General features: G+C 42.1%; 1 long non-coding RNA gene and 1 other non-coding gene across 2 annotated transcripts; both read right to left on the minus strand.

Annotated features, from left to right (window-relative positions):
* Positions 1-18,724: 18,724 nt before the first annotated feature.
* Positions 18,725-60,616, minus strand: LOC110576899. The gene is made up of 3 exons (XR_006539376.1): positions 60,533-60,616; positions 19,892-19,950; positions 18,725-18,793 (listed from the first exon to the last, which is right to left on the minus strand). It is a non-coding gene; the product is annotated as an uncharacterized LOC110576899 (long non-coding RNA).
* On the minus strand, positions 43,846-43,952 carry LOC123323452. Its single transcript, XR_006539397.1, has one exon. It is a non-coding gene; the product is annotated as a U6 spliceosomal RNA (small nuclear RNA).
* Positions 60,617-71,984: the final 11,368 nt, after the last annotated feature.

Raw genomic sequence — 71,984 nt, forward strand, 5'->3', positions numbered from 1 at the left:
GTTCCCGCACTTGGCTTAAACAGTGCATGAACGTATTTTTACCTTGATGCCCCGGAGTCCTGGGGTGGGGGGGCCCTGGTGGCCTTGGGCCCGCTAGGTGGCTTTGGGCTCTGAAGAAGAGGTGGGGGGCAGGGGGACTCCGGAAGAGATCCGGAGACGACCGAGGCCCTGGAGAGCTCGCACCTCCAGAAGCCGCCGTAGGGCGGGGACACGCGGGAGTATTCGGTGCGGTGTGAAATGCTTTCCTTCTGTAGCTGCGGGGGCTGAACGGGGTGCGGCAGAGGCGCTGCGGCCTGGCCCCGGGCTGCCGCCCCCCCGGAACCTAAGGAGGACAGCTCCAGCTCCGGGCCTCCTCGCCCTCCCCACCCCGCCTCCTCCCGGTCCTCCTCTTCTGCTACCTTCACTGAGATCCTGGGAGGGCGGAAAGGCAGAGCGGGCACGGCGCGGGGAAGGGCCGCGACCTGCGAGCAGCGGCGGCGTCCCGTACCTCGCCTCTCCCGGTGGAAGGCCGTCCGCTGACGTTATCTCAGGCCGGGCTCTGACCCCGCGGCTCTCCCGGTGTCGCCCGAGTCAGGCCGCTGAGAGCCAGTATCACCGCTGTGATGGGCGGGACTTGCCGGGGCGTGGCCACGAGGTGGGCGGAGCGTTTGCCGGCAGAGGGGTGCGCGCGCGCCGGGGGGGGGGCGGTGTTTCTAACTCGCCGCTTAGCCGACTCCGCCCGACTCCCGCGGGGCACCGCCTTGGGGAGGGGGCTTTGGTGGGTGGTGGCAGCCCGCCGGGGGCGGGGAAGGGGTGGGGAATGAAACTTCCCACCACTCCCCCGAGCCCTGGGAGACGAGTTGGGAGAACGTCTCACCGCCTGCCCTCGCTGCACGCGGGTCGGTGCGGGGCTGTCGCCCTAAGCCCCTCCAGGGCGAGAGCCGCAGAGATGGGGCTGGAGAAGGCGCGGGGCCCCTGGCAGCCCCGGCACCGGAGCGACGGTATCCCCCTCGCCGTGTGGGCTCTGAGCACGACTCTCCCCTCCGGCAAGTCGGTAACTAATGGATGGGACTCTGGTTGGGTTCCGTTCGCACCCAGAGTCCAGGATCACCAGGGCTAGTGATCCTGACGAAACGATTAGCTTGGGGGCTGCTTGCTCTGGGTTTTTGCCAGAACGCGCTGAAAGCGGAGCCCTCTGGGTGTTCAGATGCACCCTACAAGAAACCCCAGATGCCCCTTGAGAAAGTCCCAAGTACTCCACGTTTTTATGACTAAACCCGCGTCAGGGGGCAAGTGTAACCCGCTGCCCGCTACTTCGTGTATTCAAGAACGCTCACAGCGCAAGGGGCCCCTCCTTTGACTTGGGACGCAGCCGTGGGGCATGCAGCGTCTGCCGGGCTCCGCTCCCGCGGCTGCAGGCGCCCTGCCACAGCGCGGGTTTGCCCGTTACGCGGCCCGTGTTGTGGACCAGGGGGAGTTTCCATATTCCCCTCCACCCCAACTATCTTCCTGAATTCTTGTTCCCTACTGAAAAGTGTCAAATAAGAGCCAGGCCAGATTGCCGGCTTTATGGTTCTTGGAGAGTTGTTTACAGGTACCCTGGGATGTGTAAATATCCTGAATGCTGAGAATGGCTTCTAACCCTGGGCCCCGCGCCCGACAGCTGTACGCGACTGACTCTGTTTTTCCCCGCACAACCACCGCTACCATCGTCCCCTTTTTATTTTTTTTAAAGATTTTTTTCATTTATTCATTTGAGACACAGATATGCAGAGAGAAGAGAGCACGAGCAGGGGGAGAGGCAGAGGGAGAGGGAGAAGCAGAAGCAGGCCCCCCGCTGAGCCAGGAGCCGGTGGTGGGGCTCGATCCTAGGACTCTGGGATCATGACCCCAGCTGAAGGCTGACGCTTAACCATCTGAGCCACCCAGGCGCTCCTCATCGTCCCCTTTTTAAAGAAATTTAGCCAGGGTGGGATGGCTCAACCTTGTGGAGTTAATTTTAGAAAATATACTTTGAACCTCCGGGCCTGAGTCTAAGGCGTTTGCTGAAACGTCAGCATCAGCTTTGCCGCAACCCCTCGCAAGTGATGGTATTTGAGACAAAGCTCTCGCGACCCTTAGGAGGCTCTAGGGGGCAGGGATAATTATAGCCCATCTTTTTTCTATACCTACTTTCTGAACAACTGCACATAGCCTATGCATGAGTTAGCAGTTAATGTTTAAAAGTAATAGCTCTCCTTCATTCTAAGCCTTCCCTGCTTTAAAGCTCTTTGATGAATCTGGTAAGATTTTCAATAAAGACCGTGTTTAAGCCTGTGCAGTTCTCCTGGGGAGGCAGTTCCCGCACGTCCTCTCGGTACGGAGTCCGAGTGTTTTCCTTCCAGTGCGTGGGGACACCAGTTCGCTCACAGACAAGCCCTGCCCTGCCTTGATGAGTGCAGTGGTTCTGCTCACTGGACTTGCAGATGTGGCCCTTCTTCCACTAGCGAGTCGGAAGAGAAATAAGGGCAGGTAGAGAGGCTGAGCCTGCTGTGTCAGCAAGCCTGCCTTCGAGGGGACAAGGGAATTCGATTAATCAGCGACTTGGGTAGCTTTATCCTGGACGTAGCCATTCATCATTTTTGGTCATTAATTAATTCCATTTATAAATTCTTCTAAGTTTCTCTCTCTCTCTCTTTTTTTTTTTTTTTTAAGAGAGGGCGAGCAGGGGGAGAGGCAGAGGGAGAGAGAGAACCTCAGGCAACAGCGCTGAGATTCTCTGCTGAGTGTGGAGCCCGTGGCGGGGGGTGCACTTTCCAAAGGACAAAGAGTCCGAGGCGGCTTTATTTATCACGAAACAGCTGAGTTTTACTCAAGAACCTTCGATGAGGGGGCGCCTGGGTGGCTCAGTCGTTAAGCGGCTGCCTTCGGCTCAGGTCATGATCCCAGGGTCCTGGGATCGAGCCCAGCATCGGGCTCCCCACTCCGCGGGAAACCTGCTTCTCCCTCTCCCTCTGCCTGTTTGTGCTCTCTCATGCTCTTTCTGTCAAATAAATGAAATCTTAAAAAAAAAAAAAGAACCTTCGATGAAAAGCTATGCTTTTCCGTTTTGACTGGCATTAAGCTCCGTAACCAGAACACGGTGAGTAGCTCAACTGCCCAGGATTCACTTAAATTTATGATTTATCCTCTGGAGAAACTGAGAAATAGGAAATATTAATTTAGCTACTGAAGTTTTATACCTAAAAACCTCCTTATGAAAAGAAACTCTGATTACTCTCTTTTACAGAGTAATAGAAAATGAAGGGGGTTATGTTAACGAACTAATCTTCTTGTGGCAGTAACAACAGCTAATACAGATTTCGGACTTGCTGTGTGTTGGGCACTAACTAACGATTTTACACGTATTATCTCACTGAATCCTCCCAGCACCTCCAGCGGAGCAGTAGTATGATTGATCCCACTTGAAAGATGAAGAAATTGGAGCCTAGAAGCATTGTGACGTGTGTAAAGGACACACAGTAAATTCCGGAGCCCGAGTTCGCACCCAGCCTAACCACGGCACTACATTCCTACAAAAATTCACACAGATCAATAAGTAGACACGACTTCAGCAAAAGATGTACAAACAGGGATCTTTAATGCAGCATCTTTTATAAGAGCTTAACATCTGAAAAAGCTTGTATGTCTATCCTAAGGGACTGATTAAATTGATGAAGGTACATCCACTCAATACAATAGATAAGCATCTGTTACGAGTTACACTGCAGTGCAGTATGCACAGTGGGACCCAATTTTAATAAATACAGCATTTCTGCCAGGATACATATACATTAAGAGGGGGTCTGGAAAATAATATAGCAAAAATACTAACAATGATCATTTTGAAGTGGTAGGACTCCAGGTAAATTAAAACATTAAGTTCTCCCAACTTCTCTTACAACAACCATCTAACAAAAAATAGAATAAAATCTTTAAAAATCACACTACTTTCCTTTCACAGAGAGATACCGCTTCCCACTTGAGCTCCAGACTAGAAATCAGCCCCAACCGCACTCAAGTGCTCCGTGACTTTGGACAAGTCACTTACCCTCTCTGGGCCTCCTGTTCCACATATATAATAATGAGAAGCTGGTTTCTTTTCGCAAGTTCCTCCCAGCTTTAACATTCTTTGACTTAGTCAGTTTCATTCCTAGTGAAGTTCTTAAAAACAAAAACAAAAAACTGGCACGTGGGGACTTAAATGTTGATAAAGTCACTTTACACCTTATTTGCTTTCTTTGGCATATGAAGTTGCTCCCATTCTTCCCTTCCCATCAGTCCTTTGAAAAGGGAATGTTAATGCATCTCACCAAAAATGTGTCAAATCGCTCTAGAAAAATAAGGGTCTTCTCCCAGAACGACTATTTTTAACCTATATATTAACAAGCAGACGGACAAAAAAACCACTACGTGCCGAAACAACACAGCCCACGATCCAAGCCACAGAGAGAAACCAAAGCCATGTATGCAAACACAATGCCCACTGCTGTCCTTACTCCACACCACGCCGGCTTCTCCCCCCAGATCGCCAGGTTCCCCCGATCTGATTCAGGAGAATAACCAGCCTGCCGCTCACAGACAGCCACAGGGCCGTTTAAACTAGTCTCACTGGGAAGCACAGGCTCTCACTGCCCAGCAGAGAGCATGACAAGCAGCCTAGTCCAGGCGGTGGGAGGATGCGAAGCCCGTGGGGGTGACGCGGGGTGAAATGGGAGGGGCTGTGATTGGAGGGGCGCTTGGTGTCCAAGTAACAGGCAGACCGGAGGGCGTGAAGGGCAGGCCGTCTGGGACGTGGGGGTTCTGGGAGCATGGAGCTTGGGGGGTGCCGTGTCACCAAGCCCTACTTTCCCCCCTGCGAGTGGTCCTGTGCCCCGCAGCCCTCGGCTCTGCTTCGGGGAAGGCTGGAAAGCCCTTGGGCGGCGGGTTCTCCATCCCCATGAAACCTGCTTCCATCCGGGCAACCAAAAAATCTGCCCTTTTAGAGGAAAAGCACCGTATTTCCTATTTTCCTTCCTAGCCAGGAAAGGGATAGTCTCAGCAGTCTGTTTTATGAAAACAGAAGATATTTTTTCAACAAAAGTAAAATACTGAATACGCAGCTTGCACACTCTCACCCCATACCCCCGACACCTGGGACCATCTCCCTGAGTCACTGGTCTGGAATCTTCTACCCCGCCCGCTCCATGCCCTCCCCTCCACCCCCCCCTCCTTTCTTAGCAAATACTTTCCCAGCTGGTAGAGTCACCTAGGAACTATCCTTCTGAGGTCTCCTTCATTTCTGTCCACTTGCTAGCTGTGTGGCAGCAGGTAAATGGCTAAAGTACTCTGAGCTAATAACATCAACCTCACAGAGTCCATTCATTTATTCACGCAGTCAACAGGCCAACTGAGCACCTACCCCAGCTGGACCCTGGGCTATGTGCTGGGAATACATCAGTGCTCAAGGCAGACGCCCTCCTTGCGCTCAGGAAATTGGCCACCCAACTGAGGGCCCAGACCGTAAATGAATAAATACACAGATGGTGGTAAGTGTGTCCATGTAAGGGACACAGTACAAGGAGAGAATACAATGGATTCAGATCTAGGCTGTGAGGTCAAAAAAGTCTACTCCAAGAGACCGACATGAAAGCTGAACCTGAAGGATAAACATGAACAAGCCAGATGAAAGGTTCTGGGCAAAGATCCTGAGTTAGGAGGGTTTCACATTTTCTAGAAGAGGCCATGTGGCTGGATGTCAGGAGTGAGGAGGAGAGAGACTCCACAGGAGTTTGGAGAAGTAACCAGGGGACTCTTGCTGTTGTATATTCTATGGATGTGAACAACCATATACTGCCTTGCGGCCACCATCATGGTGTCATACAGAGTAGTCGCACTGCCCTAAAAATCCTGTGCTCCCCCTACTCATCCTCCCCGGATGACCCCCAACCCTTGGCAACCACTGATCTTTTTACGTCTCCATAATTTTGTCTTTTCCAGAATATCCTATGGTTGGAATCCTACAGGATGGAGCCTTTTCAAGTTGGCTTCTTTCACTTAGTAATAATGCATTTAAGGTTCTTCCATGTCTTTTCATGGTTTGATAGCTCATTTCTTTTTAATGCTAAATAAGATTTCACTGTCTGCATGTACCACAGCTTATTCATCCATTCGCCTACTGAAGGACATCTTGGTTCCTTCGAAGTTTTGGCAATTCTGAGTAAAGCTTCATCATTGTGTTTGTTTTGAGAAAAGTTTACTTGTTGCTTTTGGGACCCTAATGGGTAGAAACAACAGACTAGATCATATGTGAAGGGCAATTAGGAAGCCGGAAAACAAATTATTTGATAGTCTCGAGTGTGCTTATCTTCTTAAGATATTATTCAGAGATATTACTACCAAAAGCTACCGTATTGCTTTTCGTCTAATACCAGAATATATGGCTTACAAGGGAAAGAATTTGTGTTCAATTGTTGGTCCCTAGTCCCTAGAAATATCAAATGGTGGCCGGTCCATTGGTATTTTTTGAATACATGGAGGGATTTACACTCTCCACAGCATTATTTTTTCTTTTGTAAAATAACATTGCTATTGAGAGACAATGCACATACCATGATGTTCACCCTGTTAAAATGTACAAGTCAGTGGTCTCTAATATATTTGCAAATTCTTGCCTCAATCCTCACTAATTCCAGAACATTTTCCTCACCCCTAAAAGAAACTTCATACCCATCAGCAGTCACTCACCGTTCCCCATTCCCCAGCCGCCGGTAACCACTAATATACTTTCTGTCAGTGGGCTTCAATATTCCGGACATTCCTAATAAATGAAATCATAAAATGTATGGCCTTCTCTGTGTGGCTTCTTTCACTTAGCATCATGTTTCCAAGGTTCCTCCATGTATCAGAACTTCAATTCTTACTTATATCGAGATATTTCACATATTTTAAAGTGTGTAATTCAGTGGTTTTGAGCATATTCACAAAATTTTTGTGTAAACATATGGTTTCCATGCTCTTGGGGTATATACCCAGGCGTTGAATCGCTGGGTCATATGGTAACTCTATGTTTAACTGTTTGAGTTACTGGAAAAACGGTTTCCAAAACATCTGCCCTACTTTATGCTCCCAACCTAGGAGTGTTTATTCAAGAAAAAACAGCTGAATCTCAACAAGAACAGCAGACTTTATGGTATTTTAAATTACCCTAGTCCCATCTACCACTCCACAGCTCTGTGGGAGCCTTGAAAAACAACAGCCCAAGTTTGCAGTACAGGAGGGAGCAGAGTGGTCCTCTTTTAAAGCCTCAGCCTCCCCAAACATTAATTATTTAACCTAATGGATCACTGGAAGACCCTCCTCCAAAGACTCGTCTTTATTTGAACTAAGAGTTCGTCTAGTGCTCTCTTCTTGACGGCATTGGCCAAAAACATTCATGGGAAAGTGGGGTTTTTTTTTTTGGGGGGGGGAATGCCTAAGGCAATAGATAACACTTGAGGGAAATAACAGACTAACCAAAAAACTGAAAAGAATCGGCTGAGCAACTACATGTCCACTGGAGCTTTGCAAAGTTCTGACATATTCCTGGGAATCTAGAAGGCCAAGTACATGCTTAGGGCACTGTACATGCTCAAGAAAAGTGTGAGAAGGCCCTGTAACTTCTCAACTCTGGCTGACCTTGAGGCTAGTGAAGGTTAATACAGAGTTGTAAACTGTTTGATTGCATGATGAAAGCAATGCACACACTGAGCCTCTCGGAAACGAGGGCGAGATTTATTTGTTCCAGGCACTCAATGAAATCTCTGTCCACCATTAGCCGACCACTGAGCTAACTGAGCTAAGATTTCAAGGGCTATATACAATAACGAAGAGAGTCTTTGCGGAATTCAGAGAAGTCCTAAATAAACATGAACTGCAACAGGCAGCCACAACGAAGGCCGGCAGGAAAGGAATCTCATTCCCAGCGTTGCCACATGACGATATTCAAAAATGTCCAGTTTTTAATAAAATTGTATGAGGCACATGAGAATCAAGAAAGGATGGCCCATGTATGGAGGGGAGGGCAATCAGTAGAACTGTCCCAAGGAAGCACAGGCATTGGAATGACTAGATAAAGCCTTTCATCAGCTATTTTAATATGTCCAAAGAGCTAACAGAAACAATGTCTAAAATCTAAAAGGAAAGATTCTACTCCAACACGGAAAGGGCTTGTTACAAGTCTTCACTCCCACCTTCACAACAAGAAAAGATATGAACAGATTAAAACTCAATGACTCTTTGTGGAGACATCAGAGTACTGAGGTCATGGGACCAGCTGCACCCCAAACCTAGAGGAACCAGCGATGACAGAGATGACAGGTTGCAGGGACTACAGCTCCTCGCCCCTGAGACAGGAAGCGCTGGTGAGTGCAACCAGGACTTGAACCAGGATTTGAACGGCAGCTTCAGTGAGCTGTGGACTAGCTTGACAGCTGAAACTCCTGGGGGGCCCCACCTAAGGTAGCCACCCCCTCCACAATCATGGTGTTTGCCCCTAGAATCCTCAACAGCTTTTCTTGATAACCGAGCGGAGCAAAATTGCTTCCTGTGGGGCCAGGGAGAGGCAAGGAAGAACTATTTTGAAAGAAGCCAAAAGTATTCTCCACAACAAAGGCCTACCCAGCAAGGGAGAAGCCTTACTGGACTCGGGGGAAGGGAAATGAGCAAACTCCAGGCCCCCTGAGCCTTCTCTCTTCGCATAAGGTGGGGGGGAAAACAGAGAAACACCTGAGAAGGTCCCAGCCCAGGGGGACAGGTACAATAAAAGACTGAGACCTAATCCCAGGATTACAGAATGCGTGCCCTCAGTCCAGACCGGACCAAACATCAACAGGGCTCCTGGCTAACAATAGTGGATTACAGATTACAGCCGAGAAGAACTGCAAGGCTCAAATTCTATGGAAGAAGTGTTTGCTGGGGAAACGAAAGATGCTGGGGGACAAAAACAAAGACACTAGTGGAAACTGAATCCTCTGATACTACAGAGACAGAAAACAGTAAATACAGCCTATCTCTTAGATAAAAATAAACGTCATACTAAAGGCCTATTTACTTCCTAATACCTGATAATTCACGACTGGCTTCCAACAACAACAACAAAAAACTACATGGCGTGATAAAAGGAAAGAAGAAACAATCTGAAGAGACAAAGCAGATGTCAGAACCAGATTCAGATATGGCAGAGATTTTGAAATCATCAGACAGGGAAATTAAAAATAAGTATGATTAATATGCTGAGGGCTTTCGTGGGAAAAGTGGACAACATGCAAGAACAGACAGGTAATGTAAACAGAGATAGAAACCCTAAGAAAGAATATAAAGGAAAGACTAGAAAAAGAAACCACTGTAACAGAAATCAAGTATACATCATCTGATGGACCCATCAGATGACTGGAAAGGGCTAGAGACAGAATCAGAGCACTTGAAGATCCGTCAACAGAAACTTCCCGGACGCCTGGGTGGCTCAGTTGGTTAAGCGACTGCTTTCAGCTCAGGTCATGATCCTGGAGTCCCGGGATCCAGTCCCGCATCGCATCGGCCTCCCTGCTCGGCAGGGAGCCTGCTTCTCTCTCTGACCCTCCCCCCTCTCATGTGCTCTCTCTCTCTCATTCTCTCTGTCTCAAATAAATAAATAAAATCTTTAAAAAAAAAAAAAAACCAAAAAAACCCAGAAACTTCCCAAACTGAACTGAAAGAGAAAAAAAATAATAAAAATTAGAACAGAATATCTAATAACTGTGGGGCAATTACAAAAGGTATAGCATATATATCATGAGACTATCAAAAGCAGAAGAAAGAAAGAAACAGGAACTATTTGACATAATGATGCCTGGGATTTTTCTAAAATTAATGACAGAAACCACACCACAAATCTAGGAATCTCAGAGAACACCGAGCAGGATAAATGCCAATATACATATCTATATCTATATCTATATCTATATCTATACACACACACACACACACACACACACACACCCCTAGGCATATTATATTCAAACTGCATAAAGCCAAAGACAAAGAAAAAATCTTTTAAAAAGTCAGAGAAGAAAGACACCTTATCTAGAGAGGAACAAAGGTAAGAATTACATCAGACTTGCTTTAAAAATCATGCAAGCAAGAAGAGAGTAGAATGAAATATTTAAAGTGTTAAAAGAAAAAACCCACCAACCGAATCTATATCCAGAAAAATCATCCTTCAGAAGTAAGGGAAAATAATGACTTTCTTGGTGTGGTAGTTTCCTAGGGCTGCCATAACAAAATACCACAAACGGGGTGACTTAAACAACAAAAAAATGATTTTCTTACACTTCGGGAGACTGAAAGTCAAAGATCACGGTGCTTTAGTGTTGCCTTTTGGGAGGCCTCTCTGCTCGGCTTGGAGAGAGCCATCTTCACGCATGGCCTTACCTCTCTGCGCGTGTACATCCTGGTGTCTCTTCCTCTTCCTACAAGGACACCAGTCAAATTGCAGGGAGGCCCCACCCTTATAGCCACAGGGGACATCAATGACCTTTCTAAAGGGAGTTAGGGCTTTGACAGATGAATTTTGCAGGGGGACACAATTCAATCCGTAACACTCAGACTTACAGAACTGAGAGAATTTTTGTCACCAGTCAATGTTAAAAGATGCTCTTCAGAGAGAAGGAACATGGTATTGGTCAGAAATCTGGATCTACATAAATAAAGGAGAGGTCAGAGAAGGAATAAATGAAGATTAAAATACAGTATTTTATTTTTCTTATTTAATCTAAAGGACGACTGTTCAAAGGAATAACAGCCACGATGTACGGGTGATCATAGTGCGTACGTAGGTCAGTGCAAGAAACGGTAGCAGTGTTATGAAGGGGTGGGAGTGGGGAGCTGGGGATTCTCTGTTACACCCACACTGCCCATACAGTGGTGCAGTGCTGTTTGAAGGTGGACCTAGATTAGTTGTAAATTTATGTTGTGCAGTCTAGGTCTAGGGAAACCACTAAAAAGTTAAAAAGAAATATAACTGATACGCTGAGAGAGAAGAGAAAATGGAATAATAAAAAATGCTCAATTAAAAGAGAAGGCAGAAACAGGAAGATTAAGAAAAAAACAAAGAACAAGTGCAACAAATACAAAATTTTGACAAACATGGTAGATACAAATCCAACTATATCAACAATCACTTTAAATGGGAGTGGTCTAAATACGCCAATTAAAAAAAGAGACTGTAAGGGTAGATGACAAACAAGACCAGACTATATGTTGTCTATAAGAAACCCAATTTGAATATAAAAACACACATATATTAAGAGTAAAAGAGCGGGGAGAGGGGTAGCCGCGGACACTAATCAAACGAAAGCTGGAGTAGTGATAATTAATTTCAGACAAAAAGCATTTGAACAAGGAAACTTCCCAGGAATAACGAGGGTATTACATAATAAGGGGGGGTCAATTCTCTGAGAAGACACAATAATCTTTGAAATATATGCACTTTACAACGAAGCGTCACAATGCAAGAGGCAAGAACTGATAAAAATGCAGAGAGAAACAGATAACCCACTGTTAACGTGAGGGATTCCACACTCCCTCTATTAGTAACTGACAGATCCAGTAGGCAGAAAATCAGTAAGGATATAGCTGAACTCAAAAGAACCATCCATCAATGGATCTACTTGATGGTTTATTTGTAATTTTTTCCCAGCTTTATTTCTAATTGACAAATGAAACTGTGTATACTTAAAGTGCACAATACAATTTGATATACGTACACATTGTGAAATGACCACAATTAAGGTAATTTTAACTCATCCCTCAACTCACAGTTACCTTTTCTGTGTGCAGAAAGAAGGCTGAAGATCTGTTCTCTTAGCGGAATCTCTTCCTTGCAGATCTGTTTCCTCCTTCTAGACTCTAGGCTTCTGCCGCCACCACGTTCTGCCAGATCTTCCGAGACGTTCCAAGAAGCAGCCAAGCTTGATGCCCCTCTTCCTATGTCGTGGAGCCAAAGGTACTGGAGCAGCGCTGTGTGTCTTGCGCCTGGTATTCGTTCAATCCACAACCCGGGAACAAACTGGGTCCCAAGAATCAATACAAGTTCTACTCAGTGAACGGAGATTGCAGCAAACTGAAGAAGGTCCAGACTTCTAAATGAAACGTTTCACTATAAAGCTGCTTAAAATGAAGGTCTTCCAGAAGCCACCTGCACAATTTTCCACTTATCCAGGAAATCGTTCCCCTCTAAATACACGAAATCATTAATAAATATCTGAAACTTGAAAAAAAGAGAAAAAGATAGACTCTCTTAGCAAATGTCAAGTACACAATACGGTATTATTAACTGTGGTCACCACACCAAACATTAGCTCCCCAGAAGTTATCTTTTGACCAACATCTGATTTCCTCCAGCCCCAGCCCCTGGCAATCACCATTCAACTCTCTGTTTCTATGAGTTTGACTTAAATTTTTTTTGATTCCACATATGAATGAGATCATACAGTATTTAGCTTTCTCTGTCTGGCTTATTGCACTTAGCAAAATGCCCTCTGGTTTTATCCATGTTGTCAAAAATGACAGCAGATATATATATACATATATATGTCTCACATTATATATATGTCTCACATTATATATATGTCTCACATTATATATATGTCTCACATTATATATATATCTCACATTATATATATCTCTCCCACAGTTTATATATATTTCTTTATCTGTTCATCCATCTATAGACCCTTAGGTTGTTCCCATGTTTTGGCTACTTGAATAATTTGAATAATGCTGCAATGAACATGGGAGTGCAAATATCTCTTCAAGATTCTGATTTCCTTTCCTTCAGATATATACCCAGAAGTGGGATTGTTAGATCACATAGTAATTCGATTTTTAATGTTGAGGAACTTCCACACTGTTTTTCCACAGTGGCTGCACCGATTTACATTCCCACCAACACTGCATGAGGCTTCCCTTTTCCCCACATCCTCGCCAGCACCTGTTATCTCCTGTCTTTTTGATAGTAGCCATCCCAACAGGTGTAAGGTTGTCAGAGAAGGGAAAATTTCCCCCTTCCCCTCTTAGTTCTTTTGGCGGGTTGGCTGAGTAATTAAAATGACACAAGACAGAATCATAGGAGAAAAACAAATTAAATTATATACCTGTGGGGAATCCCCATAAACATAAGACATTCCAAAGACAGGCAAAATGAAGTTATGTATGCCATCCTGAACTGAGAAGCGGGGAGGGGTCTGAGCCTTCAAAGGGCAGGAGAGCCATTCATAGGAAGATGAAAAATAAATGTTTGGTAAACAGATATTTGCTGGGCCATAAAGGAACAACAAGACGCAGAGAGGAATTTTAACACACACACTTTGCTAGGTTTCTCCCTGTCACCCGACCACACCTGCGGCCACACTGTACTGTCATTATCTAGGATGGTGGCCCGTTTCCGGGAAGAGGCCCTCTATCTAAGTTCTTTCAGGCAGTGGTAAAGGTAAAAAGAAAAACCTCCTGAGTCTTCTGTTTCTTAAAAATAATCAGCCTAAATTAATCCTCATGCCAAAGAGACACATTTTGGGGTGGCAAATGTTGCTCCCCCAGAAGGTGAGATCTCATTGTGCTTTTGATTTGCATTTTCCTGATGAGGAGTGGTGCTATGTGCATGACTTCTCTGGAAAACTGTCCACCCAGGTCCTTTGCCCATCTTTTTTTTTTTTAAAGATTTTATTTATTTATTTGAGAGAGAGAGAATGAGAGAGAGCACATGAGAGGGGGGAGGGCCAGAGGGAGAAGCAGACTCCCTGCCGAGCAGGGAGCCCGATGCGGGACTCGATCCCGGGACTCCAGGATCATGACCTGAGCCGAAGGCAGACGCTTAACAACTGAGCCACCCAGGCGCCCCTTTGCCCATCTTTTAACCAGTTACTTGTTTTCTCCCTGTTGAATTACAGGAGTTCCTTATATATTTTAGGTATTAACCTCTTAGCAGATACATGGCCTGCAAATATTTTCTCCTTTTCATTCTGTTGATGGTTTCCATTGTTGTGCAGGAGCTTTTTAGGTTGAGGCAGTCCCACTCATTTATTTCCGCTTCGTTGCACGTGCTTTTGGTGTCACATCCAAGAAATCACTGTCAGAACCAACATCGAGGAGCTTTTCCCCCATGTTTTCTTCTGACAGCAGTGGCAGCCCCTTGCGTGTGGCCCCGTCTAGGATGGTTTCCGACGCGGGGCCGAGGGCAGGCCACCCCAAAATGTGCCACTTTGGCATACTGATAGTTTTAAAGAAAAGTTACAGCCAATATAAGGACACTCAGACCGTCCTGTCCCCAAGAAACAGGAAACAAATCTCCCCTGAGAAAAATACCGTCCTTGTACTAAGAAGTTTTTTAACTTGGGAATTCCTTGTGACCAGAGATAGAGACTTCGAAGCCGACAAAACTGGAGAAACAAACCTTGTGGGGTTTTTTTTTCCCCCTAATCTACTACCTCAGCCTAAATTCCGCTTAGAATCCCCTACTAATTAAAGCTCCCAAACACCTGTTTTCTTTATCCTGTCAATTCCTCACAAGTTTATTGTCTCTTTGTCTAAAAAGTATAAAAACTGCTTGCTTTGGTCATTTATTTCTTTAGGTCTCAATTTCATTACTGGGCCTCTGTGCCCACATAATGACACTGTTTGTTTTTTTCCTATTACTCGGTCTCATGGAAATTTAATTTAGTCCAGCTAAAAGACCTTGAAGGGTAGAGAAAGAATTTTTCCTTCCCTACACTGAATTCCCAGCGGCCATTCTCTTGTGGATCCTAGAGGCGTATCTGCTTGCTCTGGGGTAAAGGACACTTGAGTCTTCCCGTGTGGCTGACGAGCACAGTCCACCTGTTTGTGATGTGTCCCCCCCCCCCCCGTTGGGGGTCTTTCTGGTGAGCATCCACATGAGTAACAAGAAACTTATTAGGAGCAGAACTGACTTCTACCCCAATGGCTAGTCCCCAGAGGGAGGCTTGCTCTACATGCCAATCTGAGTCTTGCCAGTGGCCCCCCAAAAATGTCGAGGCCATTAGCCACAGTACACCAGTCAGCAAAAATAGAGCAAACCCCTTTGTTGAGGTGGACGGGACAGCCAGCCAGCCACCCTGCACAAAGCTCTGCCCGTTATACTGAGCATTCCTTACCACACCCGGGAAGGGAAAGGTCTCTCTCAGCGTGGATGGCAGCTGAACCCCGTCCCTGCTTGTTAGTAGTTACCCAGGAGAAGCCGACAGGGAACAGGCCCATTTGTGGTCCAGGAAGCCTCTCTATCTGGGACCTCACTGGGCTGCCTCCTTGGGAAATATGCCAGGGAGCCAGAGAGACACTCCTGAGATCTTTCCTTGGAGTTATGAGACCTCATCTGGGCTGCGTTTTGTTCATTCCTGTATGTACCATTTATATCTTAGTATGGAAGACTCTTGAACCACCTCCACCAGGTGATTTGAGACATCTGCTTGGATCTGTGACATGACTGGGATTTCTGGTCTTTTTTTTTTTTTTAAGATTTTATTTATTTATTTAACGGAGAGAGACACAGCGAGAGAGGGAACACAAGCAGGGGGAGTGGGAGAGGGAGAAGCAGGCTCCCCGCAGAGCAGGGAGCCCGATGCGGGACTCGATCCCAGGACCCTGGGATCATGACCTGAGCTGAAGGCAGTCGCTTAACCAACTGAGCCACCCAGGCGCCCATGGGATTTCTGGTCTTAAGATTACCTCACAGCCATCGATCATGTGCGCAGTATCCACCAAAGCCAATAGCAGGCCACTCATTCTGTCCTGAGCTGACGAAGACACTAAGACATTCAGACTCTTGGATTCATCTCCCGATTCACCAGGAGAGGCAGAGGGCCATCACCATGCAGACCCTAGTAGGACCATCTATCAAGTCCCCCATGACCTGGTACTGGCCCAGAGTTCCTTAGTGGGGAGCACATCAATCTCCTTCTTTGAGGACCCATTACTGAGTGACTGGGCCCAGAGCTGTCTTTGGAAAAAGCTCTTGCCCAGAAAGTCCACAAGAGGGCTCCTGATCGCCATTTTGACATTTTTACTTTGGTCAGTCAAATTTGCTCTATTTGCAGGAGCCACTTTTTCAGTGCCCAGAAATTTCTCAGTGAAGATCCAGATTGTGCGGCTGACCAGTTGACCTAACCTCATTCTGAAGCTTAATTGGGTGGTTTAATTGGGTTCGATAACGAGCAGGAGCAGCATGAACAAACCTAAAAATCTTCGCCTGGTGAACAACCTCATCAAACACCGTTCCCACTCCCTCACTGTAGACCCCAAAGACTACCAGGCTGGGTGCGGGGTCTCTGTAGCTTCTGTAAGGGCGCTCCAGACAAGTTTTTTCATTGCCTCATCATGTGTGGGCCAAATCTGTCAGAGCCCAAAGCTGAGGAAGAGGGTCTCTGATAATCCTACCCTCTCATCTCTCCCTTCTTCCTCCTCCTCAGGTAAAGTGGCTACTGTCAAGGCACTCTGGAGGAGGGGGTCTACGGTGATGCACCTCACTCGGAGCCACTTTCCCTTGTGAAGCTGAACAAGATTCCCTCTTTCATCACAGAGGCAAACTTGTCAAGTTACTAAGGTCTCCTGAGAGCACTGGACATAGCAATCTCAAAGAGCTCTACATTTTTTTTTAATTAGAAGCATGAGTCTCAATAACACAATGCCCAGCAGACTGTCCACTGGCACCAGGGATCGGCTTAGATCTAAGAATAGTCATTGGGTGCAACTCAGTTTCCCTGGTCTCTGACAACTTCTGGTCCCGTCATCAGAGAACAGGAAACAGTAGTGAGTGAATTGCTTCCCTGGCTTTCTTACAGTCCCTCGCTGTTGGATTTCTAATTTGACCCACCCAACGATTTCAGCCAGGGTGTTGGGAGCTAAAGAGAAGGACCAGTGGTCCACCTTGGAACCCAAAAGCTTATATAAACAATTTGCGGGATGCCTGGGTGGCTGACTCTTGATTTCGGCTCAGGTCATGATCTCAGGGTTTGAGATGGAGCCCCGCGTTGGGCTCCATGCTCAGCACAGAGTCTGCTGGAGATTCTCTCTCCCTGTCCCTCTGCCCCTCCCACTCGTGCGCTCTAATAAATAACTAAATCTTAAAAAAAAAAAAAAAAAAAAGGAAAAAACAATTCGCTGCCATCCTCCAAGAATGCCCCGTGGCTTCTGCTGCCCCATGAGATCCTCTGCCTCTTGCAGCTGACTTGCCAGCACGCTTTGCTGGTACCCCATTGGTCAAGCGCCCCCTGAGATTTTCTTCCACATCAACTATCCTGCTTACTGCACCTCTTTCTCAAGAGCTGAGCTGAGCTACAGAAAGCTGAGTCGCCAGGTTTCAGAGTAGTCGATTAAAACAAGAAGTCAAAATAAAACTAACAGTCAAGCCTCTAATCACTTCCTTTGATAGTATAACCAGGGGGTGAACCAGAGAAGGTGCGGACCACCCCCCACTGTTCCATGGACCAGCTCCAGCAAGGGTCAGATGGATTGGCGCAGCCTCGAGGGATGGTCTCACTGGGGAGGAAGCCCTGAACAGAAGGCTCCTGCCATTTTATGGACCCACACGCGGTGGGGGGGCGGTGAGGAGGAAGGGCTGGGAGTGGAAAAGTCCTGAGTACCGAGTGGAGAAAATGTGTCTTTAAGCGCCCCGCTGCCTGCGACGAGGAGGCGTGAGCAGGGGTGCCTGAGGAAGGCCTCTGCCACGGGCACGGGGCTGGGAAGGCAGCTCCGGGTAAGAGCGTGGTTGACCGGGGGTCCTCTCCTCCGAGAATGCAGTGCACGGGCTGGGCACCCAGTGAGATGCGGAGAAACCAGCCTCTTTCCATGACGCCTGCCCAGCGGCTCCTTTGTATTTGCCTGAAAGATCACGCCAGGAGCCAGACTACTTCCTCTCTCCAGGGGTCCCCGCTGTCCTTGCCCCAAAAGCATGACACAAAGGAGCTCAGAGCTCTGCCCCTTAGGAAAGCCCTTGCTGTGGGGCTGGGTGTTTCAGGCTCCCATTCCAGAGGTGCGGCGTGCCCCCTCCACCGCACACGTACACAGGGTACACGGCGGGGGGCGGGCAGGGCTGCGGTCTGGCCCCTGCTGGAACGCTACGACGTTCATAGCAACTGGTCGGATGCGCTTTATGGGATTTGGACAAGTGAGCAGAACTGAGGCTGGTCGCCGTCCCCGGCAGCGGTCTCTCTGCTCCGGAGCCTACGTGCTCAGCACCCAGTGTCCTCACAAGTCTCGCTCGCCCTCGGCGGCTGGGCACTCACTCTACCAGCCACAGCTCAAGCCACACCTGTGCCTGGAGTACTGAGAAAATCTCCCCAGCTGCAGGGAAGATGTGGGCTCTTTCCAGTGCCCCTACTTTTTTATTCTGTCTATTGTGGTTAGTCTCTTAATCATCATGTTTGGGGTAGCAAATGTTTACTGAAGACCTACAGCAAGCCTGGCCTTGTTCGGGGTACTCTATATGAGTTCCTTCATTTCCTCTTATTTTCAGCCTTGTCAACCCCTATTATGATCCCATTGCTCAGATGAGGCTCAGGCAGCTGAAACAACCCGCCTGAAGTCACAAAGCCAGTCTGTGACAGATCCGTGGTTTGCAAGCCTGTGAGTCCATAGTTGGTCTTCTTCCCACGAACCCACCCCGCCTTCCACACTCCTTCCTTCCCACTCCCACGTGCTTACCTCTCTATGCCAGCTCAGCAGCCCAACCTGTGTGTGGCAGGCCTGGATGTGTGCGGTGGCTTCCAGGCAGGGAGCTCAATAGTTCCTCCTGAAGAGAGAGAACACTTAGCGAAGTACTTTCCTTAGCTTGTTGGGATGGAGACCAGTTGTTTCAACACGAGAAATCAACCACTCCACATACAAAGCACATGGGTTAAGGGCAGGGCTCCCAGCCTTGGAGATTTCATGGACTAAATAACAAAACAGGATTCTGATACAGATCATGGTCTTTTCATTTCACCAATTAAGACCATTTAAAAGAGTACCATTTATACTCCTCCTACTACTAATACTAACGGCAGGAATATGTAAACCTTAAAGAGAAAGGCTACAATGTGCCAGGTGTTCTTAATCTGTCAATGAACTATTTGATTTCATCCTCATAAAGATCCTATTCAATAGGCATCACTGTTATCCCCGCTTTATAGGCAAGGAAATTTGAAAAAAAAAACCCTGCCTCACTTGTCTAAATCCCATAGGCTATGTAAATTGCCCCGATTCTGCGCTGATAACCATTATAGTATACTCTCTGTCATCTGTGCTTCATAAAAGATATCCTTATTTTTCTTAAGTTTTTTTTTTTAATAGACTTTTTTTTTCCAGTGGGCTCCTCGCCCGACGCGGGGCTTGAACTCATCATCCTGAGACCAAGAGTTGCCTGCTCTATCAACTGAGCCAGTCAGGTGCCCCCATAAAAGATATCTTTAAAGGAAACCATCAAGCATACAACAGAGGCCCTTATCTCAGAATCTGGGAATAGCTAAGCAAAAAGCACAGAAGCTCTGGGTTTGAGTCTTGGGCAAATTAATGCTCTTCGTCTCTGTTTTCTGAAATCTAATATGAAAATATTAACATCTGGGGGCGCCTGGGTGGCTCAGTCGTTAAGCGTCTGCCTTCAGCTCAGGTCATGATCTCAGGGTCCTGGGATCGAGCCCCGCATCGGGCTCCCTGCTCCGCGGGAAGCCTGCTTCTCCCTCTCCCACTCCCCTGCTTGTGTTCCCTCTCTCGCTGTGTCTCTCTCTGTCAAATAAATAAATAAAATCTTAAAAAAAAAGAAAATATGAATATCTGTTGTGAGAAGGAAATGGCCTAACAGATACCGAGCCCTGAACCCAGTGACTGGCAAATAAGGACCCCCAATACATACCAGGGGCGAGGCTTATCGTTCTTCTTCATCCCGGCACAGCCCTGCAAGCTCATCTCCTGCTGGAAAGAAACGGAGTATGAATACTACAGACTGCTCCTATTATTGAGGTCAGATAGTTGCTAGGACTGATCGTACTCTCCTTCCCTCAGCTGTCTCCCCTCCTTGACAGAACCCGAGCAGGCAGAAATGTCTCAGCTTTACTTCCCACTGGTTGAAAATGGTTGCCATAGCAGCACTCATACACTTTCCTTCTGGGAACTCTGGGGAACGCATGCGGAAAGACATCTGCAGCTTCTGCAGCAACTGCGTCTCCCAGCAAATATCAGGGATTGGGAGGAGCGGGGTGTGCTACACACAAAGGCCCTGCCCTGGCCGTCCCCATTACCACCCAGACCCCAACCCTTACTAGACCCCTGACACTTCCCACCCCTTCTGCCCATCTAGCCTGTTACATTAGGAAGGAAAAGGGAGAAAGGAACTAGAAAAGGCCAGGGAAAGGGAAAGTCAAGAGTGATTTGTTCCCACAATTGTGTGCGGATAAAATCCCAGAATTTTCCTTCTCATGATAAAGCACTTGTTTCCATGGGGAAGTTCTAAAGAGGATCTATCCGCGGATAAAAACCCTGCCTCATTTGCTTGGTATTAGAAGTCACGGATTTGGCTCCAAGTCAGTTCATCAAGAGCCATGTCACCAAAAGCCAAGTCACAGAATGACCAAGTGAACAAGTGGGCCATTCTTTGAAGGATCGAGTTACCATACGACTTAATTCACCAAAGCTTAACCAAAAACTCTGTTTTCTTTCTTTCAGCCTCATTAAGGTATACTTAGTCATAAAAATGCACATATTTAATGCATACATTTCCATGAGTTTGGACACATGCATAGACCTGTGATAACATCACCGCAGTGGGGTTTTTTTTGAAGATTTAATATTTATTTAATTGAAAGAGACAGAGCATGAGTGGGGGGAGTGGAACAGGGAGAGGGAGATGCAGGCTCCCCGATGAGCTCCATCCCAGGACCCTAAGATCATGACCTGAACCAAAGTCAGATGCTTAACCGACTGAGCCACCCAGGCGCCCCCTTTTTTACCTTTTCCGAACATCTCTTGAGCCCCAAGTGTTTTACAGATGCTGGTAGAAGGACAAAAATGGGTGAGCAGGAGTGGATGGAGTGATACAGACTTTACCAAATGGAAGCAACTGATTTCCAGAAAACTGTCTTCTATGTTCTGGATGTCAGAAAGAAAGGGACCAAGATCAGGCCTCCTACACCTTACTGGCCTCAGAGAAAGAAGGTTAAGGTCCGAGCAAAACTAGGTCAGTGTAAAGAGAAGCTTCTGCACAACATTCACTTAGCTACTGAGGGCTACAAAGAGAATTGGACCTTGTTGCTAAAGAGAGATTAGGGGCCACTGAGAGATTTAAGCAATGCTGACAGAATACGTTAAAATTTAGGTGTTATTTCCTTGAAACAAATAATACATTATATGTTAATTTAAAAAAATAAAATAAAAATTAAAAAAATTTTTTTAATTAAAAAAAGATTTAGGTGTTATTTGCAAAATGAGTCACTATAGATATGCTCTTGGATGGGAGGACAGCATATATGTACATATGACCATTTGCTCCAAATTTTCTGATTTTAGCACAATTTCAATTAAAATGAAAAAAATAAGCAAGAAAACAAAAGAATAGTCTAATAAGTATGTAAGAGATTCAACTGACCACATATTTATTTATTTATTATTTATTTATTCAACTGATCACAAACTACAGAACACTACTTGTTAAGACTAATGCTGGCTCAAAAGGGCAATTGCCACTGTTATCAGTGAACAGAGGGGATGTACTGGAGTAGCTCCTGGCATACATGACATTAACAAATGCCAAAATGTATCATAAGATAATGTGCGGGGGAAAATGGGTTTTTTTGCTTTCGATTTCAAAATTATTTATTTATATTTATTTTTAATTCCAGTATAATTAACAGTGTTATATTAGTTTCAGGTGTACAATACAGTGATTCAACAATTCTGTACATTACTCAGTGCTCATCATGGTAAGTGTACTCTTAATCCCCATCACCTGTTTCACCCATCCCCCCCCACCTCCTCTCTGGTGACCATCTGTATGTTCTCTATAGTTAAGAGTCTGTTTTTTGGTTTGTCTCTTCTTTTTCCCTTTGTTCCGTTTTGTTTCTTAAATTCCACATATGTGAATTTCACATAAGTGAAATCCTATAGTATTTGTCTTTCTCTGACTGACTTACTTTACTTAGCATAATACCCTCTGGTTCCATCCATGTTGTCACAGATGGCAAGATAAAAAACAAAAGATATGTGAAAATATGCATGTAGCCACTTTCTTCTCAGAGAGTCTAGTGAACCGAATGGAATATATGATGAATAAATTCCATTGTACCAGTTGTCAGCTCTGTGATCTGGGTGAATTATTACCCTCTCCCTGTCTTTATTTTCTCATCTGCAAAATAGCAATAATCCTAATTAATGCATATTGTTCAGCACAGTCCCTGGCACACAGTAAGCCTGCCAAAAGTTTCAGCTGTTATTATAATCATTGCTCATTTTTTTACTACATGCAAAGCACTACCCTAGCTTCAAGTGAGGAAACAAAAAAGTAGGTCACCCCGTCTGAAAATTCAAGTGCTCACTGTGCAGGTAGGGAACCTAAGAACGATACCCACAAAACAGTTTTTAGTGGGAGCCCATGTTCCAGCTGTTGTCTCTTAATGAGGGATTCACACTTCAGGCCTATAAGGTTCAAGGAGGGAAGACAAACTCTGGGCAGGTAAGGTTGCGAAAGGGAAGGAAGAGGAAGGAGGTGAGTGAAAGGAGGCAGAAAATGTGAGAGGAACATAGGCAAGACCCAAATGATTGCGCTAGACGCGGAAGGGTTTGGAATGGGAATAGCACAAGCAAGGATGGAGGGTCAGAAATGGGTACGGCAGGTTCTGAGGAATGGCTGTGAGGTTGTAGTGTCTAAGAGACATCATTCCAGAGATCAAACTGCATTGCCATGACTGTAGCTGGAAAACATGAAAGCTATGAGACTGAGTGAGTGCTCACCCCCTGCGATTTCCTCTAAACAGTATACAAAACAAAACACAATGCAAACAGCTTAAAAAAAAAGTCTTAGCAAAGTAAAAATGATTTTCTTGGATAGTTGTTTTTTCCTGCAATAAGTGTAAGATCCTGATGAACCGAAGTTCTCTTCTAGTGTGATTCTATTTTTTTAAAGAGAGAGATGGGGGGGGCGGAGGGGGGAGAAAAATCCCAAGAAGGCTCCACCCCCAGCGCAGAGCCAGTCACAGGGCTCAATCCCACGACGCTGAGATCATGACCTGAGCTGAAATCAAGAGTCAGACGCTTAACTGACTGAGCCACCCAGGCGCCCATGTGATTATATTTAATAATTGAGATACTGATGTACAATATTACAAGGCTACCAGTTATGAGAGAGAATATGCCAATTTGTGCATGGTGCCTGAAATATCAGGAGGATGTGAACAGAGTTATTCCAAACATCATTTTTATTTTGCCTATGGATTGAGTCTTTCCCATGTTTCGCAGGGTGAGGAAGAGCACAGTGAGGTGAATGGACCATGATTTATGGCCTTGGCTGTGGTTGCTACTCTTGGACAGCAACTCAATGACTATGAAGATGACCTCCTCATCCCTTCACATCCCACATGTTGGCCAGGATTCACGGCTGGTAGCTAACTTCCTTGCTTCCAGTTCAGAATGAATAAACACTGAACACTCACCTGTTTTGGGACTACAGAATCTATTCATCTAACAAATTTGGCCATGGTGAGATTCCAAAGTCTAAGTTTTTATATTAAATAAATACCAGAAGAACCAATTTAGCATCTTGTAATATTTCTGTCTGACTCCTTATTGGAGTTGAGATTTTGATGTGGGTCCATGGAATTCATGAGACATCTTTGGAAATTCCTTCTGATTAAGGTGAAGAAACAGAAGTATCGTTTGTGTTTCTTGGGGTGTTAGGGTTGGTGACGTAGGCCAGGGAAAATCACATTGTAAAACTTCCTCTCGATCCGGATTTTCCCTCATTCTTCGTGAATATTTTCATTCCAATGAAACCTCTTAGGATGACCAGTGGAGTTAAAGGAAGGTAACCCTATTGTTTAGCCTTGTGATGGGGACTGTGGAAGATGTTAGGGGCTAATTTACATACCAATCTGAATTTACATACGAATTGACGGATTTACAAATGCATCTGTTTCCCACTTGGGGTTTTTTTTTTTTTTTGTAAAGCCCAGCTGGTTAGAGCTACCTCCTTGTGCCCTACAGGCTTCCTTCCTGTCAGCCCTCACCACCTATGCCCCCACACCCCAACAGGTCTGGGCTCGGCCATTGCCGTGGATTTCCTTCTCCTCTAGGTCTCCACAACCTTCTTTTCCACTTCTAATTTCAAAACATCCTTTTTTTCTCTCTCTTATTTTTTTTTTTGGTCTCCCTAATTCAAGGGGTACCAGACAGAGACTACTCCTTATTCTCTGCCTTATCTCCATTATTTTTCCTAAACCAAGATACTTGGCCTTGAAATAGAAAATTACGATCCAACTCTGCAGTTCTCATAAGAGCCCTAGTTTTGTCTGGGGGCTGTGCTTTGGAGGGGGACAGGGGTACCAATTATGCCATCTCTGCCGGAATCTAAAATCTCTTGTGTCTCTTTATGTAACAAGACAGAACATGCTTTCAGAAGGAGTCTTTTGTTTTCCTGGGTTCTAAAATATCGGTAGAACAGTTTCCAAGCTATTGGCCTACTTTTCTAAGAAAGTTAGTTCAACCTAAGTGCAAAGCTGGTGGCCGCTCAAGTGCTGTAGTACCAGTTGGCAGACACGTATTTGTAACAAGATCGGGAGAAACGAGAGTTGTAGTGGAATCACACTTGGCCTTTTGTTAGGAGAGCACAAATTGCAAGGCTCTCTAACGGCCTGCAAAAACCAACTCCAAAGTGGCTACTGCATGCCTGCGGGGGAGGGTGTTTAGGTTTCTGAGAGGCCAACGGGTCCAGTGCCAGGGCTTGGAGAGGGGTCTTGAGTCTTTGGCCCTTTAAGTGAAAGAGTTCTGGGCAGGACAGTGTGGTAAATGCTTAGGATAGGAACCTGGCTATGAACTTGAGTGTGTTGCCCAAAACTGAATGACCTCACACACAGAAAGGAAGACCAGGCTGCCCAGAAGCTGGCCTTCTCTAGATTGAGCTCTAGGGGCTCTCTTGAGTAGGCCCCGCAGCGGCTCTGGGCCTGCATTCCTTATCTGGCGAGTGAAGGGAATGGACTGGATGACTGTGAAGGCCCCCTGCAGTGCCAGATCAAGTAGACTAGGTCACTGTAACAACTCCTTTCAGGGGAGTTCGACTGTACCACTGGCCAAATATCCACAATGGGTTGTGTTATAGGTCATTATTAGGTCCATATCCCCGTAAGACAGACCTATTATAGTTGCAAAAGCTTTGTGGGGGGTGGAAAGCATCTGTTAAAAGTTTCTTGGAGGGACGCCTGGGTGGCTCAGTTGCTTAAGTGTCTGCCTTCGGCTCAGGTCATGATCCCAGGATGCTGGGATCGAGTCCCGCATGGGGCTTCTTGCTCAGCAGGGAGCCTGCTTCTCCCTCTCCCTCTACCTGCCGTTCCCCCTGCTGGAGCACCCTGTCTCTCTCTCTGACAAATAAATAAATAAAATCATTAAAAAAAGGCTTCTTGGAGAAATTCATGCTGTAGAGTTTGGAAATGGAAGTTTTTGTTTTGTTTTTTTCACCTTTTTTCCCTTATGGCTCATTTCCCCTCCAGGACTCAGCTGAGGACTATGTAAATCCAAAGGAGAAAAACCAACTCACCAAACCTTAAGATGCCCTCTCACACTCCCAGCCCGAGGTGTACACACACCTTCTCCCACACCGGTATACGAAATTCTCTCAGGAGAGGTTGCTTATATTGCTAAAGGTGAAATGGCCCAGTGCTGAGGCTTAGAGCAGAGCCTTGAGTCTGCCGCCCTTTGAAGGAAAGAGCTCTGGGTAGGATGGAGGGGGTAGGCACTGAGCAGCTGTGTCCGGGACAGTGTGACCTGTCTGTATCTGGGACTAGAGCCCAAGGGAGGACATGGCCACTCAGAGGCTGGCCTCCAGGACGCCTCCTGCCCTCTTCTGCAGGCCATTTCTCTGCTACAGTCCTGTGTTCCCTCATCTGTAAAGTGAAAGGAATAGGTTTGATGCCCCCCAAAAATCCTCTCCAGTGCTTTGGGCAACACTTCCTCCAGGAAGGACTCCCTAGTCAACACAGATAGGATGGGGAACAAAGTGTGGGTTTACCCCCTTAGACGACCATCTCCCAGCAGACATATTTACCTTGAGGGTAGGAAACATGCCTGGTTCATCTCTGTGACCTGAAAGCCCAGCCAGAGGATGGGCACAGAGCAGGTGTCTCTAACAATCTGTGGAATATGTAAATGAGAAACAGTCCAGGTAAGTAATCTTGACAAGGCCTCTAGCAAACTTCTGCTGTTCTTTGCCAGCTCTCCATTCACCAAATCAAGCAGCGGCTAAGAACATGGAATTTGCTGTCACACGACCTTGAGCTCAGATCGTGGCCCTGCTGCTGTGTCACCATGGCGGGTCATCCATAGCAGGTGACATGTGTGTCCTACCGCGTCTCCTCAGCCATACGCACTTGGCCCAACATCCACCTGCCCCCTGCTTCCTCTGTGGACTGAAGCCCTTCTGCCTATGCAGGGAAGGCCGGAAATGCTGGGGAGTCAGTGCTCCCACGAACAGTCCCCAGCCAATGCCCGCGGGGAGCTGGTGTGTAAACGCGCCATCTGATGCAGGTGGGCATCATCCAAAGTGCTCAAAACACCACCAAACTGTCAATTCAGAATCCTACATCCAGCCAAGCTATCTTTCAGAAATTAAGGCTGAGATCTTCCCAGTTAAACAAAAACGGCGAGAATTTGTTGCTTTCGGCCTGAGTGTCCTTGGGGCATTAGAGCCTCTTTGGGTCTCAGTACAATGAGGAGAAATGTGTGAAGGACTGGCTCTGATGTCCCCAAGACCGGGGGGAGCACGAGGGTGAGGCGAGAGACTGTGGGAACTTTATGAATTCAGGCAGCTACTGCCTCTCTCTGCAACTCAGTTTACTATTTGTAAAAGGAGAGTCTTTGTCCTCTGTAAAGATGGCAAACCCGAAGCGCTCAGAGACCTTCCGGGAAGAAGAGGAGTCCCTGAGCCTTTCCTAAGACCACTGGCCGATATTAACTGAGCACTTAATAGGTGCCAGGCACCACTTAAGTACTGAGCGCTGTCCTCCAGGAGGGAGATGGAGATGAAACAAGAGAGCAAATAACCAAACACTGTGGGGCTGGGAGCTTTTAGGTCAGGAGCTCAGAGACGGCTTTTGAGGAGGTGGCATCCAAGCAGAGTCATGAATGCTGTGGAGCCATACAAAGACTTAGCCATACAAAGACTTAGAGGAAGAACATTCCAGGCAGAGAGAACAGCCAGTGCAAAGGACCCATGGTGGCAATGAGGCTGGTGTGTTTTGAAGGCCCAAGCGACCAGAACCCAGGGACTGAGTGGGGAGAGGAGGAAAAGAGGCTGGAAGTACGGGCAGAACTGGTCTATCTCAGAGACTTGTTTGATCGTTGACCCCTGATCCCTGAAATCTAAATGGTAATCAGCTCATTCACTTCTCTGTACTGGGGACTAGGGAATCCAGGAGGGCAGAGCCTGGCTGGTCTCAGCACTGCCACGCCCCCAGCGTCTAGCACAGTACCTGGCACACAACAGATATGTAAACAATGCCTGATGAATAAATAAATGGATGAATGAGTGAATGAATATATCTAGCCGTGTCTTTAACTCACTGTTGGACCTCGGCCAAGTGTATTTCCCTAACTGGGCTTCAATTTCACTACCTCTATGATGCCTTACAATGCCTGTTGAGTAGTAATTCTCTGAAATCAGAACCCTCCCTTTAATGGGATGGCTGGCATGGAGAAGGCCCTCTTTGAAACCGGCTTATTCCTCTTCCCCATGGACTGCCAGGAAAGCATCCAAATCACTTCCTCCGGGCATAATGGAAACACATGCGTGCTTAAAAGTGGGGCACCCAGTCAACAGCTACCTGGTATCCTACAAGCCTTGACCACTAAGCAGGAGCTGCTAGGAAGTGCTCCATATACTCACCTCTTCCCATTTCCCCCCCCTTTCTTTTCCTTCTACTTTCACTCCTGTGAAAACCTATTTGCTCAGATGAGCATCATGCTCCAACCACAGCCCCTGAGTCCGGCAGCTCAAGGTACAGGGTACCAGGAACCCTCTATCTGCCATGCTGGGCAGGTAGCAGCCCCTGGAAGAGGAGCACAAGATTCCCAGCCTACGCTCCTGACTCCTGCAGCGAATGGCCACCCTCAAACCCTGTCCTGCCCCATCGGATTCATCAGGCCCTAAAGGTCCCCGGCAGTCAGCTCCCAGCCCAACCCACTGGCTTCCATTTTCCCCCTATTCAGGGAATGACGTCCTCTGCCTGCAAGGTAGGGTGCTGGCTTGGAGGAGGAGAGCACTGAGTGGCGGCAGAGGGGGAGGAGGAAGAACAGTGAAGAGGTAGAGTCACCACGTGTTCAGTCTGCAGCCTGGCTTCACAGCCTCTATGGATGGAGAAGTAGAGGGATGCCCAGGTCCTTGGCTGCTGGGATACGAGACTGGGACCAACCAGGGGGCACTGTGTGGTATGGAAAGGAATGCAGACCCAGGGAGCACCCAGCCTGGCATCCAGTATGAGAAATGCAGTCACAGAGAACTCAGAAGTTCAGTTTCCTCCCCAGCAGCCATCCTTATGGAGGGCCAACCCAGCACCAGGCTGCAAGCACCCAGTAAGAGCTTTATAAGGCAGATCTATTTTCAGCCAGAGGGATCTCAGCAAACAGATCCTGGAAAGGCAAGCCACCTGAGTATGAGGCATATGGACTCTGGGCACAAAACTAACTTTACTACTTAATACTGTGCAGCCGGAAGCACCTTATTGAAACGTTTTTTAATTGAAGTATAGTTGACAAATAATATTCTATTAGTTTCATATGTACAACATAGTGATTTGACATTTATAAACATTACAAAATATTCACCATGATAAGTGTATTTATCATCTGTCACCATACAAAGTTATTAATATGACTAACTATATTCCCAATGCTGTACTTTTCATCCCTGTGACATTTATTATTTTTCAAAAGATTTTTATTTATTTATTTGTCAGAGAGAAAGAGAGGGAACACAAGCAGGGGGAGTGGCAGGCAGAGGGAGAAGCAGATGCCCCGCTCAGCAGGGAGCCCGATGTGGGGCTCGAACCCAGGACCTGAGAGATCATGACCTGAGCCGAAGGCAGACGCTTAACTGACTGAGCCACCCAGGTGTCCCAACGTTTATTTTATAACTGGAATTTTGTCCCTCTTAATCCCCTCTACCCATTCCGCCCATCCCTCCACAACCTCCTCTCTGGCAACCACCAGTTTGTTCCCAGTATTTATGAGTCTGTTTCTGTTTGGGTTTTTTTAAGATTTTATTTATTTATTTGAGAGAGAGAGTGAGAGAGAGAGTGCACGAGAAGGGTCAGAGGGAGAAGCAGACTCCCCACTGACTAGGGAGCCCAATGCGGGACTCGATCCTGGGACTCCAAGATCATGACCTAGGCCAAAGGCAGTCGCTTAACCGACTGAGCCACCCAGGCGCCCCTGTTTCTGTTTTTTAAAAAATCTGTTTGATATCATTTCTGTCTTCTTAAATTTAATGAAACTTGTTTTGTGGCCTAAAATGTGATCTATCCTGGGAAATGTTCCAGGTGTACTTGAAAAGAATGTGTATTCCACTGCTTTTGGATGGAATGTTCTGTATTTATCTATTAAGTCTGTCTGGTCTAATGCATCATTTGAAGCGACTGTTTCCTTACTGAATTTCTGTTTGGATGATCTATCCATTGATATAAGTGGGGCATGAAAGTCCCCTATTATTACTGTCAAGTCTCCCTTTATGTCTATTAATATTTGCTTTATATATTTAGGTACTCCTATGTTCGGTGCATAGATGTTTACAACTGTTACATCTTCTTGTTGAACTGATCCCTTTATCATTATGTAATACCCTTGTCTCTCAATACACTCCTTCTTTTAAAGCCTATTTTGTCCGATATAAGTATTGCCACCCCAGCTTTTTTGTTTCCATTTTCATGAAATACCTTTTTACATCCCTTCACTTTCATTCTGTAGGTGTCTTTAGGTCTGAAGTGAGTCACTTGTAGGCAGCATATAGATGGGTCTTGTTTTTTCTACCCATTCAGTTACCCTATGTCTTTTGATTAGAACATGTAGTCTGTTTACATTTAAAGTAATTACTGATAAGTATGTACTTATTTTGATTTTGTTAATTGTTTTCTGGTTATTTTGTAGTTCTTCTATGTTCCTTTCTTGCTCTCTTGTCTTGTGGTGTGATGACTTTCTTTAGTGTTATGCTTGGATTCCTTTCTCTTTATTTTTTGTGCATCTGTTAATAGGTTTCTGGTTACTACGAGGTTGGTATATAACATCCTATGTGTACAGCAGTCTGTATTAAGTTGATTGTTGCCAAGTGTGAAAGTGTGAACACATTCTAAAAGCACTACATTTTACCCCCCTCCACATTTTATGAAAATGATGTCATATTTTACATCATTTTATTTTGTGTATCCCTTAACTTTTTTTTTTAAAGATTTTTATTTATTTGACAGAGAGAGACACAGCGAGAGAAGGAACACAAGCAGGGGGAGTGGGAGAGGGAGAAGCAGGCTTCCTACTGAGCAGGGAGCCCAACGTGGGGCTCGATCCCAGGACCCTGAGATCATGACCTGAGCCGACTTTTTTTTGTACATTTATCTGTAGTCAATAAGGAGATCATGGGGAATAACTTCCAAAGCTGTGACTCCTATTTCTTGATTTATTTTCATAGATATAATTGATTTCACTACATTTGTTTTAACCTTCATACTAGCTTTATAAAGGATTGATCTACTACCTTTACAATCTTACTATACGTTTTTACCACTGCAATCTTTTCCTTTCATAATTTTCTTCATTCTGCCTATGGCCTTTTCTTTTCTACTTAAACAAGTTCTTTTAACATTTCTTGTAAGGCTAGTTTAGTAGTATAAATTCTTTCAACTTTTGTTTGTCTGGGATTGTCCTTCAATTCTGAATGATAACTTTGCTGGGTAGAGTATTCCTGGTTGTAGGTTTTTCCTTTCAGCACTTTGAATATATCATACCCCTCACTCCCTTCTGGCCTGCAAAGGTTCTGCTAAAAAACCAGCTAAGAGTCTTATGGGTGTTCTCTTGTATGTAACTGTTTTCCTTTGGCTGCTTTTAAGATTCTTTATCTTTAATTTTTGACATTTTAATTATGTGTCTTTGTGTGGACTGAGTATATTTTGAAGAATTAAAATCATACAAAGTATGTCTCAGATCACAACGGCATGGAAACGGAAATTAAAAATAAAGAAATTTGGTCAGTGTAAAAATATGTGAAAATTAAAGAACAGTATAAATAACCAATGGATCAAAGAAAAAAATCAGAATGGAAATTAGAAAACACTTTGAGATGAATGAAAATGACAACATATGAAAACATTAAATGCAGTACTTAGAAGGAAATTTATAGCTGCAAATGCCTACATTAAAAAAGAAACACATCAAATCAACACTCTCCTTAAGAAACTAGAATAACAAACAACTCAAAGTAGAAAAGGAAATAAGGGTTAGAGCAGAAATTAATGAAACAGAAAATTTAAGAGTAGAGAAAACCAATGAAACCCAAAGTTGGTTCTTTGAAAATGTCAACAAAATTGACATTTAGCTAGACTGACCAAAAAAGAAAAAAGAGAGAGAGAACAGAAGTTACTAAAATCAGAAGTAAACAATGGGAGATTACTAATAATCTGATAAAAAGAAGAATTATAAGGGAATAGTACGAACAACTGTATGCCATCAAATTAGATAACAGAGATGAAATGAATAAATTCCTAAAATGACAAACTAGTGAAACTGACTCAAGAAGAAATAGAGTATCTGAAAGACTTATAAGAAATAAGAGTGTGGGACACCTGGGTGGCTCAGTGGGTTAAGCATCTGCCTCAGGCTTAGGTCATGATCCCAGGGTCCTGGGATGGAGCCCCACATCGGGCTCCTTGCTCAGTGGGGAATCTGCTTCTCCCTCTGCCTGCCACTCTCCCTGCTTGTGCTCTCTCTCTTCTCTATCTGACAAATAAATAAAATCTTAAAAAAGAAAGAAAGAAAGAGAGTGATGGGGAGCCTGGCTGGTTCAGGTGGTTAAGCGTCTAACTCTTGATTTCAGCTCAGGTCATGATCTCAGGGTCTTGAGATCAAGCCCCGCATCAGGCTCTGCACTCAGCGTGCAATCTGCTTGGGATTCTGTCTCCCTCTCCCTCTGCTCCTCTTCTCCTCCTCTCTCTAAAAAAAAAAAAATAATAAAATTTTAAATATAAAAATAAATAAACTGCTTACAAATGTAAATTTATCTCCACGCTGCTTTCACTGCAGCTCATATTTTCCATATGGCGTGTTTACTTTTTCATTTGTATCAAGATATTTTCTAATTTCCTTTGTATTTTTTAAATTTGACCCATCGTTTATTTAAGTATGTGTTTTTTATTTTCCACATGTAGGGGCCCAGGGCAGGCCACCCCAATATGAGCCTCTTTGGCAGGAAGATTATTTTGAGCTGAAAATAATCAATGCCCAAAGGACTCAGGAAAAAAATTTGACCTTCCCCCTAACTGTCTCAAAGAATATAGATAGAGGACTTCTTCCAGAAAGAGAGTGATCAATACAGATATCTACATTATAATAGGACATGGTAGACAGGGAGGAACCAACAAGACCTGTTTGATCAAAGTCCTCTCTGTGACCCATTATTTCTAGATGGCTCAACAAACACTTATTTACCAAACATTTACTCTTTTTCATCTTCCTGTGAATTGCTTTCCTTCCCTGTCAAGTAGCAGACCCCATTCCCTTCTCTTTAGTTCTGGGACATATTTACCTCACTTTGCCCAACTATCTGGAATCTCATGCCTGTGTGGATTCCCTGTACATTTGTAATTAAATCTGATTTTGTCCCATTAATATGTTTCATGTCAACTTAATTGTTAGACCAGCTAGAAGACCCTTAAAGAGTAAATTTTTTCTTCCCCAACAGTTGCCATACTTGGCAGGATAAACTTCCACTGGATATTTGCTCCAAAAATTCTGCAGATCCTTGGGCATCTGACATACAGCCAGGAGAAGATAAGATTTCTTACCATGTCAGCCTCCTGGAATCTCTGTCTGTGGAGTCCAGTGAAGCAAGACTGATAAGTCTTTTATATATATATATTTAGATTAGCAGGAAAGAATATCTGTGGAACTAGTTCCTTGGGCTTAGAGACTCAAGTAAATTTGGTAGAGTAGCGATCCATTTCTTTCCAGAGATCGTCTTTGTTTTACTTTGTCTTTGTCTGTTGTATCATTTGTCATAAGGAGGAAAAACGATAGGGTAAGAATACAAGCATAGACCCTAATAAGCCTGCTGTTCAAGGCAAGCTCACAGACTGATGAGTGCACATTTCTCATCAGACCAGTGTCACTTTAGACAAACTCTTCTGATGTGGGTTAATGAAGCACATGAGGTAAGGCCTGTTGCTAATGGACACCTTGAAAGCCAAAGCCACAAAATTAGTGGGCGTGGGTAAAGCACTTAAAAGCTGTTAGAGCACTTCCTACCTAACTCCAAGACTCCTTTATTGGGAAGGGGGAGCTTGAGACTGGCACCTTAGAACATTCTCCATCCTGACACCGTGAAAGCCTGCTATACTGGGATAAATTAACCCTCTGTACAACAAAGGCCTTTGCTTTCTTAGACCAACTCTGGGAAGTGAACTTTCTGCACCTTGTTTGGGCTGCCCTTTTTTTTTTACACTGTCTTTGGGTATGCCTCTTGTGTCCATAGTTAAGCCTTAAAAAGGCTTATTGGTTTAAGTCACTATTAAGATTAATAGATCCGGGGCGCCTATGTGGCTCAGTCAGTTGGGCGTCTGCCTTTGGCTCAGGTCATGATCCTGGGGTCCTGGGATTGAGCCCCACGTTGGGCTCCTTGCTCAGCGGGGAGCCTGCTTATGCCCTGCCTGCTGCTCCCCCTGATTATGCTTGCTCTCTCCCTCTCTCTCTGACAAATAAATAAATACAATCTTTATTTAAAAAAAAAGATTAATAGATCCTACTTGTCAATGGCCAGACAATGGATCTTTTAATTTGGTTATATTTGAAAGAAAAAAAATTAAAGAGTGCTCTCAACTGTCTTAGTATAACAGCTGGCCTTAGGGACTCCTTTGACAAGATGAAAGAAAAGAAATTAGACTTAAAATAAAAATTAATGTCTATATCCAACGTAAATCCCCTTCTTGAAACCCAGCCCCATTTTCCTATTTTAATTTCCCCTCCCTTGCAAAATTTAGATGGCCTCCAGCCTAATGTTGAGACCCAAAGTATACAGGTTGCTCATGTAAATGCTAAAAACCAGAAATGAATTGAACAAAAGCCCCTGAGACTGGCAGTAAGGCTCATTTTGCTCCTATCTTCTAGGGCTCTGTAGTCAATCTCTGCCAGCTTCAGGCATTCCTATGCAACATCCTTTGCAGACACATCCTAGACCCCCACCAAAAATAAATTTCATGTCCTCCGGATAGCAGCAGATCCTTTAAATTATAAAGCCCTTTAAACCTCTCCTTTGAGAAGATTTTACCAAATTTAGAGATGAATTTAAATAAATTTTTTTTTCAAAAATTGAGACCAGTTAGATTAGTGGCCATTCACAACCACCCGCCCCACACCATCACAGAGGAACAAGTGATCAGCTAAAGGCCAATATTCAGGGGCTAACAGAAGCCGAGGTTGAACTGCACACTCAGAGAGAAGGTTTTTGTTAAGATGCTTTATACAGACGTTACAAAAACATAAATCTTCTAATTCCCACTTTAGTTAACAATCTCCCTGGTGGAAGCAACTTTAAAGAAGCAGGTCAATCTCCAGATAGTCAGGCAGTAATCCAGTTCTTTGGGGGAATTAGAAACAACTGTCTTTATCTTGCAAATCTATACAAAACCAGAAATGCAACTCCAGAAACAAATCAAAACACACCTATCTTTACCAACCCCCAAACCTCAACTATTCCTCTCAAAATACTTGTAGATATTATAAAGATATTATATTAGAATATTAGACCAAATTGTTTGGCACTTAAGAAAACAGAAAGAAAATATTAAATACCAATTACCTTGAAACTCTCAGAAAAAAATCTGCATTCTTTCTCTTTCCCTTGAAATTATAAATCTTATCATGATTTTGAAATGCAAACGCAGCCCAGAATCACCGGAGACTGAAGAATAGAGCGGAGGGAGAGGACTTCTAAAAATCAGAACTGCAAAGAAAGGCTCCTGTGCCCACATTCTAGCACCTCTGATAACAGGCAAATATGCCCCCAAAAAACACCACCTTAGAGAAAATGCAGGTACTTTCTCAGTGCCTTTGTGATGTATATTTTCTCCCCCTTCCCATCTTCTCTAGGACCTAAGAGCCATTCTTTCAAATGCAAATTTAAGGGAGAAGTTTTTCAGCAGAAATAGAGAAAGATACTTGGAAATTGGGCCTATAATGTCATCTCCAAAGATACTAGTACTGGGGTGACTAGGTGGCTCTGTTGGTTAAGCGTCTGCCTTCCGCTCAGGGCTCAGGTCATGATCCCAGGGATCAAGCCCTGCATTGGGCTCTCTGCTTGGCGGGGAGCCTGCTTCTCCCTCTCCCTCTGCCTGCTGCTCTGCCCACTTGTGCTTTCTCTCTCTCTGTCAAATAAATAAATAAAATCTTAAAAAAGAGACAAAGATACTAGTACAAACAAAAGCTATAATATCTTTGTGTATTGTATATAGTGTTTATGTTGTCTATACACACACACACAGTAAATGTGAGATATCTTTCTACCTCCCAATGGTATTGCTAAAATTAATTTGTAAAAGAACTTTAATTGGCTTCTAGAAAATTACATGCTTATATAAATTTAGTATTCATAAAAATTCCCAACAATAAAATAAAGACCATCCAAATGAATTTCAGGTTCATGTGATCTTGGAAAATATTCAGTATTTTTTTAAAGATTTATTATTTATTTGACAGAGAAAGAAAGAGCACAAGCAGGGGGAGCGGGAGAGGGAGAAGCAGGCTCCCCGCTGAGCAGGGAGCCGGATGTGGGGACCCTGGGACCATGACCTAAGCCGAAGGCAGACGCTTAACGACTGAGCCACCCAGGCGCCCTAGAAAATATTAAGTATTAAAGCTAATTTAATGCTGTTGGTTTAATTAAAATAGACATGTCTTTTTTTTTTTATTTGACAGAGAGACACTCAGCAAGAGAGGGAACACAAGCAGAGGGAGTGGGAGAGGGAGAAGCAGGCCTCCCACCCAGCAGGAAGCCCGATGTGGGGCTCCATCCCAGGACCCTGAGACCATGACCTGAACCGAAGGCAGACGCTTAACAACTGAGCCACCCAGGTGCCCCAAAAATAGACATGTCTTTATGATGTGGGAAGTAAAGGGAAAAGAAAAAAATTAAGTTTCCTTAATTCCTACAGCCCACTGACAAGTCCTTGAAGCAGGGAGACCTTCTTCTAGGAACTCAACTGCCTCAACGTTGATGGTTTCCTAAGGGCAAAAGGCAATCTTAGCCCGCCCCCCAGTATCCTGAGTCTACTTTAACATACAAAAATTCCTTTGGAAACTTCCTTTATCTCTAACCCCCAAGATGTATGTTTGTAATCATCCCCTAAGCAAATGGCCCACTGAGATACATCTGAAGGGTCTCACGATTAGGGTTTTACTAGACATAGTAAATGACCTTTTCCTAAAGATAGTTGGCCCCCTCAAGGTCCTGGAAACCTTGCTTCCAAAATTCTTTCAGAATTAAGCTATCCCTAACCCCCTACCAACTTGAAAGTATGTAGTCAGCCACTTCTCATGACCCCAGTGCACATCTTTCTGCCGACAGGTCCCATCCCAGTGATTTAATAAAACCAACTTTTTGCACCAAAAAAGTCTCAAGAATTCTTTCTTGGCCATCAGCTCCAAACCGCAACCACTTCTTATATCATTTAGAGTTATTAGCATTAAATATAAAACCTTTATTCTGCCTGGGTTTATTTAAAACCAAATTAATCCATGTTACCTCTGTTACAAAATTTCTCAGCAATAAATAACTAAAAAAATAATGGTTGACTTTGTCTGATGTCTAATGGAGTTTTTGCGGGCAATCTAAACATAAGTGTTAAGAACAAATAAATTGGAAAAGGTGTAAATTAAAAAAAAGGTTTGTAGGTAAACTTTTTCAATGTTTGCTCAGATCATTTTGGTAACCTGAAACCTTAAACTTTTGCTTTTAGGTTAAGTGAGGTGTTAAGTTAAATTCATTAAATATCTACATTATTTCCAAATAAGATAAAATAATAAAACATTAATTACTGAGCATAGATTTATCTACTTTTGTCTTTCCAATTAAAGAGAAAGTAAAGATAAATTTGGGACTATTAGTAAATATTTTTCATCCTTTATTGAAAGGTTGTACTATACAGAAGCATACGTTTCTAGAAATCATGAAATGTATTCATAAATTTGCCAGTCTAAAGAATGCTGCTATAACAGACAATTCACATTTGCTTACTACTTTGTTTTCACTAGGACTAAAGGTTTCTAAGAGTTAAGAATTCCAATTAACATGTGGTTAAAGCTACTAAAAAAAATAAGGGAAACAACTCCATATGAAAAAAAGTAAGATGTATGTTTTCAGTAAAAGAAGGTATGAGGAATGGAAATGCATTTTATTGAGTGAAAATAAAGTAATTTTTTTCCTAAAGAGAGGTGGGTAAGAGGGAAAACAGCACAAAATCTCAGTGTAAAAAATAAAGTTGTAGGGGCACCTGGGTGGCTCAGTCGGTTGAGCGTCTGACTGTTGATTTCCGCTGGGGTCATGATCTCAGGGTCCTGGGATCAAGCCCTGAGTCAGGCTCTGCACTCAGCACAGAGTCCTTGAGATTCTCTCTTTTTCCCCTTCCCCTCCCCTACTCACACACCCGCCCTCTCTCTCTCTCAAATAAATAGATAAAATCTTTAAAAAAAAAAAAAAAGAAAGTTGTAGAAGGTTTATGAAAAAGGAATCTTTGGGGGTCACCTGGCTGGCTCAGTTGGAAGAGCATGCAACTCTTGATTTCAGGGTCATGAGTTCAAGCCCCATGTTGGGTATAGAGTTTACTAAAGAAAATCAATAAATGTTTAAGAAAGGTGAAGGCACCTAGGTGGCTCAGTCAGTTGAACATTCAAACTTTTGGTCTCGGCTCGGGTCTTAATCTCAGGATGGTGGGTTCGAGTGCCGTGTTGAGCTCCACTCTGGGTGTGGAGCCTACTAAAAAAAAAAAGGAATCTTTGGAAAGTAATCTTATACACGATCAGGACTAGCTAAAATTGGAATAAATTTAACTAAATAAAATGAGTTTTAATATCAAAAGTACACTGGTACAAAATTATGATTTGGTTTTTCTCTGTTAAAACAATGTTTTAGTACAGTATTGGCCTACTTTTTAAAAATTATTTATTTATTTTTTAGAGAGAGACAGAGTGCACACATGCAAGTGGGGTAAAGTCCAGAGGGAGAGAATCTTCAAGCAGATTCCCTGCTGAGCATGGAGCTGGAGACAGGGTTCTATCTCACCACCCATGAGATCAGGACCTGAGCCAAAACCAAGAGTTGGACGCTTAACCGACTGAGCCACCCAGGCGCCCCTACACTTTCTTTTCAAGTGCACACAAAACATTCCCAGAAGAGATCACGTATTAGGCCACACAACAAGTGTCAACAAATTCAAAAAGATCAAAGTCATACCATGCATCTTTTCTGACCATAGCACTATGAAATTAGAAATGAATGACAAGAAAAAATCTGGAAAGAGCACAAATACATAGAGGTTAAATAAGATGCTACTAAACAATGAATGGCTCAACCAACAAATCAAATTTGAAATTAAAAAAATTATATGGAAATAAATGAAAATGAAAACAGAATAGCCAAAGATCTTTGGAATGCAGCAAAAGCAGTTCTAAGAGGGAACTTTATACCAATGCAGGCCTACCTCAAGAAGCAAGAAAAATCTCTAATAAACAACATAATCTAAAGGAGCTAAGAAAGAACAAACAAAACCTAAAACCAACAGAAGGAAGGAAATAATAAAGATCAGAGCAGAAATAAATGATATAGAAACTAGCAAGACAATAAAACAGATCAATGAAACCAAGAGCTACTTCTTTGAAAGATCAACAAAATTTATAAACGTCTAGCCAGATTCATTAAAAAAAAAAAAAGGACCCAAGTTAAAAAAAAAAATCAGAAATAGGGGTGCCTGGGTGGCTCAGTTGGTTGAGCGTCTGCCTTCGGCTCAGGTCATAATCCCAGGGTCCTGGGATCGAGGCCCACATCAGGCTCCGTGCTCAGTGGGGAGCCTGATTCTCTCTCTGCCTCTGCTGCTCTCCCTGCTTGTGCTCTCTCACTCTCTCTCTGTCAAATAAATAAATAAAATCTTTAAAAAAAATAAATAAATAAAAATTTTTTAAAAATCAGAAATAAAAAAGGAGAAATAACTGACACCACAGAAACACACAGGATTAAGAGAATATTATGAAAAATTATATGCCAAATAAATTGGACAACCTAGAAGAAATGAATAAATCCCTAGAAACACATAAACTACCAAAACTGAAGCAGGAAGAATTAGAAAATTTGAACAGAGTGATTGCCAGCAATGAAATTTAATCAGTAATAAAAAAACTCCCAACAAATAATAGTTCAGGACCACACAGCTTCATAGGCAAATTCTATCAGACATCTAAAGAAGAGTTACTACCTGGGGCACCTGGGTGGTACAGTCAGTCAAGTGTCCAACTCTTGGTTTTGGCTCAGGTAGTAATCGCAGGGTTGTAGGATTGAGCTCCATATCAGGCTCCACGCTCAGCATGGAGTCCACTTAAGATTCTCTCTCCCTCTCCCTCTGCCCTTCCCGCTCCCCTCTAAAATAAATAATTAAAAAAAGAGAGAGAAGAGTTAATACCTATTCTCAAACTACTCCAAAAAATAGGAGGACAACTTCCAAATTCATTCTATAAGGCCAGTATCACCCTGATACCAAAACTAGAAAATACACCACAAAAAAGAGAACTACAGGCCAATATCTCTGATAAACATAGATGTAAAAATATTAAATGAAAAACTAGCAAACTGAAACCAACAATACATTTAAAAAAATCATCCACCACGATCAAGTGGGATTTATTGCCAGGATGCAAGGGTGGTTCAATGATTGCAAATACATCAATGTGATACATCACATCAAGAAGAGAAAGCATAGGGGCACCTGGGTGGCTCAGTCGGTTAAGCGTCTGCCTTCGGCTCAGGTCATGATCCCAGGGTGCTGGGATCGAGCCCCACATGGAGCTCCCTGCTCTGCAGGGAACCTGCTTCTCCTTCTCCCTCTGCCTCCCACTCCCCCTGCTTGTGCTCTCTTGCTCTCTCTGTCAAATAAATAAATAAAATCTTAAAAAAAAAACAGAATATGCCCAGTAAAATCTTTTAAAAAAAGAAGAGAAAGGATAAATACCATATGACCATCTCAATAGACACAGAAAAAAGGATCGGACAAAGTACAACATCCTTCAGGAAAATGTAAATCAAAACCACAATGAGATATCACCTCACACCTGTCAGAATGGCTAAAATCAAAAACACAAGAAACAAGAGGTACTGGCAAGCACTTGGGAGAAAAAGGAACCCTCTTGCACTGTTGGTGGGAATGCAAATTGGTGCAGCCAGTGTGTAAAACAGTATGGAGATTCCTCAAAAAGTTAAAAATAGAACTACCCTATGATCCAGCAGTTGCACTACTGGGTATTTACCTGAAAAATACAAAAACACTAATTCAAAGGGATACATGCACCCCTATGTTTATAGTAGCATTTTTTACAATTGCCAAATTATGAAAGTAGCTCAAGTGTCCACTGATAGATGAATGGATAAAAAATGTGGTATATATATACAATGGAGTATTTCTCATTCATAAAAAAGAATGAAATCTTGCCATTTGCAACAATATGGATGGAGCTAAAGTATAATACTAAGTAAAATAAGTCAGTCAGAAGAATACAAATATATAATTTCAGTCATATGTGGAATTTAAGAAACAAAACAAATAAGGAAAGGAAAAAAATAGAAAGGCAAACCAAGAAACAGACTGTTAACTACAGAGAACAAACTGATGGTTACTGGAGGGGAAGTGGGGGAGGGGTGATGGGTGAAATAGATGATGGGGATTATGGAGTACACTTGTCCTGATAAGCACTGGGTGATGTATGGGATTGTTGAATCACTATATTGTACACCGAAAACTAATATGACACTCTATGTTAACTATACTGGAATTGAAATTAAACACTTAATTTAAAAAATTACTACAGGAACGCCTGGGTGGCTCAGTCAGTTAAGTGTCTGCCTTCAGCTCAGGTCATGATCCTGAGGTCCTGGGACTGAGCCCCAAATCGGGCTCCCTGCTCAGCCAGGAGACTGCTTCTCCCTCTGCTTGCAGCTCCTCCTGTTTGTGTGCTCTCTCTCTCTCTGACAAATAAATAAATAAAATAAATAAATTACTACATGTTGAAGGGCTCCATGCTATTGTTGCATCAGTTAGAGATGGCGTACCTATTATTAAAGTAGCCATGACAATGGTCCAAAGCTTTCTTTGATACCCAGTCTCTTATCTACTTTGCCCTTGCAACAGACCAAGAGAGCAAACTTGAACTTTCAAAAAATGAAAGTATCATCTGTTAACGGGGCACTGGGTGGCTTACTCAGTTAAGCAACTGACTTGATTTCGACTCAGGTCATGATCTAAGGGTCCTGCCATCAAGCCCCCAGGCTCTGTGCTGAGTGTGGAGCCTGCTTGAGATTCTTTCTCTCCCTCTGCCCCTACCCCTGTCACACACACTCTCTCAAAAAAAATTAAAAATTAAAAAAAATTTTTTAGGGGCACCTGGGTGGCTCAGTCGTTAAGCGTCTGCCTTCAGCTCAGGTCGTGATCCCAGGGTCCCGGGACTGAGCCCCGCATCATCAAGCTCCCTGTTCGGTGGGGAGCCTGCTTCTCCCTCTCCCACTCCCCCTGCTTGTGTTCCCTCTCTCGCTGTGTCTCTCTCTGTCAAATAAATAAATGAAATCTTAAAAAAAAAAATTTTTTTTTAAAGTATCATCTGTTATCATAACAGCTACCAGCTGGTTCAACTGAATCGTTTACCTCTGGTGATGAGTCTCATGGGCAGCAGCAATGTGAATACCAGATTATCAGCCTAGAAAAGGAACTTGCTCAATTATTTGAAGAACTGAGACATGCTGTGGAAGTTTCTTAATCTGGCAGTCGTTTTGATGTATACCTTATTTTCTTTATAGCAGACACAATATCAATTTAGCAATCTTTAAACCACAACAATACTTGCATCCATGTACTCCAGAAAGGGCCCCTTTTCCCACCTTACACTAAAGAAAGAGCCTGGGTTTCTGGGTGGCTCAGTCGGTTAAGTGACTGACTCTTGATTTCAGCTCTAGTCGTGATTTCAGGGTCCTGGAATCAAACCCCACATAGGGCTCCATGCTCAGCACAGAGGCTGCTTGAGGATTCTCTACCTCTCCCTCTGCCCCTCCCCCCGTCACGCACTCTAAATAAATAAATAAGTAAATAGAAGGAGCCTGTGGATATAATTTATGGACAGACTGATTGTCATCTTTTCTTGAGTAGGGTCTTTTTTACTTAATGTGAGATCTGGGGATACCAAAGAAATGATTCAATACATTACAGCTACCATGGAGCTAGTTCTATCACCAAATACGGATGAAATTCTATTCAGTAAGTAAGAATCAAAATGGTACTTTGATCCACTTGAGCCATTAAGTGGTCCATATTATACAATATGCCCAGGCCTGTAGAATGAAGCAGACCTTTTTTATTGTGAATAATAATGACATATTTTTCTTTATATTGTTTTATTTCTTTGCATTGACTGTGAGAGAGATAAAATGGCTTAGAAAAAGTAATAAAATCAGTATGATCACTAACTTTTCTATGTATTATTTTGCAATATAGATGAATATTACTAACTGATTTGATTCTCCTCAGAGTGCTTCTCTTTAATGAAAATGATAGCTAATGTTTTTTCCCTCCACTCTACTCTTTTTTTCTATATTTATTTATTTATTTTATTTTTTATTTTTTATTTTTTTAACGATTTTATTTATTTATTTGACAGAGAGAGACACACAGAGAGAGGGAACACAAGCAGGGGGAGTGGGAGAGGGAGAAGCAGGCCTCCCGTGGAGCAGGGAACCTGATGCAGGGCTCGATCCCAGGACCCTGGGACCATGACCCGAGCCGAAGGCAGATGCTTAACGGCTGAGCCACCCTGGCGCCCCTCTATATTTATTTTTTATAATTTTTTTATTATGTTATGTCACCATACAGTACATCATTAGTTTTTGATGTAGTGTTCCATGATTCACTGTTTGCATATAACACCCAATGCTCCATGCAATACATGCCCTCCTTAATACCCATCACTGGGCTCACCCATCCCCCCCACCCCCCCTTCCCTCTAAAACCCTCAGTTTGATTCCCAGAGTCCATAGTCTCTCATGGTTCATCTCCCCCTCTGATTCCACCCCCCTTCATTTTTCCCTTCCTTCTCCTAATGTCCTCCATGCTATTCCTAAAAAATATGGAACACTTCAAGAATTTCCATGTCATCCTTCCACAGGAGCCATGCTAATCTTCTCTGTATCCTTCCAATTTTAGTATATGTGCTGCCGAAGCGAGCACTACTCTCTTTTTTTAAAGATTTTATTTATTTGTTTGTCAGAGAGAGAGAGCACAAGCAGAGGGAGCAGCATGCAGAGGGAGAAGCGGGCTCCCCACTAAGCAAGGAACCTGATGAGGGACTCAATCCCAGGACCCTGGGATCATGACCTGAGCCGAAGGCAGACGCTTAACCAACTAAGCCACCCAGGCGTCCCTCTCCACTCTACTTTCTATAATCAATCAGTGTTTTAATGTTTGTATGTTTGGTTTTTTTTTAAGATTTATTTATTTATTTGACAGAGAGAGACACAGCGAGAGAGGGAACACAAGCAGGGGGAGTGGGAGAGGGAGAAGCAGGCTCCCCGCAGAGCAGGGAGCCCGATGCAGGGCTTGATCCCAGGACCCTGGGATCATGACCTGAGCTGAAGGCAGACGCTTAATGACTGAGCCACCCAGGCGCCCCAATGTTTGTATGTTCTTTAAAAGATTTAGAAGTGATTCATTATTGAATTCTGTTTCCAGTATCGGTAGGTATGTAAACATGGTAGTAGGGCCATTATTTTCATACAAAAATATAAACAGTATTTTTTAAAGTAAAATAAAAGAGCACATAAGGGGGTCTGGAGGTTGGGCAAAATGTTTGAGGAAAATTAAGAGGTATAAGTTTTTACTTGTAAAATGGATAAGTCACAGGGATTAAAGGTACAGCATGGAGAATATAGTCAATAATATTATAATAACTTTGTATGGTGATAGATGGTAACTACACTACTATGGTGAGCACTTAGTAATGTATAGAATTGTCAAATCACTAGGTTATAGGCCTATATATATATTGTATATAAATATTTTATATACCTAATATATTATGTATATAAAAAAAGACTATGAAGAAGCCAAAACATCAACAAAACCCAGCATGTTACTGGACATTTTAAGTTATAACCTGTCAATCTGTCTTTTAATAAGGATGAATAACATACATTTATTATGATTTATAAAATAATCGCTTTCTTTTTTTTTTTAATAATCGCTTTCTTTTAAGAAAAAGCACATAAGGAAGAAATTCCATCACTCTTATTAGGAATATTTAGTAACACAGATACTGACGACTATGAGGAAAAGTACTAGTATGTAAAGTAATCTCCAGAGTAGGAAGAAACCTAGACCTTTTTGCTCCTAATAACACCAATCCACACCCCAACAATGATAATCACTTTAACCCTTTTGACCCTGGTAAATTTTAACTTACTAGAAACCAGACCTATGAAAATAGACAAAACTACAACAAATGAAAATATAGAACCAATCAGAATCACTGACGAGAGAGCTTATACTAGAGAAGAAATGACAAAAATTAGAATAGAATTCCAACAAACTGATTTTAACACAGAAACCCAGTGGCTACTACATTTATAGTCCAAAAGAGGACACAACCTGATCCTCACAGGAGCAGAAACTGAAACTCAGACCCATTACCACTGATGCTAAATTTAATGAACACCTTAGAGCATTTGGGAAAAAGTATATTAATATACAAAGATCTCTGACTGGACAGCAGCAACCTGGAGATTAACATGGCCTATACCTAATACATTACCCCATAAAACATCTCAATGAAAAACAGCAGGGGAAGCTACTAATGTAATGAGATTAGGACCATTAACTACGATTTATGATAGGGGACAGACACCCTCACTACTACACACAGTAGCAAGAGAATCAATTTATTTTTTTTTAAGATTTTATTTATTTATTTGACAGAGAGAGAGACAGCGAGAGAGGGAACACAAGCAGGGGGAGTGGGAGAGGGGAAGCAGGCTTCCCGCCGAGCAAGGAGCCCGATGCGGGGCTGGATCCCAGGACCCTGGGATCATGACCCGAACCTAAGGCAGACACTCAACAACTTAGCCACCCAGGCGCCCCGCAAGAGAATCAATTTAAAAGGTCATTTTAACAGCTGCACCTCCACAGGATAGAACAGCACTATTTACAGTATTTGAAGGTGCCAGAAATACAGGAGACCTTTAATCCAAATAAGAACCCCAGAAACTATTTATAGCGGCAGAAAGATGGAAACACCCATTTTTGGGGGGAAATAGACCAACAGAAAATAAACCAACATGTAGACCCATGAATCCATTTATTGTAAATACTACCCCATTATAAAACCTAGTCCCATAAATAGACATGCCACTGATAGGTAAAAGGCAGAAAGCCCCATGAGCCCCATACAGGGACTCCATCTCTTTGCCCAAATCAGAGACAATTATCCCTGTTACAGTGCCCATATCTATAAAACACCTTTTATAAATAAAAATATTACATATACTACTATGCTGTTAGATGCAGGGTCTCAAGTAACAATGATACAAGGATAACCTACTAATTTAGAAAACTTTACCAATCAAAGAGACTAATTGAAGGATTAGGAGGAAAATTAATCCCATGGGACATGGGCACATACACTCTTAACTAACGATATACCACCCATAAGGACAAATGCCTTGTAGGGCCCAATTTAGAAAACATTCTTGAAATAGATGTAATAATACAAGATGTAAACAACAAAGATATAACCATTCCACAGAATACCTTAGCTATACCAAAATGAACTGCAATTAAACAGCCCACCCCATTTATTTATTTTTATTTTTATTTATTTATTTGAGAGAGAGAGAGTGAGAGAGAGAGCACAAGCAGGGGGGGAGCGGCAGGCAAAGGGAGAAGCAGGCTCCCTGCTGAGCAGGGGGCCCGATGTGGGACTTGATCCCAGGACCCTGGGATCATGACCTGAGCCAAAGGCAGTTGCTTAACCAACTGAGCCACCCAGGCACCCTGCTCACCCCATTTAAAATAACAAATATACCCCACTATAATCTTAAGGGAGGACATATTCAAGTTAAGAACAAAATTCAGGAACTATTATAGGAACAAATTATTGTTCCTACTATTTTCACCCAATCTTGCCTGTTAAAAAGCTAGATGGATCACACAGATTTACAGTAAATTATAGGAATTTAAACAGACACCCTCCCAAAATTGAGGCAACACTCCCAAACATAGGCACTATCACAAACTACAGCACCACTGGATCCGGAACTTAATATACAGTGATAGACTTATCTGACATTTTCTTTGCTATTCCAATTGATGAGGAAGATCAACCCATGACTGCATTCACATGGGAAGGCAGACAATATCAGTTTACTATGTTACCACAAGGATACCTTAACAATCCAACAAAACCCCACCACCTTCTAACACAAGACATCCAGGCCTTTCAGGAAAACACAACACATAAACAAACCATTATTTCCTCTATTAATGACATCCTTATTTATGGTAATAACGTGGAAGAACAGATTAAGGTCAAAATTGGGTGAATTGAATTCCTTACACTCAGAGGATGGACAATTAACCCACGTAAGGTCCACAGACCCCACACTACAGCAAAATTTCTAGACATAATTTGGTTCTCTGAAGGTAGAAAAATACCAAACCCAGTCATGAACAAGATAAACTACATAACATCTCCTACCACAAAAGAAGCTCATAAACTGGTAAGACTGTTTGGATATTGGAAACACCACATACTACATGTAGGGATGATATGAAAACCTATCTATGATATAACTAGGAAGAATAGGGAAGTTAGATGGGCAGAGACTCAAGAGGTAGCCTTGGGGCGCCTGGGTGGCTCAGTCAGTTAAGCGTCTGCCTTCAGCTCGGGTCATGATCCCAGGGTCCCGGGACCGAGCCCTGCATCGGGCTCCCTGCTCAGCGGAGAGCCTGCTTCTCTCTCTCCGTCTGCCTGCCGCTCCCCCTGCTTGTGCACTCTTTCTTTTTCTGTCAAATAAATAAATAAAATATTAATAAATAAATAAATAAATAAAATAAAAGAGGTAGCCTTGACTTACTTGAAAAATTCTATCAGATTTAATACATTTTATTAAATGTATTAATACTTTTAATACATTGGCACTTAAAAAAGAATATGATGTTGGGTTACCACACTTTTGCAGTTCTCCAATATCAAAAGGGAGGGCAGAGCCCATAGGCTATAGAGAGCCCCCTTAAGAGAAAAGAAAAACATGTTCTTAAGGATATGCTAGTAGGGGGCGCCTGGGTGGCTCAGTCGTTAAGCGTCTGCCTTCGGCTCAGGTTGATCCCAGGGTCCTGGGATCAAGCCCCGCATCGGGCTCCCTGCTCGGCGGGAAGCCTGCTTCTCCCTCTCCCACTCCCCCTGCTTGTGTTCTTTCTCTCGCTGTGTCTCCTCTGTCAAATAAATAAATAAAATCTTTAAAAAAAAAAAGGATATGCTAGTAGAACGGACCAAATTACATTTATGACTGCTAGATGTTTGCATGAACCTGTGTTACGAGTAGCCATGACCATGGCCTCCATGCTTCCTCAACCAGTTATCTGTAATATGGGAAATTGGACCATGATAGTATGCTCTAAGCCAAACCACACCCCAACCTATTGCAGTCAAGAAAAAAGTAAGGAACACAACATGATGGGATGTGTAAAAATAAAAGATAATGAATATGACAATAAAAGGTAAAAGATATTATTCAAGATCAATAGAAGATATACAAACTATTAAAGTAACCAGAGAGGGGCGCCTGGGTAGCTCAGTTGGTTAAGTGTCCTTCTCTTGGTTCTCTTGGTCAAGCCCTGCATCTGGCTCTGCACCCGGCAGGGAGTCTGCTTGAGATTCTCTCTCCCTCTGCTCTTCCCCCCACTCTCTTTCTAAAATAAACAAATAAATCTTTTAGAAAATAAAATAAGGGCGCCTGGGTGGCTCAGTCCGTTAAGTGTCTGCCTTCGGTTCCGATCACGATCCCAAGCTCCTGGGATCGAGCCCCACATCAGGCTCCCTGCTCCACAGGGAGCCTGCTTCTCCTCCCTCTCCTGCTGCTTGTGCGCGCTCTCTCTCTGTGTCAAATAAATAAATAAAATCTTTAAAAATTAAATTAAAATAAAATAAAATAACCAGAGAGAAAATGGCCGTGAATAGGTGGACCCTAGGGACACCTCCTGTTGCAAGTACATCTAGATAACTATCAAATCATCCTAAATATCCCTGAAATCGACCTGAAGACTGGCAGAAATAACTCCACAACTAAAAGTAGAGAAGAGGACACATCGAAGATGGTAGGAAGCGTGGAGATGTGGTTTGGGAGAGAAACAGATCATGACCACTGTGGTGGGGAAAGAGCCAGAGTCGGAGAGAAGGGTAAGAGACAGACTAGCACACAAGGGAGTACACAGGGAAAATGACTCTCCATAGCAATTGGCCTGGAAAGCAAAAGGGGCCAATTTCTTGAGTTCTTGGAACTAGCAGGGCTTAAAGCCTGCACTTTTAAAGGTCAGCGGGCTTGGCTCAGATGGAGCACAGAGGACTAGAGCACAGAGGACGCTGCACTGCTCTTGGAGAGAAGGCAGGGCAAAGAGCCCGCACACATATAGTGCAGAAACAGCAATCTGAAGAGCGCCTGGGGCACACAGTGGTAGGTCATCTGCTCATCTTGAGGCAAGTCCCAGAGAGGCAGCATTCACGGAGAGACCCCTCCAGGAGCAAAGGAGCTGGCACATGCCATTCCCCTCCCCTGCCCCTCAGCATAAACGAAGAGCCACCTGTAGGAACCAGGGCAGTGCTGACACTTGCTATCTGACTCGCTTCCACCAAGTTCCCCACCCCATGCTATGGTGGAACCTCTCTTCCCAGACATGATTCCTCAGTGCCAGTGCGGTGGGACCCCACCCCCAAATGACTGACCCAAACCCCTGCCACCGCCATGTCTCCTGACCTGGTAGTACTGTGGAGCTTCAATTCCGGTAGCAGTGGTGACTGGTCTTACTTCACAAGTGGACCAGAGCACACCTGGTTAAAATGCACCACATTCAGACCAGGGACCAAACACTGCCCACCACAGGCAAAGAGCCTCTGCAGACTGTTGGCCTGCAGGATAAGGCAGCCAGGATAAAACAGCAGAGCACATGGAGCACACACTGGAGACACTTCCAGAAGCACCAGGCCCTGGGGAACAGGGGACACTACACAGCAGGGCACTACAGGACCTGTTCTTCATAAGGTCATTATCCTCAGACACAGGAGATGGAGCTGACTTAACATAGAAACAGGCACAGAGACTTAGACAAAATGAGAAGACAGAAATTTGTCCCAAATGAAAGAACAGGACAAGGCCACAGCTGGACATCTAAGTGAAACAGATGTAACATGGCCGATGGAGTACTGAAAGCAATGATAATAAGGATACTCACCAGACTTGAGAAAAGAGTAGAAGACATCAGTGAGACACTTAACACAGACATAAAAAAGAACCAGAGATGAATAGTGCAATAAACAAGATTAGAAACATGCTTGGGGCACCTGGGTGGCTGAGTCGTTAAGCGTCTGCCTTTGGCTCAGGTCATGATCCCAGGGCCCTGGGATCGAGCCCCACATCGGGCTCTCTGCTCTGCGGGAAGCCTGCTTCTCCCTCTCCCACTCCCCCTGCTTGTGTTCCCTCTCTCACTGTCTCTCTCTCTGTCAAATAAATAAATAAAATATTTTTTAAAAAAAGAAAGAAGGAAAGAAACATGCTTGATGCAATGAACAGCAGGCTGGAAGGAAAACAAATTAATGATTTAGGAGACAGAATAATGGAAAGTAAGCAAGCTAAATAAAGGAGAAAAGAATTATGCAAAACAAGAACATACTTAGGGAAATCAGTGACTCCATTAAATGTACTAACATTCATATTACAGGAGTTCCAGATGAAGAAGAGAAAAGGGGGCTTGGGGCACCTGGCTGGCTCATTCGGTGGAGTGTAAGACTCTTGATCTTGCAGTTGTAGGTTTGAGCCCCACACTGGGTATTGAGATTACTTAAAAAATAAAATAGAATCTTTAAAAACGGGGGCGGGTGCCTGAGTGGCTCAGTAGGTTAAGCGTCTGCCTTTGGCTCAGGTCATGTTCTGCCTTTGGCTCAGGTCATGATCCCAGAGTCCCAGGATCAAGCCCCACCTGGGCTTCCTGATCAGCAGGAGTCTGCTTCTCCCTCTGACATTCCCCTCTCTCATGCTCTCTCACTCTCTCAAACAAATATTTTTTAAAATAATAAAAATAAAAAGAGAGAGAGAAAGGGGCAGAAAACTTTTTAAGGAAATAATAGCTGAAAACTTCCCTAATCTGAGAAAGGAAACAGATATTCAAATCCAAGAGGCACAGAGAACTCCCAACAAAATCAACAAAAGCAGATATATACCAAGACATTATAACCGAATTGGCAAAATACAGTGATAAAGAAAACATGTTAAAAAGGAGCAAGACAAAAGAAAACAGTAACATACAAGGAAAACCCCATAAGGCCATCAGGGGATTTTTGAGCAGAAACTTTCCAGACCAAAAAGGAGCGGGATGATATATTCAAAATGCTGAATGGGAAAAATCTGCAGCCAAGAATACTCTATCCAGTAAGACAATCATTCAGAATAGAAATAGAGGTACTTTCCCAGACAAACAAAAACTAAAGGAGTTCATGACCACTAAACCAGCCCTGCAAGAAATATCAAAGGGAACTCTCTAAGTGGAAAGGAAAAACCAAAAAAAAATGACACTATGAAGGTAGGAAACAAAAAAGCAGTAAAAATGAATATTTCTGTAAAAATATCATCAAGGAACTCACAAAATAAAAGGATTTAAAATATGACACCATATACCTAAAATGTGAGGAGGAGAGGAGTAAAGAATTGGTTGAAACTGAAATGACCATCAATTTAATATACACTGCTATATGCAGAAGATATTATATATAAACATAATGGCAACCACAGGTCAAAAACCGCTAATAAATATGCTAAGAAGAAAGAGAAAGAAATTCAAATATATCACTAAAGAAAACCAGCAAACCATGAAAAAGAAAGAATCAGAGAAAATCTTCAAAGTAACCACAAAACAAGTAATAAAATGGCAATAAGTACTTAACTATTAATACTTTCTTTGAATGTAAAGGGACTAAATGCTCCAATCAAAGAACATAAAGTGACAGAATGAATAAAAAACATGACCCAGGTGTGCCTGGGTAGCTCAGTTAGTTAAGCATCTGACTCTTGGTTTTGGCTCAGGTTCATGATCTCAGGGTTGTAAAATCGAGCCTCATGTCAGGCTCCACGCTCAGCACAGAGTCTGCTTGATATTGTTGCTCTCTCCCCCAATATATAAATAAAATCTTAAAAAAAAAACAAAAAACACGACCCATCTAGGATACAGCCTTAATAAGCAACATCAGGAAGAGAGAGGAAGATGATGGCAGAGTAAGAGGACCCTAAGCTCACCTCATCCCACGAACACAATGAGGTAACTATCAAATCATCATAAATACCCTAGAAATCGACCTGAAGATTGACAGAACAAACTCCAAAAGTAAAGACAGAAGAGGCCACATCAAAGTAAAAACAAAAACAAAAATCAGACCCACCTATATGCTACTTACAAAAGAGTCATTGGACATAAAGACACCTGAAGATTGAAAGTAAGGAGATGGAGAAACATCTATCATACAAACAGATGTCAAAAAAAAGCGAGAGTAGCAATACTGATATCAGACAAAATAGACTTTAAAACAAAGACTGTAACAAAAGACAAAGAAGGGCACTATATAATCATAAAGGAGACAATCCAACAAGATATAACAATTATAAATGTTTATGCACCCAACATGGGAGCACACAAATATATAAAACTGTTCATAACAAACATAAAGGAACTAATTGGTAGTAATATAATAAAAATAGGGGACTTTAACACCCCACTTACATCAATGGACAGATCATCTAAACAGAACATCAACAAGGAAACAATGGCTTTGAGTGACACAGTAGACCAGATGGATTTAACAGATATATTCAAAACATTCCATCCTAAAAAGCAGAATACACATTCTTTCCAAGTGCACACAATAACATTCTCAAGACTAGATCACATATAGGCCACAAAACAACTTCAACAAATTCAAGATAGAAATTATATCATGCACCTTTTCTGACCACAATGTTATGAAACTAGAAGTCAACCACAAGAAAAAAATCTGGAAAGCCCACAAATACATGGAGGTCAGATAACATGCTTCTGGGAGCTTGGCTGGCTCAGTCAGAAGAGCATGTGACTCTTGATCTCAGGGTCATGAGTTCGAGCCCCACACTGGGTGTGGACATTACGAAAAATAAATAAATAAAACTTAAATAAATAACATGCTACTAAACAATGAATGGGTTAAATAGGAAATAAAGGAAGAAAATTAAAAAGTACATGGAAACAAATGAAAATGAAAATACAACAGTCCAAAACTTTTAGGATGCAGCAAAAGCAGTTTTAAGAGGGACATTTATACCAATACAGACCTATATCAAGAAGCAAGAAAAAGGGCGCCTAGGTGGCAGAGTCGGTTAAGCATCTGACTCTTGATTTCAGCTCAGGTCATGATCTCAGGGTTGTGGGATCAAGCCCCCCATTGGGCTCCGTGTGCTCAGTGGGGAGTCTGCTTGAGATTTTATCCCTCTACCCCTGCCCCTGGTCACATGCACTCCCTCCCCCCTCAAATAAATAAATAAATCTTTAAAAATATGTATATTTCAAAAAAAAGCAAGAAAAATCTCAAATGAACAACCTAACCATACACCTAAAGGAGCTAGAAAAGAACAATATACAAAACCTGAAACCAGCAGAATGAAGGAAGTAATAGACATTAGGGCAGAAATAAATGATACAGAAACTAAAAACCTTAAATATTAAACAGATCAATGAAACCAGGAGCTGGTTCTTTTTGTCTTTTTCCTTTTTTTAAAGATTTATTAATTTATTTGAAAGAGAGAGAGAGGACAACTAGGGGGAGGGGCAGGAGGAGAGAATCTTTAAGCAGACTCCCCACTGAGTGTGGAGTCTGACGCTGGGCTTGATCTCACAACCCATGAGATCATGACCTGAGCCAAAACCAAGAGTCAGACGCTTAATTGACTGACAAATGCAGGCACCCCCAGGAGCTGGTTCTTTGTAAAAAAAAAAATCAATAAAATTGATAAACCTCTAGCCAGACTTATCGAGAAAAAAAGGGACCCAAGTAAATAAAAACACAAAAGAGAAAGGAGAAATAACAACCAACCCCATAAAAATACAAAGCATTGTAAGAGATTATGAAAAACTATATGCCAACATGTTGGACAACCTAGAACAAATGGATAAATACCTAGAAACATATAAACTACCAAAACTAAAACAGGAAGAAACAGAATATATGAACAGACCAATAACCAGCAAAGTAATTTAATAACTAATCCAAAAACTCCCAACAAACAAAATTCCAGGACCAGATGTCTTCACATGCAAATTCTACCAAACATTTAAAGAGTTCATACCTATTCTTAAACTATTCCAAAAATTAGAAAAAGAAAAGAAAACTTCCAAATTCCTTCTATGGGGCCAGCATTACCCTGATACAAAAACAAGATAAAGACACCACTAAAAAGAGAACTAAAAGCCAATTCCTCTAATAAATATAGATAAAAAAATTTTCAACAAAGTACGACCAAACCGAATCCAGCAATACCTTAAAAAAATCATTCACGGGCGCCTGGGTGGCTCAATTGGTTAAGCGACTACCTTCAGCTCAGGTCATGATCCTGGAGTCCCGGGATCGAGTCCCACGTCGGGCTCCCTGCTCAGCAGGGAGTCTGCTTCTCCCTCTCCCGCTCCCCCGTCTTGTGCTCTCTCTCTCTCTCACTCTCTCTCTCAAATAAATAAAGAAAATCTTTAAAAAAAAAAATCATTCACTATGATAAAGTGGGATTTATTCCTGGGTTGCAAGGGTGGTTCAATATATACACAAATCAGTCAAGATGATACATCACATCAATAGGAAAAAGGGTATGAACCATATACTCATTTAAATAGACACAGAGGGCGCCTGGGTGGCTCAGTTGGTTAAGCGACTGCCTTCGGCTCAGGTCATGATCCTGGAGTCCCGGGATCGAGTCCCGCATCGGGCTCCCTGCTCGGCAGGGAGTCTGCTTCTCCCTCTGACCCTCCTCCCTCTCATGCTCTCTGTCTCTCATTCTCTGTCTCAAATAAATAAATAAAAGCTTTAAAAAAAAAAATAATAATAATAAAAAAAACAGAATTTATAAAAATAAATAAATAAATAAATAAATAAATAGACACAGAAAAAGCACTGGACAAAGTACAACATCCATTCATGATAAAAACCCTCAACAAACTAGGTTTACAGGGAACAAACCTTAACATAATAAAGGCCATGTATGAAAAACCCACCACTAACATCATCTCTAATAAGAAAAACTGAGAGCTTTTCACCTAAGGTCAGGAACAAGACATGCATGTCCACTCTCACCACTTTTATTCAAAATAGTACAGGAAGTCCTAGTGACAGCAATCAGACAGGAACAGTAAGTAAAAGGCATCCAAATCAGTAAGGAAGACGTAAAAGTTTCCGTATTTGCTGATGATAATACTATATATAGAAAACCCAAAAGACTCCACCAAGAAACAGCTAGAAATGATAAACGAATTCAGTAAAGTCACAGGATACAAAATCAATGTACAGAAATCTGTTGCATTTCTATACACCAATAATGAAGCAGCAGAAAGAGAAATTAAGAAAGCAATCCCATTTACAAATGCACCAAAAATAATAAGACACCTAGTAATAAACCTAACCAAAGAGGTAAAAGACCTGTACTCTAAAAATTATACAACACTGATGAAAGAAATTCAAGACAACAAAAAAATGGAAAGACATTCGATGCTCACGGATTGGAAGAACAAATATTGTTAAAATGTCTATACTAGGGGGCACCTGGGTGGCCCAGTCATTAAGCATCTGCCTTCGGCTCAGGTCATGATCCCAGAGTCCTGGGATCGAGCCCCACATCGGGCTCCCTGCTCGGCGGGAAGCCTGCTTCTCCCTCTCCCACTCCCCCTGCTTGTGTTCCCTCTCTCGTTGTCTCTCTCTCTCTGTCAATTAAATAAATAAAATCTTTTTTTAAAAAAGTCTATATACTAGGGGGTGCCTGGGGGGGCTCAGTCAATAGAGCATGTGACCCTTGATCTTGGGGTCATGAGTTAAAGCCCCACGTTGGGCATAGAGTGTACTTAAAAAAGAAAATGTTTAGGGGCGCCTGGCTTGGTTAAGTATTTGCATTCAGCTCAGGTCATGATCCCGGAGTCCTGGGATCGAGCCCCACATTGGTCTCCCTGCTCTGCGAGGAGTCTGCTTCTCCCTCTCCTTCTGCCCCTCCCTCCCCCACTTATGGTCTCCCTCTCTCAAATAAATAAATAAAATCTTTTTTTTTTTAATGCTTGTTAAGGAGGGCACATGATATAATGAGCACTATACTGATGTATATAAGACTGATGAATCACTGAACTCTACCTGTAAAACTAAGAATACATTATATGTTAACTAATTGAATTTAAATAAAAAAATTAAAGTACAAAAAATGTCTATACTACCCAAAGCAATCCACACATTTAATGCAATCCCTATCAAAATACCAACAGCAATTTTTACAAAACTAGAACAAACAATCCTAAAATTTGTATGGAACCACAAAAGACTCTGATAGCCAAAGCAATCTTTTTTTTTTTAAGATTATTTATTTATTTATTTGACAGACAGAGAGAGAGCACAAGCAGGGGGGAGAGGCAGAGGCAGAGGGAGAAGCAGGCTCCCCGCTGAGCAGGGAGCCCAACACATGGCTCGATCCCAGGACCTGGAGATCATGACCTGAGATGAAGGCAGACACTTAACCGATTGAGTCACCCAGGCACCCCTAGCCAAAGCAATCTTAAAAAAGCAAAGCAAAGGGGTGCCTGGCTGCTTTAGTCAGTAGAGCATATGACTCTTGATCTCAGGGTGTGGGTTCAAGCCCCATGTTGGGTGTAGAAACTACTCAGAAAAAAAAAATGTAAAATCTTGGGGCACCTGGGTGGCTCAGTCAGTTAAGTGTCTGGCTCTTGATTTTGGCTCGGGTCATGATTTCAGGGTTGTGAGATTGAGCCCTGACTCGGGCTCCTTGCTGAGCATGGAACCTGCTTAAGAGCCTCACTCTCCCTCCCCTCCTTTTCCCCCTCCTCCTCCCTCTCTCTAAAAAAAAGGAAAAACAAAAAGAAGAAGAAAAAGAAAAAACAAAGCTAGAGGCATCACAATTCCAGATTTCAAATTATATTACAAAGCTATAGTCATCAAAACAGTATGGTACTGGCACAAAAACAGACACAAACTCAATGGAACAGAATAGAAAACCCAGAAATAAACCCATACTTTTATGGTCAATTAATTTATGACAAAGTAAGCAAGAACATACAATGGGAAAAAGACAATCTCTTCATGAAATGGTGTTGGGAAAATTGGACAGCAACATGCAAAAGAACGAAACTGGACCACTGTCTTATACCATACACAAAAATAAATTCAAAATGGATTAAATACATAAATGTGGGACCTGAAACCATAAAAATCCTAGAAGAGAACATAGACAGTAACATCTCTGACATCAGCCACAACACCTTTTTTCTAAGTATGTCTCTTGAGGCAAGGGAAACAAAAGGGAAACTCAACTATTGGGACTGCATCAAAATAAAAAGGTTCTCTACAGCAAAGGAGACAATCAACAAAACTAAAAGAAAACCTATGGAATGGAAGAAGATATTTGCAAATGATGTATCCAATAAAGGGTTAGTATCCAAAAAATATAAAGAACTGATACAACTCAACACCCCAAAAAACAAATAATCCAATTAAAAAATGGGCAGAGGACGTGAACAGACATTTTTTTCCAAAGAAGACATACAGACAGTCAACAAGCACATGAAAAGATGCTCAACATCACTCATCATTAGGGAAATGCAAATCAAAAGTACAGTGAGATATCACCTCACACCTATCAGAATGGCTAAAATCAACAACACCAGAAATAACAGGTATTGGGGAGGATGTGGAGAAAAAGGAACCCTTGGGTACCATAGGTGGGAATGCAAACTTGTGTAGCCACTGTGGAAAACAGTATGAAGGTTCCTCAAAAATTAAAAATAAAACTGCCCTACTGACCCAGCAATTGCACTACTGGGTATTTACCCAAAAAATACAAAAACACTAATTCAAAGGGATACATGCACTCCTATGTTTATAGCAGCATTATTTACAATAGTCAAATTATGGAAGCAACCCAAATGTCCATCGTTTGATGAATGGATAAAGAAGATATGGTATATATATACAACACAATATTATTCAGCCATAAAAAGAATGAAATCTTAGATGGAGCTAGAGAGTATAATACTAAGCAAAATAAGACAGTCAGAGAAAGACAACTACCATGTGATTTCAGTCATGTGAAATTTAAGAAACAAAACAAATGAGCAAAGGGGAAAAAAACAGACAGAGACAAACCAGGAAACAGACCCTTAACTATCAAGAACAAACTGATGGCTACCAGAGGGGAGGTGGGTGGAGGGAGGAATGGATAAATAGGTGATGGGGTTAAGGAATACACTTGTCGTGATGACCACTGGGTAATGTATGTAATTGTTGAATCATCATACTGTACATCTGAAATTAATACAACACTGTATGTTAACTAACTGGAATTAAAATAAAAACTTTAATAAAATAAAAAAGTAAAATAACCAGAGAAATATCTCACATTGAAACTCTTAAAATAAATTTAGTCAATTTAAATCATACAACAGAAACTTAAATAAAGAAACATGGTAGATAAGACTAATAAAGTTAAAATAACTCAGCAGGAATTGAAAAGAGGACAAAAAAATTATATTCCCAAAGTTATGACAGCTTTCAATTCTGATATTATGGCAATCATACCTGTGCTTGATACTGCATATACAATGTACTATACGTGCTTATACCCCTGGAACCTTATAAAAACGGCTTATAGGGGCACCTGGGTGGCTCAGTTGGTTAAGTGGCTGCCTTCGGCTCAGGTCATGATCCCAGGGTCCTGGGATCGAGCCCCTAGTCAGGCTCCCTGTTCTGCCGGGAGCTTACTTCTACCTCTGCCTCTGCCACTCCCCCTGCTTGTTCTTTCTCTCATGCACTCTCCCTCTCTCAAATAAATAAATAAAATCTTAAAATAAAACATGGCTTATAGATGGAAATACAATTCTCAAGGAAGTTTAACTGAATGGGTTAAAAAGCTTAATTTGTTGTCATTTGGCAATTGGATACGGTAGCATATTAAGGAGTTCTTTATTATGGTTTTGCTACGAATATTAGGAATATGGTTGCTTAAATTGGTCATTAAACAATGGTGTAAAAGAATGTGCAGCAAAGGAAGAATGCTCCCCCAAAATGACTGCATGTGATTAAGGTTGTAAGTGATGTAGAATCAGAGGGTGGATAGACATTTTTGTGAACTTAGCTTTGTACAGGGCATTAGGGCCTTAAGATTAAGTAGTGTGTGAGTGAGTTGAAATTACAAATTGGATTGTTGTGTATTGTTATGATATGATTTCAAATCCACTTGTTTATGATAAAGACAAAGTTTTTAGAAATAAAGTTGTTTTGATATAAGAATGAAGTAATTTGGGGCACCTGGGTGGCTCAGTCGTTAAGCGTCTGCCTTCGGCTCAGGTCATGATCCCGCGGTCCTGGGATCGAGCCCCGCATCGGGCTCCCTGCTCCGCGGGAGGCCTGCTTCTCCCTCTCCCACTCCCCCTGCTTGTGTTCCCTCTCTTCGCTGTGTCTCTGTCAAATAAATAAAATCTTAAAAAAAAAAAAAGAATGAAGTAATTTGTGTTAGGGTGTTGTCCTGTCATCTGTTCTCACTGTTAAGAACTCAATAGCTCAGCTGCTGGGGGGCTCCACTGGGGGCATATCAATAAAAACATAATATAAGGAAGCAAGTATGGCAGGAGGAAATTTTGACAGTAAATACTACATTTATGAGGACAATTCAAGTGTTTGGTCTTGGAGAGGCAACATTTTGCTGATCTAAAATAGCTCGCTGAAGACCTTGTGGCAATTAGCTCCTGTTCTTGGTAAAAGTGAATCTTCTACAAGCAGTGGTGAAAGTTGTACAGCAGCTTTGAGATAAAAATCCTCTTGCCCAACACAATAGTGCCATTAATCCCTAGCAAAGCACTCTAGCAACAGGGACCTTTACTTTTTCACTGGTGGGTGGGCCTCGCCTTTCAGCTGGCTAAGCAGTCTCTCCTGAGTACCAACTCCTAAAAAGGTACACCTCAGCTAAGTTTGATCTTTATTCCTTTCACTTCTCCTTTTCTAGAACGGTAGCGTGATTAATCTATCACAAATTTAGACTATATTATTTCTTTATTGGCTTATGAAGAGACATTATCCTGCATGCTACTGGCTTATTAAATTCTCACAGTGAACCTCTTCTAAACAAATTATTATCAAAGACAAACTCAGTCTCTGAATATTAATTTGCTTTCCAAAACAAATAATATGTATTACCAAAGTCCGCATACCCAAGGAACTAGTTCCACAAGTATTTTTACCTGCTAATCTAAATTTAGATAAAGAAAAGGACGCTTACCACTCTTGATTCAGTTATACCTTCAGGCGAAGACCCAGTAGATTAACGTCGTAAGAACTGATAACTTATGCCAACTTGTCAGAAGTCCCAGAACCTCACAGCTGCAGCAGCCCTAGGGAGAGCAATGTCCATCCAGTTAGAATTTATCCGGCCGTTCCCAACAACAGTTGGGGAGTAAAAATTTCCTCCATTCTTCAAGATTCTTCTGGCTGGTCAAAGGATTAAACTAACATGAGACAGATTAACAGACGAAAATCAAAACTATGTACCTACAAGGAATCCACATAAACAGAGTTTCTAAACACAGTCAGGCAAAATGAAGTATATATTTCATTCTGGACTAAGGAGAAACAGGTATGGGTTAGTAATTTCAAAGGAAAAGAAAGCAATTCACAGGAGATGAAAAAGAGTAAATCCTAGGGCACCTGGGGGGCTCAGTCGTTAAGCATCTGTCTTCGGCTCAGGTCATGATCCCAGGGTCCTGGGATCGAGCCCCGCATCGGGCTCCCTGCTCCGCGGGAAGCCTGCTTCTCCCTCTCCCACTCCCCCTGCTTGTGTTCCCTCTCTCACTGTGCCTCTCTCTGTCAAATAAATAAATAACATCTTCAAAAAAAGGAAAAAGAGTAAATCCTTGTGAAAGAAATGGTTGCTGGGCCATACAGAAACAATTGGACATGACAGGACTTTAAACAAACAGGCCTTGCCAAATTCCTCCCTGTCTATCAAACTTAGTTCGTATTATACTGTAGTTACCTATGGTGACATCCCTCTCTTGGAGCAGGTCTTCTACCTAAATTCCTTTAGGCAGTTAAAAGGAAGATCAAAGGTTCTTCCTGAGCTTTATATTTCATAGAAACAATCAGACAGGGGCACCTGGGTGGCTCAGTCGGTTAAGCGTCTGCCTTCAGCTCAGGTCATAATCCCAGGGTCCTGGGATCAAGCCCCGCATTGGGCTCCCTGCTCAGTGGGGTAGCCTACTTCTCTCTCTCTCCCTCTGCCGCTCCCCCTGCTTGTGCGCATGCATGCTCTCTCTCTCACTCTGTCAAATAAATAAATAAAATCTTAAAAAAAAATAATCACACTATAATAATTCACATGCCAAAAATACATTTTGAGGTGGCAAATTTTGAATCCTTATATTTACAAGATCAAACAAATAGAAATATATAGCCCAACTAATATCAAAAAGGCAAGAAATAACAAGTGTTTGTGAGGATGTGGAGAAAAGGAAACCCTCATGTTTTGTTCATGGAAATGTAAATTGATGCAACCACTGTGAAAAACAGTATGGAGATTCCTCAAAAAATTAAAAATACAAATACCATATAATCCAATAATTCCACTAGTAGGTATTTACCCAAAGAAAACAAAAACACTAACTAGAAAAGATATATGTACCCCTATGTGTTTTGCAGCACTATTTGTAATAGCCAAGATATGGAAACAACCCAATTGCCCATCCATATATAAATGGATGAAGATGTGGTGTATATATATATACAATGGAATAGTACTCAGCCATGAGAAAGAATGAAATCTTGACATTTCCAATGACATTGATGGACCTAGAGGGTAACATTATGTTAAGTGAAGTAAGTCACATAGAAAGACACATACCATGTGATTTCATTATATGTGGAATATAAAAAAACAACTGAACAAACGAAAGGAATAAACTCATAAATACAGAGAACAAATTGGTGGTTGCTGGAGGGGAAGGTGAGGGAATGGTCAAAATACATAAAATCAATCAGTCACAGGGATGAAAAGTACAGCATAGGGAATATAGTCAATCATACTGTAATAACGTATGGTGACAAATGGTGACAACACTTATCAAAGTGAGCAATGAATAATGTATAGAATCGTTGAATCACTACGTTGTACACCTGATACTAATATAACATTGTATGTCAACTGTACTTCCATAACAGATTTTTAAAAAGAAAAAAATGAAATCCATGACCTGAGTTAAATCTGAGTTACAGATTTAAAACAAACATATTTTTGGATAAGTACTATAAGGGCAGAAAAATTTCCCTTCTTCCCTTCTAGGTTTTTCAGCTGCTCTAATAATTAAATTGACATAACACAGATTAACAGAAGAAAAACAAGTAAGAGGGACGCCTGGGTGGCTCAGTCGTTAAGCATCTGCCTTCGGCTCAGGTCATGATCCCAGGGTCTTGGGATAGAGCCCTGCATCGGGCTCTCTGCTCAGCGGGAAGCCTGCTTTTCCCTCTCCCACACCCCCTGCTTGTGTTCCCTCTCTCACTGTCTCTCTCTGTCAAATAAATAAATAAAAAAAATCTTAAAAAAAATACGAAAGTTCTTCCTTTGCCTGCTGGGCCCCAAGTCTTCAGCTCCAAATGATCCACACTCCAAAGTGACACAGCCTGAGGTGGGTTATTCTCCCCCTCAACAAAAAAGCTTACCTTAGAAAGCCTTGCAGTGTGGGAGAGAACTGAATAGTTTATAAAAGTAAGAGTACAAAAATTGCAGACAACCAAGCTGAGGACCAGCCGGACCCCCCAGCCCAAATGCAGCAACGTGGCTCAGCCACAAGAAGGTGCATGAAGCCCAGACCAGGGACAGCTCTGGAGTATATTGATTCTGGTGACCAGGAGGGATTACACTAAAGGGCATCACAAGATGTCTTCCACATAAGGCCAGTACTTCCAAGAGCAGGAGACATAGATAGGTGACTAGGTTAATACACAGAAACAAACACAAAGAGTAAGACAAAATGAGACAGAAGAATATGTTCTGAAAGAAAGAGTATTTAAAAGATCACAGAAAAAGACCTAAGTGAAACAAAGATAAGCAATCTACCTGACAAAAGAGTTCAAAGTAATGGTCATAAAGACACTCACTGGATTTGAAAGAACATGGATGAACTCAGTGAGAAATATAACAGAGATAGAAAATATATAAAAGAACCAATCAGGGCTAAAGAATGCAATAACTGAAGTGAAAAATATACTATAGAGGGAATAAACAAATTAGAGGATGCAGAAGAATGGATCAGCAAGCTGGAAGACTGGGTAATGGAAAGCAACCATGTGGAGCAGCAAGAGAAAACAATTTTTAAAAATGAGAATAGACTAGGGAGCCTGGGTGGCTCAGTTGGTTAGGCATCTGCCTTCGACTCGAGTCGTGATCCCAGGGTCCTGGGATCAGGCCCTGCATCAGGCTCCCTGCTCGGCCAGGAGCCTGCTTCTTCCTCTCCCTCTGCCACTTCCCCTGCTTGTGCTTTCCTGCTCTTTCTCTCTGTCAAATAAATAAATAAAATCTTTTAAAAAAATGAGAATAGGTCAAGATACCTTTGTGACAACATCAAGCATAATAACATTTGCATAATGGGGGTCCCAGAAAGGGAAAAGAGGGAAAGGCAGAAAACTAACTTGAAGAAATAATACCTGAAAACTTCCCTTAATCTGGGGAAGAAAAGAGACATCAAGGTTCAGGAGGCATAGACAGCCCCAAAGAAGATGAACTCAAGATGGTCCACACCAAGAAACACAATTATTAAAATGTCAAAAATTAAAGATAAAGAGAGCATCTCAAAGCCGCAAGAGAAAAGCAGTTATGTGCAAGGTAAAAACAATAAGGCTACCAGCTAATTTTTCAGCAAAAACTGCAAGCCAACAGAGAATGGCATGATATATTCAAAGTGCTGAAAGGAAAAAAATCTACCACCAAAAACACTCTACTGGCAAGGTTATTCAGAATTAAAGGAGAAAGAAAGAGTCTCACAAACAAACAAAACTTTAAACAGTTCATCACCACTAAACCAACTATACAAGAAATGTTAAATGGACATATTTAAGAAGAAAACACAAGGCCATAACTAGAAGTAAAAAAAAGCAAACACACTGGTAAAAGCAAACACACAGTAAAGATATGAGTTCCATCATTTATTTAGGTAGTATGAAGGATAAAAAAAATAAAAGTAGTAAAATCAATTATATCTAAAAACTTAAGTAAAGGAATACACAAAATAAAAACAAAATATGACATCATTCACATAAAACATGCAAGGGGGAGTACAAATGTAGTGCTTTTGGAATGTGTTCAAACTTAAGTGACCACCAACTTAATACACATTGCTACATACATAGAAAGTTATAAATGAACATCATGGTAATCACAAACCAAAAACGTGTAATAGATACACAATAAAGACAAAGGAATCTAAGCATAATACTAAAGAAAGTCATAAAGCATCAAGGGAACAGAGCAAGAATAAAAAGAAAAGACAACTATAAAAACAATGAGCAAAAAAGCATACATATCAATCAATTACTCTAAATGTAAATGAAGTAAATGCTCCAACCAAAACACATATGGTGAAAAAAAAGGGTGACTGAATTGATTAAAAAAAAAAAATGACCCGGGGCACCTGGGTGGCTCAGTCCTTAAGCGTCTGCCTTCGGCTCAGGTCATGATCCCAGGGTCCTGGGATCGAGCCCGACATCGGGCTCCTTGTCCCGCGGGAAGCCTGCTTCTCCCTCTCCCACTCCCCCTTATTGTGTTCTCTCTCTCGCTGTGTCTCTCTCTCTCTCAAATAAATAAAATCTTAAAATATATATATATAGGGGCGCCTGGGTGGCTCAGTTGGTTAAGCGACTGCCTTCGGCTCAGGTCATGATCCTGGAGTCCCGGGATCGAGCCCCGCATCGGGCTCCCTGCTCGGCAGGGAGTCTGCTTCTCCCTCTGACCCTCCTCCCTCTCATTCTCTCTGTCTCAAATAAATAAATAAAATCTTTAAAAATATATATATATATAAATATATATAAAAACATACATACATAAAAGAAGTGGTGTATATATACAATGTAATATTACTCAGACATGAAAAAGAATGAAATCTTGCCATTTGGCAACAATATGGATGGATCTAGAAGGTATAATGCTAAATGAACTAAATCATTAAGAGAAAGACAAATACCATATGATTTCATTCATATGTGGAATTTAAGAAACAAAACAAACGAACAAGGAGGGCGCCTGGGTGGCTCAGTCGTTAAGCGTCTGCCTTCGGCTCAGGTCATGATCCCAGGGTCCTGGGATGGAGCCCCGCATCGGGCTCCCTGCTCGGCCAGGAGCCTGCTTCTCCCTCTCCCATTCCCCCTGCTTGTGTTCCCTCTCCAGCTGTCTCTCTCTTTCTCTGTCAAATAAATAAAATAAAATCTTAAAAAAAAAAACCACAAACACAAACAAACAAGGAAAAACAGAGACAATCCAAAAAACACTCTTACCTATACAGAACGAACTGATGGTTACCAGAGGGGAGGTGGAGGGGGGATGGGTGAAACAGGGGAAAGGGATTAAGAGTAGACTTATCATGAAGAGCACTGAGTAATATATAGAATTGTTGGATCACTAATTATACACCTGAAACTATACTGGAATTTAAATAAATAAATAAATAAATAAATAAAAGACTGTAATAAGTGAGAAAGGCATTACATAATGATAAAGGTATAAATCCAACAGAAAGAACATTTGTAAATATCTATACACCTAATATAGGAGCACCTAATTATATAAAGCAAATATTAACAGACATAAAGGGAGAAACAGACAGCCAACAATAATAGAAGACTTTAATACCCCACTTACATCAATGGATAGATCGTCAAGACAGATAATTGATAATGAAACAGTGACTTTCATTGACACATAAGGCAAGATGGACTTAACAGAGATATACTGAACAATCCATTCAAAAACAGCAGAATTCACATTCTTTTCAAGTGTACATGGAATATTCTCCAGGATAGATATCGTTTGAGGCCACAAACAATTTCAATAAATTTTAGAAGACTGAAATCAAAGCAAGCATCTTTTCTGCCCACATTATGAAACTACAAATCAGTTACAAAAAAAAAAAATAACTAGGGCGCCTGGGTGGCTCAGTTGGTTAAGCGACTGCCTTCGGCTCAGGTCATGATCCTGGAGTCCCGGGATCGAGTCCCGCATCGGGCTCCCTGCTCGGCAGGGAGTCTGCTTCTCCCTCTCCCACTCCCCGTTTGTGTTCCCTCTCTCGCTGTGTCTTTCTCTGTCAAATAAATAAATAAAATCTTAAAAAAAAAAAAAAATAACTAGAAAACCACAAAACACGTGGAAGCTAAACAACATACTACTAAACAACAAATAGGTCAGGGAACTTGGGTGCCTCAGATGATTTAAGCATCTGCCGGGGTCCTGGGATGGAGCCCTGCATTGGGCTCCCTGCAACATGGAGGGCCTGCTTCTCCCTCTCCCTCTGCTGCTCCCCCTGCTTGTGCTCTCTCTCTCTCTGTCAAATAAAATCTTTAAAAAATAGGTAAATGAGGAAATATAAAAAATAACTGGACACAAATGAAACTGAAAACATGACATTTCATAATCTATGGGATGGAGCAAAGTGGTTCTAAGAGGAAAGATTATGGCAATACAGGCCTACCTCAAGAAACAAGAAAAATCTCAGTCTAATCTTATACCTAAAGGAGCTAGTAAAAGAAGAAAAAATGAAGCCCAAATTTAGCAGAATGAATGAAATAATAAAGAGTGGAAATAAATGAAATAGAGATGAAAAACATGATATTAAATAGATCAGAAATTAGGAACTGATGCTTTGAAAAGATTAAGAAAATTGATAAACCTTTAGCCAGTCTCATCAAGAAAAAAGAAGAGGGCTCAAATACATAAAATCAGAAATGAAAAAGAAGGGGCACCTGGGTGGCTCAGTCATTAAGCATCTGCCTTCGGCTCAGGTCATGATCCCAGGGTCCTGGGATCGAGCCCCGCATCGGGCTCCCTGCTCGGCGGGAAGCCTGCTTCTCCCTCTCCCACTCCCCCTGCTTGTGTTCCCTCTCTCGCTGTGTCTCTCTCTGTCAAATAAATAAATAAAATCTTTAAAAAAAAAAGAATTAAAAAAAGAAGTTACAACTAATAACAGAAATACAAAAGATTATGAGTCCGAGAATCAACCAAAAAGAAATAGAAAATCTTAACATACCAATTAGTATAATGGAATTGAATCGGTAGTCAAAAAACTCCCAACAAGGGACGCCTGGGTGGCTCAGTAGGTTAAGCATCTGCCTTTGGCTTAGATCATGATCCCAGGGTTCTGGGATCAAGCCCCGAGTCAGGCTCCCTGCTTGGCAGGGAGTCTGCTTCTCCCTCTGCTCCTCCCCCCTGCTCGTTCTCTCTCTCTCTCTCAAATAAATAAAATCTTTTTTTTTTTACAAGATCTATAAAGAACTTCTCAACTTAACACCCAAAAAACAAATAATCAAGTCAAAAAATGGACAGAAGACATGAAAAGACACTTCTCTGAAGAAGACATACAAATGGCTAACAGACACATGAAAAAATGTTCATCATCATTAGCCATCAGGGAAATCCAAATCAAAACCACATTGAGATACCACGTTACACCAGTTAGAATGGCCAAAATGGACAGGGAACGAAACAACAAATGTTGGAGAGGTTGTGGAGAAAGGGGAACCCTCTTACACTGTTGGTGGGAATGCAAGTTGGTACAGCCACTTTGGAAAACAGTGTGGAGGTGCCTCAAAAAATTAAAAATAAAGCTACCCTATGACCCAGCAATTGCACTACTGGGTATTTACCCCAAAGACACAGATGTAGTGAAAAGAAGGGCCATATGCACCCCAATGTTCATAGTGGCAATGTCCGCAATAGCCAAATTGTGGAAAGAGCCGAGATGCCCTTCAACAGATGAATGGATAAAGAAGATGTGGTTCATATATACAATGGAATATTACTCAGCCATCAGAAAGGATGAATACCCAATTTTTACATCAACATGGATGGGACTGGAGATTATGCTAAGTGAAATAAGTCAAGCAGAGAAAGTCAATTATCATATGGTTTCACTTATCTGTGGAACATAAGGAATAGCATGGAGGACATTAGGAGAAGGAAGGGAAAAATGAAGGGGGGAAATCGGAGGGAGAGATGAACCATGAGAGACTATGGACTCTGAGAAACAAACAGGGTTTTAGAGGGGAGGGGGAGGGGGGATGGGTTAGCCCGGTGATGGGTATTAAGGAGGGCACGTACTGCATGGAGCACTGGGTGTTATACGAAAACAACAGATCGTGGATCACCACATCAAAAACTAATGATGTATTGTATGGTGACTAACATAACATAATAAAATTTTTTAAAAAATCAAATAAATAAAATCTTAAAAAAAAACCTCCCAACAAACGTAAGTCCAGGACCAGGGGCACCTGACTGGTTCAGTCAGTACAGCACATGTCTCTGGATCTCGGGTTAGTGAGTTCAAGCCCCATGTTGTGTGTGGAACCTACTTAAAATAATAAATAAATAAATAAATAAATAAATAAATAAATAATTGATTAATTAATTAATAATAAACCCCCATAAATCCAGGACCAGATAGCTTCACAGCTGAATTCTACCAAACATTTATTTTATTTTTTTTGCAAAGAATATAACTTTATTAGAAATTCTGACATTTTAAAATAAAATTATTACATCTTTAACAAAATATACTCAATGGAATATAAATACCATAGTAATTAGAAACCTACAATCATCCATTAAAAAATATACAAACTATTCTCCAAAAATGTTCTATCAACAGTATAGGAAAGTGTTCTTTCTCCAATATGCTGACACTGAATATTATTAATTTTCAAAAATTTCGCCAATCTGATGGGTGATCTGTTTTCCTTTGCATTTACCTGATGAATACTGAAGCTACATATAGTTTCAAATGTTTATTGGCTATTTTTGTTTCTTCAGTGTAATTTCTATTCATATATTTTGCCCACTCTTCTGTTAGGTTGTCTTTTTCCTATCAATTTGTAGGATTCTTTGTATATTGGGAATGTAAATCTTTTTTTATTATGTCGGTTGCAAATATTTTCCTAGTGATTTGTTTTAAATTTTTATTTATGAAGGCAACACTTTATTTTTTAAAGGATTTATTTATTTAAGTAATCTCTACACCCAATGTAGGGCTCAAACTAATGATTCTGATATCAACAGTTGCACACTCCTCCAGCTGAGCCAATCAGGCACCCCTGAAGGAAATACTTTAAATTCTACCAAACATTTAAAGAATAATTAATACCTATCCTTCTTGAACTATTCCAAAACTATAGAAGAGGAAAAATATGCTTCCAAATTGATTTTACAAGGCTAGCATTACCCTAATACCAAAATCAGACAAAGACACTGCAATAAAAGAAAATTACAAGTCAATAACCCTGATGAATATACATGCAAAAATCCTCAACAAGGGGCGCCTGGGTGGCTCAGTCATTAAGCGTCTGCCTTTGGCTCAGGTCATGATCCCAGGGTCCTGGGATCAAGCCCCGCATCGGGCTCCCTGCTCAGCGGGAAGCCTGCTTCTCCCTCTTCCACTCCCCCTGCTTGTGTTCCCTCTGTGTCTCTCTCTGTCAAATAAATAAATAAAATCTTAAAAAAAAAAATCCTCGGGCGCCTGGGTGGCTCAGTTGGTTAAGCGACTGCCTTCAGCTCAGGTCATGATCCCAGGGTCCTGGGATCGAGTCCCACACTGGGCTCCCGGCTCAGCAGGGAGCCTGCTTCTCCCTCTGACCCTCTCCTCTCTCATGCTGTTTCTCTCTTGCTCGCTCTCTAATAAATAAATAAATAAAATCTTAAAAAAAAAATCCTCAACAAAATATTGCAAAATGATTTCAACAGTACATTAAAAAGACCATTCATCATGATCCAGTGGTATTTATTCCAGGGATGCAAGGATGATTCAGTATCTCCAAATCAATCATTGAGATGCACCACATTAAGTAATGAAAGATAAAAATCGTGTGATCATCTCAACAGATGCAGAAAAAACATTTCACAAAATTCGGCATCCATTCATGAGAAGCACTCTCAACAAAGTAGATATAGAAGGAACATACCTCAACACAATAAAGGCCATACATGAAAAACAACAAACATCGTACTCAATGTTAAAAAGCTGAGAGGTTTTCTTCTAAGATCAGGAAGGCAAGGGTTCTTTTATTTCAGTACAGTACTGGAAGTACTAACCACAGAAATCAGACAAGAAGAATACATAAATGGCATCCAAATTGGTAAGGAAGAAGTAAAACTGTCACTATTTGCAGATGACATAATACTAAATACTACATAGTATACTGTATATAAAAAACCCTAAAGACCACCAAAAAAACTACTAGAATTAATAAATTCAGTAAACATGTAAGATATAAAAGCAATTACAGAAATCTGTTGTGTTTCTACACAATAATGACAAAATATCAGAAAGAAAATTAGGAAAACAATCCCATTTACAATTGCACTGGAAAAAAACTGTTTAGGAATAAATTTAACCAAGGTGAAAGACCTGTATCTGAAAACAATAAATGGCTGATAAAAAATGGAACAGAACATAAGTAAATGGTAAGATATACCCTCCTCATTGTTAGAAGAATTAATATTGTTAAAATGTCCACACTACCCAAACCAATCTACAAATTCAATGCAATGCCTATCAAAATACCAACAGTATTTTTTACAGAATTAGAACAAATGATCCGAAAATTTGTATGGAACTACGAAAGACCCCAAATAGACAAAGCGATCCTGAGAAAGAAGAACAAAGCTGGAAATATCACAATCCCAGATTTCAAATTATATTACAATGTTATACAAATCAAAATAGCACATTTGTCCAAAAAACACATATAGACGGTCAATACACATTAAAAGATGCTTAATATCACTAGTTATCAGGGAAATGGAAATCAAAACAACATGAGATACCACCTCACACGAGTCAGAATGGCTAAAATCAAAGTCAAGAAATAACTGTTGGTGAAGATGTAGAGAAAAGGAAATCCACGTGCACTGTTTGTGGAAATGGAAATTGGTGCAACCACTGTGGAAAACACTATGAAAGCTCCTCAAAAAATTAAATATAGAAAATACATATGATCAAGTAATTCCATTACTGGGTATATATGCAAAGAATGCAAAAACACTAATTCAAGAAGATATATGCACCCCTATGTTTATTGCAAGATTATTTACAAAGCCCAGACATCGAAGCAACCTGTGTCCATTGACAGATGAATTAAAAAGATGTGAAATATACATGCAATGGAATATTACTCAGCCATAAAAAGGAATGAAATCATCCCATTCACAAAAACATGGATCGACCTAGAGGGTATTATGCTGCATAAGATAAATCAGATGGAGAAAGACAAATATATGATTTCACCTGTATGTGGATTCTAAAAAACAAAACAAATTCATAAACAAAAAAAAAAACAGAAACAGTCTCATAAACACAGAGAACAAACTGGTGGTTGCCAGAGGAAAGGGGGTAAGGGATGGAATAGGCAAAATAGGTGAAGGGAATTAAGAGTAACAAACCACCACTTATAAAATAAATGTCACAAGCGTGCCTGGGTAGCTC

This window comes from Neomonachus schauinslandi, chromosome X (assembly GCF_002201575.2).
Source record: "Neomonachus schauinslandi chromosome X, ASM220157v2, whole genome shotgun sequence".
NCBI lineage: Eukaryota > Metazoa > Chordata > Mammalia > Carnivora > Phocidae > Neomonachus > Neomonachus schauinslandi.